The sequence below is a fragment of the Rhipicephalus sanguineus genome, chromosome 5, assembly GCF_013339695.2.
Source record: "Rhipicephalus sanguineus isolate Rsan-2018 chromosome 5, BIME_Rsan_1.4, whole genome shotgun sequence".
Lineage (NCBI taxonomy): Eukaryota > Metazoa > Arthropoda > Arachnida > Ixodida > Ixodidae > Rhipicephalus > Rhipicephalus sanguineus.
Genome location: NC_051180.1, coordinates 189,580,328 through 189,652,416, shown reverse-complemented (window position 1 = coordinate 189,652,416; position 72,089 = coordinate 189,580,328). Strand labels below are relative to the sequence as shown.

The window sequence follows — 72,089 nt, the reverse complement described above, 5'->3', positions numbered from 1 at the left end:
CTTAATATAGCGTTTAAAAAGCGGGACGATATTAGTTTTGCATTTTTTGGAAAAATGTCGTCAAATTGTATTTTAATATAGTTGTTGCTATTACTGATTAAAGGCATGTCCTTAATTTGAACGTTTAAAAAGTCAAGAAGGCTCTGTATAACCAGAATTTGAGGCGTATGAAATCTCGGCCAATATACTCCAAAAAACAATTCAGGACTGGCAATAAAAACTGTTGCTGCACGTCTTACGGGGGATTCATACAGCCTTAAAAATGACTGAGCTGCTAACAACTTAAAACGGGTAGCTAATGAGGGGAGCCTAGCTTCCAGATACAAGACCTTGATTGCTACAAATTTAGGAAGACCTAAACATAATCTCAAGGCTTGTCTTTCGAGGACTACAAGAGGATGAAGCTTATAAGCAGGAGCCCCAGCATATAATATGCACCCGAATTCAAGAACTGGGCGAACATACATGCAATATATTGATAAAAGCGTTTTTCTTCGCATACCTAACCGGCTGTTGCTGACCTTCCTTAACAATCCAACCGCCCGAACGCCCTTTGCTGCGATGTATTCAATGTGAGCCTTCCACGACATAGATCGGTCGTATATCACGCCCAGATATTTTACTTTCTCAACTTGTGGAATATTCTCGACATGATAAGATAGCGACATGTAAATAGGGTCTTTCAATGGAAATGTTATTACAGAGCAATTGCTGACATTTAAATGCAGATGTAGACCATCAAGCCAACGTTCTACGGATGATAAGTATGATTGCAATATTTGGAATAGCTTGTGAATATCATCTGCTGATGAAAAAAATGCAATGTCATCAGCATACACATATGTGTGCACGTCCTCTTGTCGTGGAATAGAACTCATGAGAATAATAAATAATACCGGGGAAAGGACTGCCCCTTGCGGTACACCTCTTGATTGCACGTACGTAGAAGACGATATGCCGCTTTGGAAGCAATAAAATGTTCTATTTCGTAAAAATTCCGCAATCCATGCCTGAATATATTTTGGAAAATTCTGGTTGTGAAGTTGATTCATTAAAACGATGTGCTCAACACTATCATATGCTTTTGCGATGTCCAGAGTGACTAACACCGCATATTTTCTTTCACGCCTAGCTAATTGGATACGGCTTTCGAGATCTATATGCGCCTGCCATATAGAGCATCCTGATCTAAAGCCAATTTGGGATGGATTTAAGATTTCTTTCTCATTAATGAAATTTATTATACCAATATTTAAAACTCTCTCGATTAATTTTACGAAATTAGAAGTTAGCGCAATGGGCCTAATGTTGTCCAATACCTACCCCTTATCCGGAACTTTAAGTAATGGTATTACCTTAGCTATTTTCCAATCTGATGGGAGCCATGCCATTTTTACTGAGTAATTGATTATGTCTAATAAATATTCTGGTGATTCCTTATTCATCATTTTCAGCATGGCCGATGTGACTCCGTCAGGGCCCGGAGACGCTGATGGAAGGCTAGCTAAAACCTGTGATAATTCAGCCGCCGAAATTTCTGTGAAGTCGTCATTACCTAATGTAAGCAAAGGACGTGGTGATAGTTGCGAAGAAAAGCGCTGCTCCAACCCCCTACCTATTGCTTCCAACGCATCTTTTATTTCTTCTGGAGTCAAAACGACAGATTCGGCATTCATGGATCGCGGAGTCAGTTTCTTTTTACGTAGAAATCTATATATTGCGCGTTTATTGTTTGATTTCGACAGAGAATCAAATGTCCGAATGTCGTAATCTTCTTTCGCCTTGGAAACTGTTCGTTTAAAAGCACCAGCGCAGAACTAGTAATCCTTCCAATTTTGAGGGCATTGATTGTACAACAGCTTTTTCCATGCTGCCTTTCTGCGCCTATAATCCCTCGAACAATCATCATTCCACCAAGGGGAATTAGAGTTCTGCTTAGCTGAGGAGACCACAAATTCAGATTTCTCGCGAGCACTCTTTAAAACAGAACATATGCTCAAAGCCTTCGACTTAATGTTTGTATCTGATAGCGAAGCCAATGAAGAACACAATGAATCTTTAAATTTAGTGTAATTTATATACGTACGTGCATTAAAAGCTGATGGGGCTACTGGACATACTATTTCGAAAGTAATCGGCAAGTGGTCGCTATTTGTAGCGCAATCTACCACTGACCAAGCCGAAATATTAAGGCTGGAACTTGCAAAAGTCAAATCCAACGATGAAGAAGTACGACCTCTCACATACGTCGGGCTTCCTGAATTTAAACATGTAAAATGATTATCTTGAGACCAATCCCACAAGCGGCTGCCGCACGCATCAGTTTTTACACCCCATGCAACATGATGGGCGTTGAAGTCCCCTGCTAATAAAATATTTCTTCCACAAGTCGCAATTATAGTATCCAATGACCGAGTGTCATGTACGCCTGAAGGAAAGTACGCATTTGCTATCGAAAAAGCCTGACCAGTCGGAAGAGTTATGTTTATAACTAATATTTCACATTCTGGGGAGATCAGATTTAACGTCAGTTTTGCTTTATGACAAATTCTGTTTGATAGCATTGTGATTACTCCACCACCTCTCGAGGGGCGGTCTAATCTAAACGAACGATAATTCCTAAAGTAAAAATTGCTATCTGGAGCAAGCCAAGATTCTTGTAATAAAATTAAATCAGGATTTAACTGTGAACAAAGACAATGTAAATCAGTAATAGCAGCAAATATAGAGCGGCAATTCCACTGTAAAACTCTCAGGGATGCTATTTTGGTGAGAGAATTGTTGCGGATACAACTTTCTCCAAAATGCTCTCCTTTAGAACTTTACTGGGTGGTGACTTCTTTGGTTTAGACTGAGGGGAAGTAGAAGCAGAACAGTTCAATGGGGACCGGCTGCGTTTCTGAGCCCGGGCATCAAACTCGACATCTGTGGACACATTTAGGTCTAGCACATGTTCTTGACCATCAGCCAACATATGCTCTGCGGAGTCACGGATGTTATCAGCACTGTTTACCTTATCAGTACATGCTGTATTCGCTTCACTGGCAGTTGGCAGTTTGTTGGACTCGGGAGTACCCGTCGAAGTTTGGATTACAAGCTTGGCAATTTGATTGCTGACAACTTGAGCAATGCATTCGGAAATGCTAACCACTAATTGGTTCATTACTCTAGTCATGGCCTTTCCTACTGCTACCTCAACTGCCTGCGCGATAGTCGTCTCCGAAAACGTTTGACGTGCTGTAACGCCAGCATAACCATGCGCTCTCTCCTTGACAATTGACATGGCTTCCCTCCTAGAGCATCTCCTTTTGTCAACAATCTCCAGTACCTGCATTTCTTGCTGTCGAATTGGGCACTCTGTATAGTCAGCAGCATGTTGTCCACCACAGAGGCAACACATGTCATCATGAGCCGTGCATTCTCGATCTGAGTGGCCTTCACCACATCTGCGACAGCGCACATCTGACTTACATCCACCAGCGCTATGCCCAAATCTCCAGCAGTTCCGGCATTGCAGTGGGCGCGACGCTAGCTGATCTACTCTAAATACTAAAGGCCATGCTTTAATTTCAGACGGACATGATGTGCCAGCAAATGTCGCAATCACTGACTCTGTGGGGACTCTCTTATTGTCTACAACTCGATTGCACCGGTAGACAGCCACCACACATGCGACAGAAAGCTTCTCTAGAGTCTCCGCAGGGCTGAGTTGCGCGTCTACGCCGCGTACGATGCCTTTAGTGCAAGCCAGATGTGGTGGAATATACGCACTCACCGGGATCGATGCAAAGGATGAACACTTTAGGAGATCCTTTACACATGCCTGGTCTGGCGATCTGCATACGATTCCACCGCGACCAAACTGCCTCACGTCGGTAATGCTCTGGTAGTTTGGGGTCACGGCATGAAGATGTTCTTGTATCGTCTTAGGGTTATTTAACTTAATGAAGTGCCCACCCAAGGGCACCAGAGCGACGGGAACGCTGCTCACACCACTGCGGAGAAACAGGTCAATCGGCAAATCATCACTGTGCAGAGAGGCCGTCCACACGGAACGATCCTGACCAGGAGAATTCCTAGACATCAGTGGGGACTCAAGTAGACAAAATAAACCGATGGTAAACAGGGCGCGTCTTTTTCTTCGAACGGTTATGGGCAGTTGAGAAGTGTTCTTCTGTCTCCGCGCCTCCTACATTCGAACCGAGCGCCGCTGCGCTTCGACCCTCGACTGCCGGGAGCTGTCTTCTTGGAAGCCGCACTTCTGGGGGTAAGACACAACTATCCCCCCCTTCTCGACACGCCAGACCTTGCAGTCGTGTTAACAGAAAGCTTCGCGGCTGCGTAGGTCACGGTATTTGATATGTATCTAGGTATGTAGACAATTAGTTGGTAATTTTTAACAATGATGACAGATACAGTAAGATGACCGAAAAGATCGTACAATCTTTTCACGAATGCGGCCATGGTCTACGGTTCACCACCGAATTAATGGAGTAGTAGTAGTAGTATCCTCTACTGCATGGCTCATACCCACTCTGGGGGATTGGCCAAGAGGTCATCTTATTAATAAAAAAAATTTTTTTTTTCAAACATTTATCCCAATAGCTCCTGCAGACACTGCAACGAATTCGCTAGCCTAGACCACATGCTCTGGCGTTCCCCCCGTTACGGGGAACGGACCAATTCAATGAAGATAAGTGGCTATCCGCTATCAAGAGCCCCGATGTCGGAGCTCATCTATGGGCTGTCCAGCTAAAGTGGTTGCTTTTCCCTCCAATAGGGCTGTCCAGAGGGCCCACGATGCGGCGGTTGGGCTTGGCTTGACTGTCCCAACGTGGGAGCGGCCCGCGGTGCGTTGAGTCGTGCACCTCAGGACTTACAATAAAGTTTCGCATCCATCCATCCATCCATCAAATATTTTGAGTATTGAATGCTGATGCCAATAGCAATAAATATACAAAAACAACGTACGCATCAATGAAATAGTGCAATAATTTCAAGTAGAAAACAGCGCTACGAGACGGGACAAAGAAAGGGCACAAACACGGCGCTGACTATCAACTAAATGTGCTTTTATTCCACCAGTCCGCATATTTATACTCCACCATGACTAATAGTTTGCAATAATAGTTTTTCAAACATTCAGATCAGACAATTTAATCGTTGTCCCGAATAGGAATTAGAATAAAAATAATAATAATAAGAAGCACAATAATAATAATAATAATATTAAAACTTTTGTTTTCTATTATAATGAGACTTATACAAGCGGGAATTTAAAGTCGTATTCGGTTTGTTTCGTGAAGGTATCTACACACGGCATCAAACGCATTCCTGTGGCTGAAGCCCAGAGCAGCAACAGCTTCAACATCTTGACATACGCCTCGTGTTCACTTCGCAGCATGTTTGTTGGAAATACCAACCAATATCTAAGAAACCACTACTGCATGACAATTCAGCCCACCCTAAAATTATCAAGAACGGCATGGTATTTTCTTCTTTATGTTATTGGCTTAAAATGTCATGCCACCATCTAGTTAAAGACAGTTTCAGCAGTCAGGTTGAAGAAGGCAGGTTACGACAATTCGGCGATATCCACTGCATGTAACAAACTCATCAAATTGGCGGCCAAAAATGACCGCGCGGGGGCATGTAATGAGCGTAGACATCGGGTCAGCAAATTCTCTGTTGTGCCATATTTGCATCGTTTCTCCCATGGACTAAAAAGGTGGATTTGGTCTTTTCAGCTCCTCAGAAATTTGGAAGGATTTGCTCCTTTATCTTACAAAAATCGGTTTAATCTGTAAAATCCGGATGCAAAACTAATCATCTCAATAAGTATGTACCTTGTAAGCTAGGCTGCGTTTATATGATCCTTTATCGTGTGGTAGGTATACATAGGACCACGGTGCAAGAAATATTTAGGTGAGCGAAAGACGCGAAGGGAGCGCTTGTTGGGGAGAGACGGTTAATGTTCTCGTTTTCCGCGTGCTGAGAGATGGCACGCCGGACTGAGGACCGTTAAAGTCCCTCTATCTTTCAAAAGTAACGAAAGGTCTTGATCTAGCCGCCGCGCCCTGCGATAGGCTGGTTGGCGACACGTGACCTTTTCGCCTTCGCGCCCCACCCAAAAGGTCCAGCGGCGGCAGCGCTGTGCCGGCGATAGGTACGCATCACTGTGTTTTCAAGCGTGGAGTTGGGCGATTTTAGCCAGTGAGAGTACTTCACGCGCCTCTGTCACACTGTTGGAAACTAGAAGCGTCTATGTACCTGAAGTTGAGTGGACGCAGGAATTCTGCGTTTGAATTTTATGTTTGGAGCGGGACGTGGTAGTATGCCGGGTCCCTGTGCCTTCGGTTGCCTCACCTCGCGGAGGACGGAAAAAAGCTTTTTTTTTTTTCGTTCCTCGCGGTGACAAAAAGATATGCTGAAGGAAGGTATGGCCCAACAAAATGAGTCGCAAGAAATTTGTGCCCACAGAAAACACGCGGCTATGCGAAGTGTTTTTGTAATGGTTATAACTTCAAGCAGCCTGTCGCCTCGTCGGCGTGCTTTTGTTTGTGCATATGCATGAACATTATCTCAGCAACGCTATTTTTGCTTCGCCATTCTTTATGCCCTAGATTTGTGCGTAGTAGTCAATGTAGAGTCACACCCCGTATCTCTAACATTAAATAGCTCGGAACCCAATACAGCTGCCTTTGTTTTTCTCACCGGGGTGGCTTCAACACTACAAGCTCACAGGGAAATGACCATTTGGGATTAGTTTTTTACCAAGCCTTGCCGTGTTTTGCCGCACTACTGTGTGCGAGATCGATGAAGGCTTCTCGTTGAAGCATTCCGCGTGACGTTTTCCCTAGATCTATAGGACCACAGTGCGTTTGACAACGTGGATTTTTGGGCTAGTTGGTTATATGCTTCAGAATGGGGCATATAACCTGTTGTCCTGTTGTCTCTTCCTCGTCCGTGTGTGTTAGCGCTATGCCCCATTCTGAAGCGTTTGACAAGTTCGAGTAAAAAATACTGCAAGACACCGGGAGGAAAAAACTGAAACCATAATGCCGCACTGAGCATCTTTGCTAATTTGCCAAGGCAGAAGGAACGGAAGCCACCCTGCAAGCGAATAAGGGGGGATCAGTGCTCACAACAAAACTTCCAAAGAAAAGCTTTGTTATGAATTCATGCAATAAAACCCAGTTTTTGAATTTAAAAAAGCTCTTTTATTATCTTGCATCTCTACAAAACGCCATCTAACTCAGCTTTTCTTCTTTGAGTCTGGTTTTAGGGCCTGTAGGTGTACACATACCCCAAATTTATTTGAAATTGCATTGGGCAACACTGCAACATACCTTTATATCTGCGGGACATGGAGGCGGCGGGGGTAGTAAAAGGGGGATAGCTTTTACCGTAGGAGAGGAGAAACATCTGGCGTCTTTCGTTAAGCAGCTGGCGTCTTTTCGTTTTGCTTTAGGAACATCTGGCGTCTTTTCGTTTTGCTTTTAGAAAACATCTGGCGTCTTTCGTTGGTTTATTTCATCAATCAACGGCGTTTTGAACAAAATTTTTATTGTTTAATCACGCACAGGAGAAATCTCACCAGGCACTACCTTGGAGGTAAACAATGGCTGCTAATGGGAATGAGAGACAGAAGAAGTCGGCTTTTAGCTAACACTTACACTTCTACTTCTACTAACGTTTCCTACTGGAACATGCCAATGGCTGCTAATGGGGAATGAGAGACAGAAGAATTCGGCTTTTAGTTAACGCGCACGCTGCGAATTTTTTATTGTTCAACAACGCACAGGAGAAATCTCCTACCGGCACCACCTTGGAGGTCAAGATCTGGTACTAGCGTTAAGACTGGTTACGCACTACGACGGGGACGAACGGGTGCCGCTTTAAGGAGCTTCGCCCCTAAAAAAAAATAGATGTCTTGCGTGACAGCTCCTGTGGGAACCCGCTCGGATCCTCTTAGGAAAAGCACGCGTTTTATTTCAACGTTTAACGTGCACCGTGCTCGTTAAAGTGATTGCACCTGTAGTTTGATAATTGATGAGCATCTTAGACTACAAATGTTAATAATTTAACGGTTCATGCGAGCCCCGAGTTCGGTTTCAGGCACCCGCAATATGCACGGGAGCGAGCGGCGCGTCGTCTGCTATCGCTGCTCCTTGGACCCCTCGAGAGGGCGCGCGTGTAGTTGTCGCTACCTTTAAAAATATAGGGACCTTAAAGGGGCCCTGCAACACCTTTCTTAGTTATATTGGAATATTCTCATTATTGACGTATGACTCTTCACGAGTCATATGCCGCAAAAAGTTTTCGAATCCGTCAAGTCTAAGTGGTGTTACCAAATTATAGAGATCACGTTCCGCAGCTTTCTCCCTCAACTCAACGCCGCGAGCGCGCGGAAAGCTAGGCCAGCTAGGCAGCGAGTCGACGGAGGGAGCGCAGAGGAGCGAGGCTCCGCCCAAGAGCGCCGGCGGAGTTTTTTTCTTCATTTTTTTCTCTCTGACGTCTGGGCGCAACCACGTGGTCTGTGCCGCCACTTCCGGTCGGCTTGCGTCGTTCTCGTCGAGCGGAGTCGATCGCACTGTGTATCGCGCGTGCTTGAAAACTGCGCGTCGGTTTGGTAATGTTGGGTGTGCACCTCGAACGCCGTAGTGTTTTCATCGCTCTGCCAACCATGGAAGCAAACCTGCGCGCTCGTTTGGAACGAATGACAGCTGAGATCGGTTTCGGCCCATACTCCGATACACCGCCTCGTAAGACGGCACTGGCAGACGACCCCGAAGCGCCACCATTACAGGACGCCAGCATTGTTATCGGAGACACGCTGCGCCCCTGCCTCGGTCGGTCGTGAGAACGTGCCGACGATGCAGTTCTCAGCTGCAGTTCTCGGGAGCCTCGACTACCGATCGGCAGCGCTTTTTGAGCATGCTCGAAAAGTGTTGCAGGGCCCCTTTAAGGACCGTCAAGGACCGTTAAAACCCCTTGATGTTGGAAAGTAGCGGCGCTGTTTTATCCACGCCGCCGCTCCGTCGCCGCGCCATCAGAGCGTGTCGTGTTCCGCAGGGTACATGCGGTTCATCAGTACAGGATGCGCAAGCGATACCGCCTGCGCTCGGCGCAGTATCGTCTGTTGTTGCCTTGTCAGTTCGGGGTGCGGTTCTAGCAGTCTGCACCTAAGCGATCCCGCCTGCGCTCAACGCAGTATCGTCTGTTGTTGCCTTGTCAGTTCGGGGTGCGGTTCTAGCAGTCTGCACCTTTCCTCTCGATACATCCGGGTAATGTCCCAAAAGCTGGTAACCGGGCGCGGTAGCTCTTCCGGCTCATGCTCGGCCCGGATTGACATTGCTCGGGCATGATAGTCGGCAATGGTGTTGCCTGCTATCTGCGAGTGAGCCGGGACCTACACGAGCTCCATGGCTCTTGTGTGAGTGTGTATCCCGTGTGCATGCGCGTGTGTACGTGCGTGCGTACGTGTCTGACAGCGGCATTGGCACGAAAAGGCTTCGGGCCCACTCATTTCGACCAATTCAATTTAAGTAAACCATCGCATTTCTTCTTGGGTACCTTCTTTGAGGTCATGAAGACAACAAGTAGGAACAAAATTCTCGACTATACTTTATGCTGCTTACATTAGATGCGTTTAATACACCTCCGCTTTACGGACAGCCGAAGCGGCGACGGAGAAGTAAACCGCTCTGCCGCCAGTTGGTATGCTCATTTTTTTTTTGAAGCGCATCCGCTCGTATTTATCGAAGCGTCTTAAAAAAATATATTTGTCATTATGATCTATCGGAAGCCCACTTTCGTCACGACAGTTTTTAAGGGATAGATTCTCATTTAATGCTTCAAGGGGTCGAATAAACAAGCGCGCTCAGTGATTCGAATGCGGCTGCGGCGAGCCAGTGGAGGGTTCAGCGTGCCGTGCGCACCGCGCTGGCCACGGAGGGGAGAAATCCGAGGAGAATTGAGGAGGAAAACGCGCACGCGGAGGAGAGTGTCGCTACTTTCAAAATCAAGGGGCTTTAAGGACCGTGGCGGGCTGCTGGCAAATTCCGCAAAGCACCTCCGGCACGTGGGCGACGGTTTGGAAATCTGAAAAACCGAGTTATCGCGCGATATCGACCACCCGACACTTCGCGTGAATGACCCGTTTCGTCGCTCGTCGCTGTGCAGTGCATTTTCGCGCACATGGGGTTTTGCCTTCTCTGTCCACGTGCTACGTTAGCCGCCCAGATGAAAACGGCACGCGAACTTCCAGCTGGAAAGAGACGTTCCAGCTGGATTTTGAGCCGGAATATCCCTTCCAGTTGGAAAATTTTCATTTCCAGCTGGAAATAACTGGAAATGGCAGTTTCCGGCCGGAAACAATCTCCACCTTAGGCGGTTTTCCAGCTAGAAACAACTGCAAATGGCTTTTCCAGCGGGAAACGAAACCCAGCTAAGGCAGTTTTCTAGCTGGAAGTAGTTGCTGCTGCTGGAAAGAACAGGAAATAGGTTTTTCGAGCTGGAAATAGAACCCAGCTAAATTTATAATTTCTGGGGTTTCACTTGCCAAAACCGACATGATTATGAAACACCATAGTGGATGGCTCCCAAAATTTCGAATACATGAGATTCCTTGACGCGCACTGACATCGCATAATACGCAGACCTCTAGAATTGCGCCTCCATCGAAATGTGAGCGTCGCGGCCAGGATCGAACCTACGTCCTTCGGGCCAGGAGCCGAACACTGTAACCACCGTACCACTGTGGCTGCCCCACCTCAATTCTTTTCACCTAAAGCTTTTGGGTAAACACCATGGAAACATATACAAAACGAGCATTTTTCATCTTAAAGTGGTTGGCTCCAGTGGGAGCGTTCACCTTGCACTTTGAAACCTTTGATGTTCTGCCGTTCTGCTGCAACATGTCATTTTTAACAGCCTTACTTTTGTGCAGCAGCACAGATATCTTGTCAACAAAACTGGCGAGGATTTCTTGCGCGGCAAAGGACAAAGAAACGTACGACGACATACAGCGCTATGTGTCATCGTACGTTTCTTTCTCATGTCCGTCCTTTGCCGCGCTACTAAGAAATGACCCACTGCCAACAAGTCCACGTAGCCACCCTTTATTGGCAGTATTGTTTACCTCTTTTGTGGGAGAGGCCAACAATCTAATACGTTTCCTATAATTTCGGCAAGAATACGTTTACCAGAACACTAGTCAGCAAAAAAAAAAAACAAAAAAAAAAAAACGACACTTCGATTGAGGCATTTAGTTTTGTGGCCCTCCGGCAGGTCAGTCATCGTGCAACGATATCACCTCTGCTTAAATGCATTTCCAAACCATCGATCGCCCTCTCCTGTAAGGAGTTAGCCTATCTACGTAAAGATAGTTGAATTTTCAAAGTGCATGTATGATGATGGTGATAAGCATGTTGCCTGTATATGTGGTTCCCTGGTTTCGAAATAAACATTGTTGCAAGTTAGCGCCTGTGTGTGTCACGTCTTCCTTTGTCCGTGTCTTTCGTGCGCTATAATCTTCAGTATGACATAACAACACGCCCACAACGCCACATCACCTCTGCGTTTTCTTACAGTGTACTAGAACACTGTAGTTTACGCTTACAGACTGCGTACGTGCCTGCTATACAAGGCGTCACCATATATAGCCACTTTATCAACGTGGTTACTTCACGCTTGCTCCACTCGATCATGATTAGTCGCGATAACATTTACGACACGACCAGTGCTTCCATCTTAGTAACCGCCATGTTTGTTGTTGTTGTTGTTCATTGCATTTTTCACTCAGCGTTAGTCACGCATATATCATGCGTGAGCTCGTGTGCACTGCGACCTACATAAACATAATTTAGTTAAACTAATAATGTCTTAGAGTAATGCTGCAATTATTTATTCGCACTTTCCAGATGAGCTAGCGCCACCGCGCGGATTTTTTCGGAAGGCAGGAGACGGTGGAGGGTTTCCCACTCGCCACGTTTGTGTGAGAAAAACGGGCTAAGACCGAAGGGCAATCGCATGTGCAGCGTGCCGCAATGCACAAATCGTGCAATATTCGGAAAAGTGAGCTAGCACCGCTTTCAAAAAGAGAAAAAATGACGGAAGTTGTGGACAATAAAGCTCCGCATTGGGAAAGAAGTTAGCAAAGAAATGGTCGTGTGTATTTCAACATGTTATTAGAAGTCACGGTTGGGAGTGCAACAACAAACACCAGATGCAATTTCATTTCCTTTTAATAGCAGTGATGCCTCTATGTTCGTTTTTACATTGAAGCTTTTAGTACGGCATATCGCACACATTTACTGTTAGTCCCTCGGTGCACATTACAGAAGACAACCAACAAAATATGATAAATTCATGTTCTTAAAAGGTTTCTAACCTGTTCAAATATATCAGTGTGGCAAACACATGTTTGCACTGTGCAGAGAGACCGGCCTTGCATGTGCATTCTCCCTGAAAATAAACAAATCAATTATAAGCATGCAAACGACATTAAAACTGTGGTAATTTTCGCGCGGTAAAATGCGACAGCTGCCACATGCATAATGAATCCGGGAAGCTTCAAGCAACTTATTCCTACTTTTATAACACTAGAATGAAGAAGTAACAGTTTCTTCCCACCACTCCACGGCACGCGAAAACGCCAATCGTGCGGAAAGCTGGCATACCTCATCATCGCGCTCATACCTGCTGAATCGCCACTACATAACTGTTTCCGTGTCACTCTTGAACAATCATTTCGCAGCTAAACCGGCGCAGGGAACCATGTGTCTCGTCGTGAACGCACACACTACATTTTAGGCAGCGCAAAAGCGGGGGGCGGCGCTTTGTTTACACACGAGAGCTACCGCTGGTTGGTGTCAATTCTCGTACATCATGTATAGATTACAAAACGTAAGGAGAAATTCTGACCTTTACGGCCCCGGCTGCGTTGCATACTTGAACATTTATTCTATGCGGCGGGCCTTTTATGGCACTTGTCTGCAGGCAGAGGGACTCCACCTGGACGGCTGCGCTTGTCGTCTCGCGTACTCCACAACATATTATATGGCCAGCGTTAAACGCCGCCTCTCCTTCGGCAACACATCTCTGTGTTTCCTTGGCAAGGTCAAGGATCGCGCTTAGAGATACCAGAGGCTCGTAAGCCGCCTGGTTCTCGAGACGTGCACGCTTCGTGTCGCTTCCATCACCTCTCGTCCCGCCATATTGAGAAGTTCTCCGTGCCACCTATAGGTGCTGGAAAGTGCGAATAGGCGAAAGAGCAAATTTAAAGCAGTGCTGCGATCTTGTACGCATTCCAAATAAACACGGAGGCGTGGCGTTACATCCAGCCGCACGCGAATGGCCCATGTGAACCACGACAGACGTCACGGCCCTGCATTGACCAATCGCTTGCGGTCACGTGCGGCTGGATGTAATGCCACGCCTCCGTGCTTATTTTGGAATGCATACAAAATCGCACACATAGTTCGAAAACCGACGACCGCAGTTTCGTACAGCAAACGTGATGCGTGTGTGATGGCTGACGTGTTGGCCTGAGATATAGTGACTAGAGGTGCGCGTTTTAAATGCGGAGCATTTCTTAGTCGCACCTGCGGCGTCGGCGGCGCTGTCCACACCCCCACTGTGCATGCTCAGCTCGTCTCGTGCCGGCAGCGAGCCTCTCCTCTCCCTCCCTCCCTCCTCTCCCTCGAACGCGGGCGCTGTGTATATAAGCGGCGGAGCGCGCGTTCGGAATTCAGTCAAGGGCGTCTTCAGTTGGCTTTCGCTTGACTTGACGCTGTGCTTGGCTCGAGTAGATGCGATGGAAGCAACAGTACCTTCAATCAGCGTCCCACCACTCGTTGAAGGCAACGTTACCGCACCCTCATCGTCGTCGGCGTCAACAATAGCAAGCAACGCAGAAGACAAGGCTGCGAAGAGACGAGCATACGACGCTGAACGCAAGCGTTTGAAGCGAGCTGCGGACCCGGAACTTCGTGCACGCTGGAGCCGTTCAAGTCGTACTTGGTGTGCGCATCGTGTAACAAATAAGCATTCCCAAACCATACCCAAAAACGCAACATTCACGCGATACCCCTACCACTCTGCGACGCATTTACTCGAGTTCCCCCCATGGGAAGATGCGGGCGATTTTCGTGTTTTTGTGTAGTGAATGAAGAATTGATTTTAGATACGATTTTGTGTAGAAATCGTGTTAATCCAGTTGTATTTCGGGACAGTTCTACGTGTGGAAGGTGTTACGACTTAAGACCGTCAAGCGCTCCCTGTTGGTTTTCTGTTCTACAGGTCGTGGTGATACTTCCGCTCTTCCCCGTCCACTTGTTGCACTTGAAGGTAACTATAAACTTTCTTCCCCTCATGTTTCAGTTGCAATCCTAAGCATGCGTGCACGCGTTCGTGCTGATACCGAAGGGCTTGCTTGTCAGCACGTGACAATGAATTGATTGTTGTGTGCAGTGTTTTTACACGTGAAGTACAGTACGTGTGTTCCGTAGTGCCGTAGTCCCGCTGGAAATGTTTGTGCCTTTGCTCATTGTTAGAGGAGTCGGTGACATGCTGCAAGCTAACGGCAGAAGTGGCGATGACAAAGGACCCGTACTTAACTAGTACCTTGCGTACACGTTTTTTTTATCTTTTCGTGCTGTTTATCTTGCAGCTTGTTGTAGAGTTGCACATCCAAATTTATGCTCGCTCTGTGTGTCCGCTTCGTATGTCCGTACCGATCGGCCACCTCGACCCATCTTTTTTGTGTATGTGTGCGCCCAGTTTTCAGTTTCGTGACTGAAATCTGTCTGACGTGATCGTGACATCAGCGCGTCCTTCTACTACAAATGTATGTTCGCAAATATGTCGTTGCCTCGACCCGCATGTTATTCAATGATCGGGAAACAGCCACCTCGTAGAGAGGCAGTCAGAGCGCGCTGAGATTTAATTAATTGAACCTACAACCTTCGGGTAACACGTCCGATGCTCTACCAATTGAGCTATAACGGCTCTCACTTTCCCATCCACTTTATTTAGTAGTTACGTTTGTGTAATCTTGGGAAGGCTGTAGGTTCGGTCCCTACCAGCGGCAAGTTGATTTTCCATCCACTTTAATTCCTTTCCATCTATGTCATAATTATACTATACTACAGTTAAAACATGCAAATAATGTCACTGGTATATTCCTTAGCTTCACTGTCCGTGGATTTCATTTAGGTTATGTGATATATCTTTGAATTGCTTGACAGGTATAGCGCATTCTCCTTAATGCTAACTGTGAAATCTGAAGGCCTTGCAACGAGCAGAAACGAAGTGCAACAATGAACGCTGCTTTTTGTTTCAAATGGCACTGTAAGCACAAACTTCCTAAAATGCTGCGGATTACTCTGACGTGATGCAAATTTTTCTTATGCTGGGCTTTAAAATACAAAGTAAATAAAGAATTCCCTATAATATACTTTTATTTATTTATGTACACAATTTTGTGGAAGGCAGTCACACTGAATATACAGACTCGCTTGCTCAACTATGATTGGTGTTATAAAAGGGCTTGTTGCTGAGCTAGTCAGTTCATTACTTGAGAAAACTTGGTATGGCGCAAAGAGGACAGAGATGAAGTGAAGACACAACTGCCAGACACGGGCACCAACTTCCCACTGTTTAACAGGAACCACGCCGATTTATATAGGCTGCTGAACAAGGTAATCTCATTACAGAAATAGGAACATGGACAAACTAACACTTCATCATGAGCCACACCGGCCCGTTTGGCCGATCTACAGCCTACCGCAGCTTATGGGAATATGATGTTTCAACGATCGTGCCAGGGAGCACCACTTGGCGGTCAGCAGCAAGATGGGCAGGCCCTTGGCAGACCACTGCAAGCACATGTGGTTGTGCGCCACACTTCAGCCAAACCACTTTTCTAAGAAGAGCAAGCAGCCGCACTGAAAGAGAGACAATCGAGGCATTCCTAATAAAAAGGGCAGGCAGTTAGTGCGCCATCAATAGATTTAAGTGAGAAAGAAGTGACGTGTTTGAAAGATAGCCTGCAGACGTGTCAAGTTAGGTTGTGCGCTGCCCCTTTTGCTTTTCACCCCGATTGATCCTGTGATGGACGTGTGTTTGTTCATGTTTGCTGGCATGATTTTACAGCTCAAGTCAATGCAGTTTCTGGCGCATGTCTCGACTCTTTCAGTGGCTCATGATGAGTTGTTAGTTTGTCCATGTTTCTATTTATATAATGAGATTACCTTGTTCGGCAGCCTATATAAATGTACATGGTTTCTGTTAATAAACAGTTGGAAGTCGCCGCCCGTGTCATTTTGTCCCCATCCTCTTTGCGGCATACCAATTTCTCTCAAGTGGTGGTATAAAATCGCCAGTGGACATAAAATTGCTTGACAAGAATCTTTGTAGGGGTAAATTTTGGGAGGCTGTTTCTGACTGGTATGCATGATGGTGAATAGAGCTGAAGTTAAAAGAAAAGCTATACCTTAACACATTATAACAAACAAGTGCCAGCTTTTTCATTTGATGGTTTAACCCGAATTACACATTATCTAGAATGATGCTAGAGGCTACTTTATTTTATTTATTTATTTATGTTATTTATTTTCAATACTGCCAGTCTCACTTAGAGACCAAGGCAGGTGGGCATACTGATAACAACGTGAGCATGAACATCATATACACATTGGAGAGTACAATTGCGTTTCATACATAGAAATGTTGTTATCTCTAATACAACATCAGTATTTACAACTCAACAGTGAAACTTAATACAATTATCTAATGCAACATAAAAAAGTCATGCAGGCAACAAAAGAACACATTGCATGAACATAAAACATTTTTTTTCATAGTTGGGGCTTATTTTCTATGGCATAACAAAATGTTGACAGTGATTCAATGCTTGCTATTGTTGGGTCAAGGCGGTTCCACTCTCTAACTGCCGTAGGAAAAAATGAGTATTTAAATGTGTTGGAGTTGCAAAAGTATTCGTCTAACGTTTTATCGTGTTTATTACGTGATATTCGGGACCTAGAGAAGTTGATGTAATTTGAAGAATTTATGTTGAAGCGGTTGTGCAGAAGGTTATGCATAAATTTTAAACAAGCTTGTTTTGCTCTAATTGTCAGTGTGTCTAGACCGGATGATGCCAGAAGTTCAGTGGGCGAGTCAGTACGTTTGTATTTGTTACGAATAAACCGTATCGCTTTTCTTTGAACTTTTTTTAGTTGATTTATGCTAGTAATATTGTGAGAGAGAGAGAGAGAGAGAAACTTTATTTGCGTATAACGCGGAGCAAAGCAAATGGTCGGGCCCCTATTCCAGGGCTCCGCTGGCCCTTGCCATCTTCTCTGCCCGTTGGATCAGACAAAGCTGATCATCAAAGGCCGAGCTGGACAGCAGTGCCTCCCATTTTTCCTCTGTGTTATTCATGTTGTGGTGTTCTTCGTTGTGAAGTGTACACTCCCATGTAATGTGAAACAGAGTTGGTGGGGCCCCGCACCACGGACATATATCTCTGTATGCTGTGGGGTAGAATACATGTAGCCTGTGTAAGTTCGTGTATGTGTTTGTCTGGAGTCTGCGTAACGCCGCAGATTCCATTGCTGTGAGGTTCTTATGCGGTGCTGGATAGAGTTTTCTATTCTCCCTGTAATACTGAAGAATTGTAGCAAAATTAGGGTCTAGGGGCGTTGGGTCCTCTATTGCAGTGTGCAAGGAAGCTCGGTGATTTGTGAAGCCTCGAGCCGCCTCATCCGCAAACTGGTTCCCGGTGACGCCCGCATGCCCTGGCGCCGGGAACCAAACAGTGTTAGCGTATTCGAGCACTGGCCGCACAAAGGTTGTATAGCTGAGGAGTTTGATATGGGTGGGAGCAGACTTCAGGGACCTTTTAAGAAAGAACAACTTACGGGTGGCTTTTGAGGAGATGTTGGCAATGTGAATGTTCCACCTGAGGTCGGATGTAAGAGTCAGCCCGAGGTATTTGTGTTGATGAACTTTAGCTAGATTAGTGTCACTATGTGAGTAAGTATATTCTGATGGGTTCTTCTTTCTTGTCACCGTCATTGCCACAGATTTGCTAGTGTTAATAGACATTTTCCATTGTTCACACCAGGTATTTATCACGTTAAGTTGTCTGTTTAGGGTGAGGTAATCTTCGTAACACATTATTTCTTTATAGATAATGCAGTCATCCGCAAAAAGTTTTATGTTGCATTCAGTGTTAGTGACGATGTCATTAATATAAATTAAAAACAGTAAGGGCCCTAAGACCGAGCCCTGTGGTACACCAGATGAGATGGGAACAATATCGCATGACGCGTCATCGAGATAAACAAATTGCGAACGCTGGGATAAAAAATCGCCCATCCAAGCTGACATGTTTCCAGCGCCAATTATTGCCTCTAGTTTTGCAATTAACTTGTTGTGACACACGCGATCAAACGCTTTGTTGAAGTCTAGGAATATAATATCTGTTTGGCCGCGATTGTCAATCGTCCGTGCGAGGTCGTGAACAACTTCCGTTAATTGCGTTACTGTTGACATCTCCCGTCTAAAACCGTGCTGGCTAGGTGATAGTATGCGATTTTCTTCCAGATATACTGTCAGGTGTTTTAAAATTATATGCTCTAGGATCTTGCATGATGTGCTGGTAAGAGAAATGGGTCGGTAGTTTGAAGGAGAGTTTGTGTCGCCTGGTTTATGAATTGGTATCACCTTTGCTTGCCTCCAGTCGTTTGGCACACGTGCAGTTGAAAGTGAAATGCGATAGATAATGCCAAGGTATCTGCTGCACCATTCTGCGTATCGCTTTAGGAATTCGTTTCGAATATTATCAGGGCCACTAGATTTTTTCGAGTCTAATCCAAGAAGAAGGCTAAAGATTCCCGAGTCAGATATTGCAAGTGGGTCAATGCTAGAACCTGTAGAAACAATTAAGGGAAGGAACCCATTATCTGTAGGGAATACAGATTGAAAATACTTGTTGAATGCATCAGCTTGGACAACATTTTCATCATGAGGCCGTTCTGGCGTCAAAGTATTACGTGCACGAAAGTGGTTCCAAAATCTCTGTGGATTATTTTTAGGAAATCCGGTAGGATATTATTGAAGTATTGTTTACGTGACTGGTTCAGCTTCAGTTTCAGCTCTTGATTGGCGCTGATCAGCTTAGAATTCTGGACTGATTGACTTTCTGTCTTCTTCAATGAGCGACGTAACGTTTTAACTTTTTTTTTGGCATGAATTACCTCGCGCGTTACACATGGACTGTATTTTCTTGGTTTCCTAGATTTTAGCGGTATAAATTTGGTAATACACTCATGTATTTTCCTCTTAAACTTTATCCAGAGGGCATTTACGTCTGCTGATGAACCAGAAGCAATATCTGAAAATGATGTGAATTCATGTGCCAGGTATATCGGCGTCGTTCGATTTCTCAAAGTCAATAATTTTGCTTCCAAAGGACTTTTTGGAATAGAAAATGACAAGGGTAGGTGGCATATCGGTATATTGTGGTCGGATATTCCTTCGACAATACTAGTTTGCATTGCGTTTATTGGGAAGTGATCACTGAGGAGTATTAGGTCAAGTATGTTATTTGCAGGGCCTTGCGAGCGCGTTGTTTGACTAACTACTTGTTCTAGATTAAAATTTAGCATCACATCAATCAGTGCTTCGGAAACATGTGATGTATCTTCCTTTGTGTTCCACTTAATGTGTGGCAAGTTAAAGTCTCCCATGATGGTAATTCTCAGGCTGGGGGCGTGGTTCTGCAAAAACTCCTGTATGTTCCTGATACAATCTTCGTTCGAGTCTGGACTTCGATAAACGCAGCCTGCAATTATGGCAGCGTTGTTGCCGATGATTCTGCAGAACACCGCCTCAGCGTCCCTCACATCTGGTAATGGTACGAATCGAAGGGATTTCTTTATCAACAGCGCCACACCACCACCACGTGACGGTCTGTCTTTTCGAATGATGCAATAATTTGGATGCACTACTTCGTGATCTGTGATAGCTGGGGAAAGCAACGTCTCAGTTATCGCTATTATGTCAGGATTATGTGCAAGAAGCAACTGGAACTGGAAAATTTTTCCACCTCGGCGTGCAGTGCACGCACTTTTTCTTGTTGCTGCCGTTGCTTTTTGAGCTCGTTTTTGAAAATGTTATACTAGTCAAGTGTTTTTGTGCTGCGGAAGAATGGGCAAGTGCTTTATGCCCTTTTGCAAAAGTGGCTACAAATCTTGCAAAGAGAAGTACGTGCTTTTCACTTTGAATTGTGATCACAGCTGCGCAAAGTAAGACACGAGACAGAGAGCAACGAAGACTATTAGGAAAATTTTGCAGCGCAAAATAACACAAGGACGAGAAGGGAGGACACAACACGTGCGTGTCCTCCCTTCTCGTCCTTGTGTTATTTTGCGCTGCAAATTTTTCCTAATGTCTTACCAACAAGGCCGAATTTCTCCCCTTGTGAACGAAGACGAGCGCTGACTTCCAACTAAAATTTTATTGTGAAGAACAAGCAATTTATGAGAAACGACATGCGATAAAAACCGCATATGACAAATGACACCCCCTCCGAAACACGAAGCATTTCACAATTTTTGTATCGCACAACCGAGAGTCGACGTTTCTGTTGAGATGCGCCAAAAACAAATCACTCAACACGGGAGCGATACAAGACCCGATACTTATACCACTTTTCTGAAGGAAGAACATGTCATTCCACTCGGCAAAGGTTGAGGTGAGGTAAAACTGAAGCACTTTTGTAAAGTCCGAAGTAGAAACACCGCACTCGTTTTGAAACGCTACAGCATCAAACCTTAAAATCGCCTCTTCAACAACTTCCAACAGTTCCTGATGTGGTATAGAATAATATAGATCATTTATATCTATGGACATAGCGTGAAATGTGACATCAGAATTTTGAGACAGGTATTCAATGACATCGGAAGAACCTTTGACTAGAAATGGGTCATCGACCTCAAGCTTTTTAAGATGGCTCTGAAGCCAGCAGGAAAGGGCATTCTGCCACGTGCCTTTTTCTGAAACAATGACGCGAAAAGGCGTATCGGGTTTATGAGTTTTCGCTGAGAAAAACATCATTAAGGCTAACCCTTCCCTTTTGTCTACAGACTGTGCAAGACCGTCCAGATTAAGTTGCGTTAATATGCGTTTTGCCTTAGTTTTCACTTTCTTGAGATCAACGTCTGTTCGCCTAACAAACACGGAATCTAAAGAAGCTTGCGCTTTTTCCAGGAAATTGCTTCGAGGTGTGACGAAAAACCTACCTTCTTTGTCAGCAGCTGTCAGACACAGCGTCTTCTCGGTGAGGTAAGATAGCACCCTCTTAATGGGAACGGGGTCTGGACGAGGAGAGTATAACCGGAGCACATCGACACCCTCAGACACGCAACGATCACTCTCACATTCCGGAGCACTTCTAGACACATCACGCACCAGTGTCAACAGTTCCGCTGGAGAGTTCTTTCCCACAGTGGCGAACTTGGGCCCAAGATCGAGAGTGTGAGTGACGAAGTCCGGAAGGGTCACTCCTGCGTCGGTGTGCACCTGTTGTGGTGCCTTGGGAGTAGGGGACTCACGACGAAGGCGGAACAAATCCTGCTGCCACTTGTGCTCGACGTGTCGATGGTGCTATCTATAAGCGCAGACAACTCTCGACGTCTACGTGTCTTCAGTGACGACTTCCGGGACCTTGATCCACTTGAACACTGAGGGTTTGCCGATAAATTCTTGCCTGCCTCAACCATTAGGATCGCAGGATCTTAGACACCCTCTAGTCTGTAGACAAAAAGGAAGGGTTAGCCTAATGATGTTTTTCTCAGCAAAAACTCATAAACGTGATACGCCTTTTCGCGTCATTGTTTCAGAAAAAGGCACGTGGCAGAATACCCTTTCCTGCTGGCTTCAGAGCCATCTTCAAAAGCTTGAGGCCGATGACCCATTTCTAGTCAAAGGTTCTTCCGATGTCATTGAATACCTGTCTCAAAATTCTGATGTCACATTTCACGCTATGTCCATAGATATAAAAGATCTATATTTTTTATACCACATCAGGAACTGTTGGAAGTTGTTGAAGAAGCGATTTTAAGGTTTGATGCTGTAGCGTTTCAAAACGAGTGCGGTGTTTCTACTTCGGACTTTATAAAAGTGCTTCAGTTTTACCTCACCTCAACCTTTGCCGAGTGGAATGACATGTTCTTCCTTCAGAAAAGTGGTACAAGTATCGGGTCTTGTATCGCTCCCGTGTTGAGTGATTTGTTTTTGGCGCATCTCAACAGAAACGTCGACTCTCGGTTGTGCGATACAAAAATTGTGAAATGCTTTCGTTTCGTAGACGGCTACTTAATTCTGTTTGAATGTGATGACCATTCTTTTGAAACCTCCGTTCATCAGACGTTGGCCCTATTTCAGGAATGCCTCAACCCTCTTTTAATTACACATGAACTACCGATGAATGGTGTGCTTAGGTTCTTAGATTTGCAGCATCATGCATGCTGGATGTATGAGCCACGTGCACACAAGCCTCTGTTATCATATGCGTCGGCCCATTCGAGACTAATCAAAAGAAAAATTGCCTATGGCGGCTTGCATAATGTTTTGGTAAAATCCTGTCATCATTCAATTGATTTAAGTTTCCGTTCGCAAATCGCTCGGTTGAAGGCGGCCGGGTATCCTGACAAGCTTCTGGTTTCAGTGGCAGAAAAGCTGCGCAGTAGGTCAGGTGATGGACCTCAGAGCGTCGAGCCTGCAGCACATGACCGCGGAAAAATAACCGTTCCTCCGTATATTCATGGCGTATCCCACAAACTGAAGAAAATAGGAAGAAAATTGGGTGTCGACGTGGTCTTTTCGGCTGCTAAGAAATTTTCAGGGCTTTGTGTTAGGACTAATCCTGTTGCCAAGGCGCGTAGTCCATGTTGTATTAACCATAACAAGAAGTACGTTCCTTTCACCTATGTGAAAAGCTCTCCTCTGTGACAGGTGTCCTATCACGATGTCGTAGTTTGCTGCCTACAAAGGCCAAAGTACAGATTTACAATGCTTTATTTCATGCCCACTTAAATTATTGCGCCTTAGTGTGGAGTACAACCACTATAACTAACATATAGTTCTGATGCTACAGAAGAAGATTATTCGCTATATTGGCAACATAGACTATTATTCTAGCACCAGAGAAGCGTTTCCTAAGTACAATGTTATTAGAATTGACAACCTTTATACTTTTCGTTTATTACATACTGCGCGATATGCTTCTGAATCCCTCAAGAATTACATAAAACAGTTGGCATCTTTAGAACGTCGTAGAATTAATGCGAACACAAGGAACCCTGAGACATGGTCAGTTCCATATTTCAGGACGCACTACAAACATCAATCATTGACATATAACCTACCATCCACTTTAAATAAATATGAAGATATTCAGATTTCCAGTAAAAAAGACTTGCGTTTATATTTCGCACACTTGTAATGTCACATACTGTGACATTCTGTGTAATTGCATTGTGTGTAACTTATGTCGTTTCTTCTAGCATAGTCATTCTGCTTCCATGAATTTCTTGCTGTGTTATATGGCCAGTGTTTTTGTTTTATTTTGTTCCAAATAGCTAGTATTGCTACAGTAGTTCGGTGTTACTATTCTGTGTTATTCTTATTTCTGTTCATTACTCATGCTATAGCAGTATTTTATTGTATGTAGCATTTTTTTTTCTTTTCCCCAGTATTTTCTTTTATGCACATGTATTTATTTTCCCTTTTTTTTCTTCCTGCAGTTCTCGTGCTGGAAATACATGTAAACCGCTGTATATGTATTCATTTTGTACGATATGGTATTCTGTTTTGCTTGTTGATTTGCTCGCCATTGCACCGGACTGCTTGTTGTTACTGCCCTGTATAGTCTGGTCGTTGGGTCCCGTCAAGCTACTTATGCAGCTTTTAACCCAACGCAACCATCCAGGATGTATATACTGGAAAATAAAATTGAATTGAATTGTTCAAAAGGGGTAGTGTACAAGATACCCCTGTCTTGTGGTCTGTCCTACATAGGGCAAACAGGTAGATGCCTGAATATCCGACTGCAGGAACACAACAACAAAGTGAGGAGAGGGAGAGAGGGCTTTCTTGGTGTGCAATGCGCACAATGCGGCTGTATTCCGTTCTTTGAAAAGACGGCTGTACTAGCAAGGCATCCCAACGAGAATACAAGACTCATCATAGAGGCCGCAGCAATCGCTGAAGGTGGCTCTGTTAGTACGGTCCCTAGAATATACTGGCTAGTCTGCCGTCTCCGCTCTCCGCCGCGTCCTCTCGGAGATGCCTGCGGCGGTGGCGCTGCGCGCAATCGGAGTTCCTTGAGCAGACGCCCCGCCCGCGACTCTCGCTTACGGGTGGGCTGGCGGAGCCGTTTACAATCGCGCTCTCGCGTTTGCTTACCTTTTCACGTCGAAGGCCTGTGGCGTTTGCTTTTATTACAGAACGTGACATTGAGTACAAATAAGTAAGGAATACCTTAGCGCTAGTTAAAGTTGCAGAAGAGCACGAAGTCTGGCGTCACACAAGTTTCCCAGTGATGACCACCATCCCTCAGTGCATCCGTCCTGCTTATCACTTCACGAGACAGAATTGAGAGCATCAAAATTTTTAATCTTTATTGGTTCCTTGACATGGGTTTCGTCAGCGTCATTTAATTGCATCTTCTCGTCTTTAGCAGCTTAATTCTTTGCCGCTTTACTTCTCTTTCGCTGTTCAGTGATTTCGTGAAGAAGCGGAATCAAAGTAAAATGCAGAACTTCATGGAGGCTTTTTGTGATGAAATTTGAATGTTCTTCACATCCCAGATGAGGCAAATCTGTTTTTTTTTTCAAGAAAGCGCTTAAATCCACAATGCTCTTTTCGTGCAGCTTACTCATGCTGAAATAAGTGGTAAAGCTATTTTCAAGTTTTGCAATAGCTGCTTTGAGAGGTCCGGAGGGGTATATCAGGCCTCCGTTCTCAAAGTGCGCTGTGAATAGGGAGGCCTGATCACTCCCCGTAGCTGTGTTTCTGTCTGATGTGAGACATGTTGCACAAGTCTCGCACTGTGTCTTCTTTAGTGTCTTACGCGCCACCTAACCAGCAATGTAGTAAGTCAGCATATCGTGGCTTTTTTTTTTTTCCACGTATGCACTGTGGTCTGTGCCCGACGCTAGTGCAGTCTCCGCGCCTGAAGTCTCCACCATCAATGAGGCTGTCAACGACGTCAATTGTGGCAGGCGTGTGTGATTTTATGTCATTCCCAGATAAAAGATAGCTCCTATCCCTATACCTATATCCCTATACCTCAAAAAAAAAAAAAGCAAACGAAAGTAATAAGCAGCGCGAAACATGTGCGGTGGGCGAACAGTCGACAAACTGACATTGAACGACACATCTGGTTGAGTATTTCTTGTGCCGTGAATGAGTATTTCTTGTGCTGCGCTTCGAGCCTATTTCCCGCTCATTTCGGCATGCAACAGTTTCATTAAAGAACGAACCTATATATTTTCAGTGGAGGAGCCAAAAACCAAATACAACGCACATTATGAAAGCCAACACCCCTTTCATTTTATAATTTCGAACCTTGTGGCAAGGTACTCGTGGAAAAGGTACCATATGTCTGTTCTTCGTCTGATACACATGGTTCTGATGTGCCAAACTTCTGCTGTAAATGTCCCAGCCTGTAGGAGGCGCAACTTATTTGTGGCGTCATTGTAGAGCTATATTATAGTGCCTAGAATATACAGTATATTCTAGGCACTATAGCTATACAGTCTCCCGGCTACCGCGCCTCCCTGGACCGCAGCAAGCTTGGACAAAAATAAAGTTCTGTCTATATATATATATATATATATATATATATATATATATATATATATATATATATATATATATATCAAATTAGATCTATTACTGTTATTAGATCTATTTACTGTCCCACAATATATATATATATATATATATATATATATATATATATATATATGTATGTATGTATTGTGGGACAGTAAATAGATCTAATAACACTTTGAGCGATGAACTTAGCTTATCGTTAAAAAAATCTTCTCCAACATTACAATATCTGTAATTAATATACTCACCCATTCTCAGAACTGCATTGCGTTTATTGTCTCCGTAACACATCGAGAACCAACCTTTATAATTACGAGACTTAGCACACTAAATATATCTGAAGTAACGTTCTTACTCTCAGAACTGTTAAAGCTTATTAAAAACTGATCTTAGAAATGTTTGGTACCTTCGTAAGGACAATTTAACAGCATATATATAATGATGACAGTCTTGTGATAACAGTAACTCCTTAAGAAAAAAAAATAAAAGCCAATTTTTGGCCCTTTGGTTTTGCTTCGAGTAACTGCGCGCTCTTAAATGAGCGTCTGGATCCGCCACTGATCTTAGTGTGATCACGGCAGTGTCCAGACAAGAGACGACGTTGAACGCAATGTTTGGTCGGTTCAAGATGTTCCAGTCTCTGCCCACACGAACAGAACGAAAACGTGGAGTTCATGCGCGAGCGCAAAATAAAAGGCAAGGCGCGATACTCCACCGATTCCTCCTGCGCGACATGCACCGTGCAGGCGCTCCGATGGACCGCAGCGCCCCCTGCGCAAGCATCCGTGGCGCGGACGCGGCCTTGCAAGGGGACGGCGCGGAGACGGCAGACTAGCCAGTATATTCTAGGGACCGTACTGTTAGTAAGCCTTCGATAGCTTTGACTGATAAGGAACTTGCCTTCTTGCACCCACACACGCGCTAGGTTTCTTTTTGACAGGCTGTTCCCGCTTAGTTGTTTTAGAGTGCTTGATCATGTTGGCTTCGTGTTTCGGAGGGGGTGTCATTTATCATATGCGGTTTTTATCGCATGCCGTTTTTCATAAATTGCTTGTTCTTCACAATAAAATTTTAGTTGGAAGTCAGCGCTCGTCTTCGTTGCTCTCTGTCTCGTGTCTTACTTTGCGCAGCTGTGATCACAATTTAATATGGAATACCAACTAGCCCGTACCCAGACCTTGCTTCAGTGCTTTTCACGCTGCCAGCTAACAACGTGATAAGATAACGTGATAAGAGGGTGCTATTTCTCCTATTAAATACTTCAGGCACCGTTGCATTGGTCATGTTCGCTATACGCACACTGGTTAACTGGAAGAGCTTCAACAGTAGGCGCAGGCTCCGGCCACTGTGCACACGGTGACGTTCGTTCGCTTGCACGGGTCGTAGAGTGCCTCGTTGCGCGTGGTTATCAAGGCAGCCTACCGTGTCGTAAGGTTCGCGAAGCGGTAACTCCAGGAGGGTGATCCTCGCTCTCATTGGCTAGTTCGATGCAGACGTCAACGCTCCGTATAACATCGCTTTCTGGGGAATCCTAGGGACGGTGCAGCGTCAACCACGAGAGAAATCAAGAGCTCGATTATTCCCTATGAGGCGATGCCAAGTTTTCCCAGTTTACCTACAGTTCCTGCCGATCCCGCAACAAATGAGCCTCGCGTTCCCGTCTCCCGAGTTAGCGGAGAGCGATCCTTTTCTCCTGTCGGACGCTCTCGATGGACGGCAGCGAAAGCGCTGGGGCGCGCGCTAGCACCTCCACGAGACTTGACAAGATCTGCACTTTCTGCGACAAGGCTTTTTCAAATGCGAGCAATTTAAAAAGGCACATAAAAAATGTCCATGGAGAAGAGGCCTTGGCAACAGCAAAAACAAAGGAGTAAACAACCGGAGTAAACAACCGGTTAAACTGTGTCGGGAGCAAGGTGTAACGTATGAAGTCCTTCAAAGTAAACTGGTCATGAAGCACTTGTTATGTCTGTGCATCATCAGATGCAGTACCTTAGACATTTTCTATTGCACTGCGCTACTAGTACTCACGTCTGCAAAATACATATATCGCACATGTCCGCGTCTGCCAATAACTTAGACCTAGCACGAGCAAGCGGAATAGCACATACTGAGACAGCGACGGAGCAAGCAAGACAACACATGCTCTCGTGTCGACTAGCTTACACCGGCCCTGCCTCGGTGTGAGCAATTCCGCTTGCGTTACGTATGTACACGAACAAGCCCAAGCTGCTCTTCTTGCGTACAAGCATTTATACGGGACACTTAAAATGTGTGCAGCTTCATGCAATACAAGAAGGGGAAAAAAAACGCAACACACTTCTCAAACCATTCACGGAAACTACGTAGAGTCAGCACACATGACACCAATGAAAATGCCTCAACGTAGCTGTTGCCAGTACATTTGGTTCATAGGCGCTTTCTCAACAATTAGCACTTCACATTGCGTTTTCACACCTCACTTGCCTGTATTTCTTTTCCCAAGAGTCGGTTTCAGTGCTAATGAAGACGTGCTTGAAACGGCCTGCCACGTTTTAAGTGGTAAAGAATTAACGCAACTTTACTAGCTCGGAAGCTGTGGACACACGCCCACCCCGTTCATATGCCTCTCACACACACCACACGATTGTACTACGTGTTCCGCGTGTTCGGTGGTTGTACCTAAACCGTCCCTAGACACACTCTCTGCTCCTAGGTGAAGATGTACCTAGATGAGCTATCGCTTTGATCACGTGACTTTATGCCCACGTGACCTGAGGATCGTTCTCCGGCCTCGCGGACTTTACCGGGTCGAAGTTGGTAGCGCCATCTCTCAGGCTTCTTGCGAAGCAGAACACTGTCGCGCAACGGGTAGTCTTGGCGTTCGCTGACCTAAAGTATTTCTTGCACCGTGCATAGGACAAAGCGGGAGGTGCCTCAACACAAGGTTGCAAAAACACCGACGCTCGCTCTCCTCATCTAATCCCACCTCCTACCATCTGGCTAATCATTGTCTTTCGTGTGGATGTAATCCCCATTTTAGTGACACCGCCATCCTGTCACGACATCATAATAAAACAAGAACAACAATTGAAGCTTTTCACTTCACCAGAATTAAAGACAAATGCGTCAGCCAGCCCTCTGTCACCCTCTCATCTAAAGAGTTTGGCTACCTCATCCACACGTGCATAGTACAGTGACATATCACATGTATATTGTCGCGGTTCAACGTAAGCAAACCACCGAGACGTTGAGTCCGAGAACCGACGGCGTGTTTTTATGCAGCAGCCAAGAGCAAAGACATAAACAAAAGCACGTCGTCTTCTTTGGTCAGTGTCCCTTTTCACGAGACTTTTGGCGCGCACATCGTGTTCGTTCTCTGTCTATTTCGAGCGCGGCATTTGCCTCCCCTTAAAAGAGCATCGCCCCGATGCTATAGCTGAGCCAGTCATTCGCGCATAAAGTCACTTTGTACAAGCGACGGTGCTTCGTAGAGTCACTCGCTGACGTATGGTTTAATGCGCACTACGTGCACAAGTTCAGGTCAGTGCTGGCGACGCCTTGTACAGTTTGGGCTATCCGGGACGACCTCGTAGGTAACGTCACTTAGTCGTCGCAGCACTCGATAAGGTCCGAAGTATCTTTTGAGCAACTTTTCGGATAGTCCCCGTCTTCGTACAGGCGTCCACACCCATACCCTGTCCCCGGTTTCGTACGTTACAGGTGTATGACGTAGGCTATAGCGTCCAGCGTCGTACTCTTGCTGTTGGTATATTCGCAGACGTGCGAGCTGCCTGGCTTCCTCTGCGCGTTGAGTGAACGCGTCGGCACTCGTTTCGTTGTTATCGCATTCGTGTGGCAGCATCGCGTCCAACATGGTCCTTACTTCTCGTCCGTGAACAAGGCTGAATGGGGTCATCCGTGTGGTTCCTTGTTTAGCAGTATTGTATGCAAACGTTATGTAAGGGAGAATCTCGTCCCAATTTTTGTGCTCGATGTCCACATACATTGAAAGCATGTCTTCCAGAGTTTTGTTGAGCCGCTCGGTCAACCCGTTGGTTTGTGGATGGTAGGCTGTCGACTTACGATGAATAGTACCGCTGAACACCAACACATGATCTAAAAGCGCGGCCGTGAATGCGGTTCCGCGATCTGTTATAACGATCGACGGCGCACCGTGTCTCAGCACAATGTTCTCTATGAAGAATCGGGCCACCTCCTCTGCTGTGCCTCTCTGGATGGCTTTTGTCTCGGCGTAGCGAGTAAGGTAGTCAGTCGGTCGCCACTATAACCCAGCGGTTACCAGCACTACAGGTGGGAAGTGGGCCCAAAAGGTCCATTCCGATCTGGTCAAATGGCGTTGGCGGGATCTGGACAGGGTGTAACAAACCGGCTGGTTTAGTCGGAGGCGACTTGCGCCGCTGGCAATCGAGGCAGGTCCGAACGTGATGCTTCACGGCAGCGGTGAGTCTAGGCCAGTAGTACCTCTCCCGAACTCTGCCCAGTGTGCGCGTGTAGCCTAAATGTCCAGATGTGACCTCGTTGTGGCACGCTTGCAATACCTCAGAACGGAGAGCGGTAGGGACGACATGCAGGTAGGTGGACCAGTCTGACGAGAAGTTCATTTTGTAAAGGACATTGTTTCGCAGACAGAACGACGATAGTCCTCTTGCAAAGGCTTTGGGCGCGTTCTGGCTTCGTCCTTCTAAATAATTAATCAAGCCAAGTGTTGTGTTATCGTGTTTGTGCATCGTGGTGCTGACGCAGACGCGCTTCGCTATCAGCGGTGACCCGGACTCGGACTGTTGGGCTTCGTGACGTCAATGCTCGGTGTGATAGTGGCTCGAGCATGTATATAAGCAACCGCCCCTTTTCCTTCCGTTTTGTTAGACAGTGGGTTGTGTGACCGAATAAACATGTGTTGCACTTAGCCACCGTGTGCTGCCTGCCGGTCTCGCCCCTGTTTAGACGAAGATATAATAGTGGCGACGAGGATGGGATCCGTGTGAATCCGCACTGCCGACAGACGCCAGGCACTTTTGGGAGCGGAAGACTTCAACATGGCAGCGGCTGGCAAGTTCGAACCCTTCCTCGAGGACGGAGACGAGGATTTCGAATCGTACATCGAGCGGTTCGAGCACTTCCTTCGGGCGACCCAGGTGAGCGACGACCTCAAAGTTTCGGTGTTGGTTACCGCTATTGGGAAGAAAACCTATCGCAAGCTTAAAAATCTACTAGCTCCCGCGAAGCCCGAGGAGAAAGAATATGCGCAACTAATTCAAGCCCTCAAGAAGCATTATGCTCCGGAACCCATGGTCATAGCGGAACGTTTGTGATTCAACCGCCGGATTCAGCAGGACACAGAACCGGTGGCGGGCTTTGCGTTGGAATTGAAGAGCCTGGCTGCCTCCTGCAATTTCGGGGCATTTTTGGATGAAGCGTTGCGGGACCGTTTCGTTGCCGGGCTGAAAGACGAGACAACGCAAGCAGAGCTTCTGAAGAAGGCCACACTGACGTTTGCAGAGGCGTGCGAACTAGCCCGAAGTATTGAACTAGCCCGTTCCGAGACGAAGAAATTCCAGCCGGAGGGGCAAGAACTGGGTGTCCACGCCGTACAACGACAAGCTCTGAGTTCAAGAGCGGGACAGCCGCGTGGAGACTACGTGGAAACCAGAGCAGCGAAAGAAACAACCGGTTGGACTTGCTACCGCTGCGGAGCAGTGTTGTACACGTTCCTCTAAAACAGGAACGACAGCTCGTTCCTCGTTCCTTCTTAATTTTGAAACTAGTTCCCGTTACAAGTTCCCTTAACGCTAAAGGAACGCGTTCCAGTTACAATTCGAAAATTGGAACGTCTCGTTACATTAGCGTTACATTTGACTTTTTAATCAAAATATAGTGTAGGATAATCCTGAGGTGAAATAAAGTGAGCAATATAAAACTCACATCTAGCTACATATATAATACGAATTTGACATCGCCGGAAGCAGGTGTACATAAAACGAATCTAAAGAAACGCGCCTAAACGAATTTGTTTAGAGACCACCGGCAATACTACACACGTCTAACTGCAACTTTCGTGCTCATCTATACAAATGCAACACATGTGGCACTTTCCACGTAGGTCTTCAAGTGCACAGTCAGGATACTGCACTTCAGATAGTGAACCAGAAATTTCCACACATACACCAACATAATTAAATTTCTTGCGCGAAAAACCTCATCAATAGGAACAATGCATAGGCGTTTGATGAGTGGTGATTCAATATTATTGTGTCAGTAGAAAATAATGTCCACGATACATATTCGCAACTTAGTAAGGTCCCTTGTTCGCACTCATCAACAGTTGCACCTCGGTGTTGGTATCCGACAGACAAACATGAATTCTCGTCAGCACTTCGTTGGCAATGTTCAAAACACGTTCCATGGAAGTGCTAGAGGGTACTGCCGTGTTGTACACAAATCAGAACAACGTCAACCGAGGTCGTAGGGTCCAGGGCAGGCTCAGCGGGCGCAACAAGAATATAGCGCTGGATGTACGCCTATTGTTTATTGCATGACAGAGACGTTACCAATGCGATGGCTGTCGAACTGAACTCTAATATTGTAGACCGATAGCCGTGGATATAACTCGCATGTTGAAGGAACACCTTCAACAAGGTTTTAAACTGCGCGAAAAAGACCGGACGATAACAGGAACATGCATACGCACACACAAGCGCAGACCTTCCAACTGGCTTTATTTACGGAAAGCAGGTAATTTATGAGTTCTTCAAAATAACAAAACATAAAAGCAAGAAACAATCGTGCAATTGCAATGCTAAAAACAATAACAAGAACGCGTGCGCATCACGTACGCGGGAGTGACCTGATGTGTCCATCTAAGAATTCCATCTCTTGATAGTGATATGGAAGGAGAGCTGACGCAGCTATCTCCTTTTTTTGCGATGTAAAACGCCTCGACGACTTCCCTTTCAGCTCTAGATTTGGCTTCGATAGCAATTTTGTATTTTTCGGATCAGGCAAACAGTTTCTGCTATCGCATTTCTTGCAAAGCACCTAAGGCCAGATTGCTGCCCGTGCCAGTGCGCAAGGATCGGTTGTGCTCCTGTGCACGCTCATTGAAACATCGGATGGTTTGGCCTATATGTAAGACCGACCGCACGAATAGGGCATCTCGTATGTAACGTTAGAAACGCAACTGGTATACTTCATGTGATGGTTCCTCTTGCATGACATCTCTTGTTTTGTTCTTGTCAGAAGTCGGCACACTTCTTTAAGCTTGCAAGGTGCCAAGAAGACGACGCGAAACCCATACCGTTGCGTGGCCGTCTCAACGCTGTGCGACGCTGTTGCTCAGTGCACCTTCCTTTACTTTATCGTCTAAAGAAACAGTGCCTGAAAATGTTCACCTGATCACGGCATTACATGGTCGGTCTCGGCGTCGCGCGCTTCCCTGCACCTCGGCGAGTGCCTTGAAGTGCAAACAAAGAACACTTATACGTGCAAACCAGGACGCTTCATAGTCACGTGACAGGTGAACGGTAGATTTTTGCGCTTCATGCGGTCACCCATCCGCCCTGCTCTGCATGATGCGCTGTATGCGTGCGCCTGTCCAATGAGGTGGAACGTTTATAGAAGGAACACCGTTCCCTCGTAAACGTAACGAGTTACCGTTACAGTTCCACCGGTCCTCAACGTAACGGCGGCGTTCCTCTGTTCCTCCCAAAAGGAACTAGTTATTGGAACGTCGTTCCTTGGAACGCCGTTCCGTACAACACTGCTGCGGAGCCACCTCCCACACCGACGAAAAGTGCCCGTTCAGGAAATACCGCTGCCGCGCCTGCAAACGAGTGGGCCACTTGGCAAGAGCGTGCCGATCGTCCGCCAGCACAGCGCACTATGCGGAGGACAGTAGTGGTGAGGACAATATTTTGCTACAGAATGTATTTTCGTGTAACGAGAGGGTCCGAAACTATACTGTAAGCGTACGGGTCGGGGGTCGTAATGTGCCGGTGCAGATAGATACGGGCGCGTCTGTTTCTATCGTCCCCGAGACTCTCTATCAGCGACACTGGGCCGGGCGACCGTTGTTGCCGTGTAGCATAAAGCTAAAAGCCTATGGGGGAACGCCGTTAACGGTTCTGGGCAAGCTGATGATGCCGGTAGAGCACAACAACCAGACAGCGACGCTGCCTCTGATCGTTGTCCGTACGTTGCAAAAGAGTGAGACTGCGTTGCTAGGGCGAGATTGGTTGGAATCTCTTAAATTGGATTGGTTGAGTGTGGATGGGGTGGGGATCAATCGAGTAGCTAGCTTGCTTGAAAGGTTCTCGAAAGTGTTTGAACCAGAGCTCGGACAGATAACGGATTGTCAAGTAGGCTTGTTGCTGAAGGATGGCACAACACCGGTCTTTTGTAAACCTCGACCGGTGCCCTTCAAACTCCGAGATCCCGTTTCCCGACAATTGAGGGCCTGGCAGAACGCAGGAGTGATTGTTCCCGTCCTAAAAAGCGACTGGGCCACGCCGCTGGTGGTGGTTCCAAAAGGAGACAACACGGTCAGGATTTGCGGAGACTACAGAATGACGGTGAATCCCTGCTTGCGCACCGATCATTATCCGCTGCCAGTCATGGAAGATTTGTTTGTAGCCTTGCATGGGTGCAAATATTTCACTGTGCTTGACCTTTCAACCGCGTATCAGCAGCTGCAGTTGCACCCTGACTCGCAGTCTTTGCTCACGATAAATACGCACATGGGGCTGTTTAAGTTTACGCGCCTACCGTATGGGATAACCAGTGCACCCTCGATATTCCAGGCAGTCATGGACGATGTTCTAGGAGGCCTAGATAAAGTCGCCTGCTACCTGGATGATGTGTTGATTGCCGGGGAAAGTTTTGAGGAGTGTTGGGAAAAGATGGAAAGCGAGCTGACAAGGTTCAAGAAACGAGGCATTAAATTGCGCAAAAGAAAGTGCAAGTTTTTCGAAACATCGGTGGCGTATCTGGGTCACGTGCTGGACGCAAATGGCATTCGGCCATCTGATGATAAGGTGCGCGCTATCAAAGACGCGCCGACACCTAAGAACAAACAGGAGCTTCGAGCATATTTGGGCGTGCTCAGTTTTTATGGCAAATTCGTTCCAAACATGTCAGCAGAGCTGAAACCATTGTACGAGTTGTTGGGCGAAAATGTTAAGTGACAATGGACGGACAGGGTGGCGAATACTTTTAAGAGATCTAAGGATTGGCTTATGCATCCCAGAGTACTGACATACTACAATCCGGATCAGGAACTGGGTATGGTATGCGACGCCTCGGCATATGGGCTAGGGGCGATCTTATTCCATAAAATCGCGGGGGTCGAAAGACCGATAGCGTTCGCATCGAGGACACTAAGTCAGGCAGAGCAGGGCTACGCCCACCTGGAGAAAGAGGCTCTTGCAGTTATTTTCGGTCTAAAGAAGTTTCACAAATTTTTGTTTGGTCGAAAATTTTCCGTTTATTCAGATCACCAACCCCTGGTTGGAATTTTCGGGCATGGCAAGCCAATCCCTACAATGGCAGCAGCACGGATACAGCGGTGGACCTTAATTCTTGCAGCGTATGACTACCGATGGGTCTACCGAAAGGCAAGCGAAATCCAAAATGCCGATGCCCTTTCACGGCTACCGCTCCGAGACAAAGCAGAGGAGCCGGAGGGCGTTTATTTCTTTTCGGTGCTAGACGAGGCTCCATTGTCGGCAAGGAAAATCAGATCGGAAACGCGTAAAGATCGACTGTTGTCCAAAGTGCTGTTTTTTACGCAGAACGGGTGGCCTGCGCATGTGTCGGACGACGATCTTTCACCATGCTTCGTTCGCCGTAACGAACTGTCGGTAGACCAAGAGTGCGTAACATGGGGCAATCGCGTGGTTATACCAGCTTCGTTGCGACAGAAGGTTCTAGAAATGCTGCACGAAGGTAACCCTGGGATGACTCGAGTGAAAATGCTAGCAAGGAGTCATGTCTGGTGGCCTTGCTTAACGCTAGACATAGAGCAAGCGGTGAAAGAGTGCATCACTTGTCAGTTGTCAAAGAATGCGGCAGCTAGAGTGCCACTAATGTCATGGGGCTGGCCAACGCGTACATGGCAGCGAGTTCATCTAGATTTTGCGCAAAGGGACCAGCATTTCTTTTTGGTCCTAATGGACGCCCATTCGAAGTGGGTTGAGGTGTTTGTCATGAGAACAACAACAAGTGAAAAGACGGTAAAGAAATTGCGAGGTGTTTTTGCGGCCTACGGACTACCAGAGGAGATCGTGACCGACAACGGGCCCCAATTCACATCGCAGCACTTCGGAACATTCCTGAGCAGGAATGGAATTCATCATTCCAAATCTCCTCCCTATCACCCAGTTTCGAATGGTAGCGCCGAACGGTGCGTTCAGACCGTCAAGAAGGACTTGTTTAAACAGATACTATACGAAGAAAGAAAAGGAGACAAGAAGTCCATACAACATCGCATAGACCAATTTCTCTTCAGTTATCGCAACACCCCGTCCAGCACCACTGGTGAGACCCCGGCCCAGATCTTCTTGTCGTGGCAGCCAAGAACCAGGCTGAGTCTGCTGCACCCGGAAATGGAACAGCGCATGTGCGAAAAGGGGGAGCAGGCGAAGCTCCACGCAGACCAGAAACGAGGGCCATGGAGAGACTTTTGGGAAGGCGACCAGGTTTTGGTAAAAGGACTCCGCCCGGACGACGACAAATGGCTGTTGGGTACAATTGCTCAGCGGTGCAGCGCATGCACGTACATTGTCCGCGTCGGAGACGAGGACCGATACGTTCACGCTGATAACCTGCGACTGCGTACATTTCAGGAGAACCGGAGGTGGCTTAAGGCGGCGGGAACAGTACTGGACGGGCCGAGAGTGGAAAACAAGGGTCCCCTCTTCAGGGACACTAGAGAGCACACCTCGGCCAGCACGCCTACTCGGCTCAACGATCAGGACCAACCAGCATCGAACTTGACGTCACCAGCAGATGAATCGGCAGGGCCTTCTACCGAGCCGTCTCCGGGCTTTCTACACGACAGCGGCCCGACGCTCGACAGTGGTCCCCATAACGGCGACCCCTCGGGACAATCAACACCGCATCTTCGACGTTTTACCCGGTTGAGGCGACCGCCAGACCGTTACGTGCCGTGAGACGAAACCTCGTGAGGGGAGAGGAGTGTTGTGTTATCGTGTTTGTGCATCGTGGTGCTGACGCAGACGCGCTTCGCTATAAGCGGTGACCCGGACTCGGACTGTTGGGTTTCGTGACGTCAATGCTCGGTGTGATAGTGGCTCGAGCATGTATATAAGCAACCGCCCCTTTTCCTTCCGTTTTGTTAGACAGTGGGTTGTGTGACCGAATAAACATGTGTTGCACTTAGCCACCGTGTGCTGCCTGCCGGTCTTGCCCCTGTTTAGACGAATATATAATAAAGCCAAGTAGCTCAGGATCGTCATGCTGGTGATCTGCAATGGTTGACGTGTCGAGGATTCTGAGGAATGCCGTCTCTTCTTCAAGGGAAGCAGCCGACTCTATCGGTGATCGGGACAGGCAGTCGGCGTCCGTGTGTCGTTTTCCCGACTTGTACACCATCGTTATATCAAATTCCTGTAGTCTAAGGCTCCAGCGTGCCAATCGCCCGGAAGGATCTTTCAGACTTGTTAACCAACACAACGAATGGTGGTCACTGATAACCTTGAATGGGCGGCCGTACAAGTATGGGCGAAATTTCATAACTGCCCACACCACGGCGAGGCATTCTTTTTCAGTTGTCGAGTAATTTGCTTCTGTGCGTGACAGAGTTCTGCTTGCGTAAGCGATCACTCTTTCCTCGTCGTCCTGGCGCTGCACAAGCACAGCTCCGAGGCCAACATTGCTGGCGTCAGTATGGAGCACTGTAGGGGCTGTCTCATCAAAATGGGCAAGCACGGGGGTCGTGTGTAGACGTTGCCGCAAGTCATTGAAAGCAGCTTCCTGGTCGTCGCCCCAAACAAGTGCAACGTCATCCCTCGTGAGACGAGTTAAAGGCGACGCAATGCGCGCAAAATCTGGAATAAACCGCCGATAATATGCGCAGAGACCCAGAAAACGCCTGACTGCCTTTTTATCTGATGGTGTTGGAAACTGTGCGACGGCGGCAACTTTCTCGGGATCTGGACGAACTCCTGCGTAACTGACGACATGGCCAAGAAACTGCAGTTCCTCAACGCAGAAGTGACTTCTCCGGCTTGAGCGTCAGGCCTGCGGCCCGTATGGCCTGCAAGACCACCTGCATTCGTTCAAGGTGTTCGTCAAACGTTGCAGAAAACACAATGACGTCGTCAAGGTATACTAGGCAGGTTCTCCATTTAAGCCCAGAGAGCACGGTATCCATAAGACGCTGGAAAGTAGCAGGCGCGGAGCACAAGCCAAATGGTAAGACCTTAAATTCGTACAGTCCGTCCGGCGTCACGAAAGCGGTTTTTTCACGATCCCTGGGGTCGACTTCAATTTGCCAATATCCACTCTTTAAGTCCATAGAAGAGAAGTAACGTGCGTTTCGAAGCCTGTCGAGCGAATCATCTATGCGGGGAAGCGGGTACACGTCTTTTACAGCGAAAGCTGTTATGAGATCATTTCACCGGCCGTTTTTGGCGCCGTAGTTGTCCGCCGCCGCCGCCGCCGCCGGTGTCCGTAACCAGTATCGCTCGAAATAAGAAAAAAAAAACGAAATAAGAAAAAAGTTCCAGGATGGAACGAGGTTCGAACCTGGGCCCTCTGCGTGGGAGCCCAGTATTCAACCTCTGAGCAATGCCGGTGCTTAAAACTGCTTTGCAAAAAGGTCCTTACAAGCTTCATGTCGGGAAAGAACGACATTAGCATATGCAATGTAGCGTGGTAGAAGATTAAAATAAGCACCAAGCGTCGCACAACGCGAATTCTGTAACCAGGCGTCACACAATGCGAATTGCGCAACGAGTAGGTTGTTGAATGCTTCCAACCCATTACAGAGGGCTCTGCCATAATTCTTTATCGTCATCAGGCGCATGATCAACAAAGTGCGCATAATGCCTTACATGCGTTTAGCAGGTACCAACGCTCTCCGTAGAATGACGAAAAATGGCGCAGTGCCTGCTGCCCTACTTCACAAAAATTACATTGATTTATAGCGTAGTGGGTTCCTCGCAAGTGCACTTGTATTGGTTGCCAAGGAAGCCCATAAGCGCATGATCCACTTCCTCGGGGTCTCAGTAAAATTACAATGATTTATAGCCTAGTGGGTTCCTCGCAAGTGCGCTTGTATTGGTTGCCAAAGAAGCCCATAAGCGCATGATCCATTTCCTCGGGGTGTCGGTAAAGTTCTTCCCCCCCCCCCCCCCCCCACCGTCTCTCTCCCACGTCAACGTATGTTATACAGCATGACGGGAGAGGGAAATAGTGACCGGGCGTCACCCAATGCAAATTACATAACTGGTGGGCCATTTAAAGATTCCAACCCATTACAAAGGGCTGAGCCATAATTCTTCATCGTCATCAGTCGTCGCGTCAACAAAGTGCGCATAATGCCTTACAGACATGTAGCTGGTGCCTCGCTTCTCCGCAGAATGACGAATAATGGCTTAGTAGGTGCTTCCCAACTTCACAAAAATTGTGATTTATGGCGTAGTGGGTGCCTTTCTAGTGTACTTGTATTGTAGCCCAAGCTACAATACAAGTTTCTAGAGGCGTTCCGGCGTTTCTAGAGCCCTTAACGGGCTCTAGAAACGCCGCTCTTCCAGTTTTCGCTGTGACTGTGCTGCGGTTTCAGCGCAGGCCTGGCGTTTTTTTGTCACCTGATTTAGCTTTCGATAGTCCACACAGAAACGCAGGCTGCCGTCCTTCTTGACTAGAACAACAGGTGACGCCCAAGGGCTTTTAGACGGTTGAATCACGTCGTCTTCAAGCATTTTTGTTACCTGCTGTTCTATCGCTTCTCGTTCTTTTGAAGCCACATGGTACAGATTTTGATGGATTGGTCTAGCCGTGTCCTCTGTGATGATTCGGTGCTTGGTCAAGGACGTCCGGCCAACTTTCGTGGTCGACGCAAAACAGTCGTGGAACTCGGCTAGCAGCGCAAGGAGGCGTTCCCGCTGTTGCTGAGTTAAAGTAGGGTTGACGTCAAGGTTAGGTGCTAGGTCATGTGGGTCTTGTGTAGGCGTTGCTTCGAGTGCTGAAAAGCAGTCACAAACATCTGCTATCTCGTCAAAATATGCCAAAGTTGTGCCTTTTGGAAGGTGCCGTCGCTCGGAGGTGAAATTGGTCAACAGCAAGTTCGTTCGGCCGTCGGTGACATTGACTATTCCTCGTGCTACTGAAATCCCGCTAGTGAAAAGCAGCGAGGTTAGTTGGTCGGCGATTCCTTCACCGTCGAACGGTACGTCACATGCTACTGAAACGAGGGTACATGATCGAGGTGGCACAACTATGTCGTGATCTTTGAGACGAAAGGATTTGTGTTATGGTGATGAAGAATCAGGCAGACGAGCACTCTCGTAAAACGAAACCACGCGGTCCGGGATGTTGATTACTGCGCCGTGCTCCCTGAGAAATCCATTCCTATAATTAAATCTTTGCAGCACTCTGGGAGAACGATGAAAGTCGCGACGAAAGAGGAATCTCCTATGCTGATTCTTGCTGTGCATCTTTCAGTAGGGAGCAGCAAATGACCACCCGCTGTTCTTATATGTGGTCCTGTCGACGGCGTTTTTACTTTTCTAAGACGATCGGCCAGCTTGTGACTTATTATGGAAAAATCAGCACCCGTATCGACTAAAGCCGTCACTTGCTCTCCATCAATAAGTACATTGAGGTCGGCGCTCACCGTTTCGTCGCTGTTAATATTCGTCGACGTCGCGTCGTTTTGTAGCAGCAGTACTGGGGACTTTTTATCGTCTTGTGGTCGGGCTGCGACCTTACCCCGAGAGGTCGCCGCCTTTAGTTTCCCCGGTAAAGGCTGGGCGACCTTGTTCCCCGAAGGTCAGCAAAAGTACGTCGATTCGGTGACGATGTCTGTGCAGGGGATGGAGAGCGTGACCGGTGGGCGGAGTTGGGCTGGCGATTGGGAAACGACTCGTGATATGGAGAACACGTCGTTGGAGGTCCTCGAAAACCAGGGTCGTCATGGCGAACAGTATAGTCGGCGTTGGCGCGGCGACCGTCGTACCCTGGCCGAGACGGGCGAAGCGATGTGTCGCGGTACCAACAATAGCGAGCTATATGGCCGGCACCACCACAGTTGAAGCAGAGGGGGCGCCGATCGACAGTGCGCCAAGCGTCCGTTCTGCGAAATTGTGGGCGTCCCATGTCCTCTTGTGGTGGTGAGTAAGGCGCGGCAAGTGATGGCTGGTGGCATGAAGACATCGGAGACATGGGCCGACGTCTGAAAGCCTCCTGCAAAGGTTGCGACGAAGGTGCGGCTGTACGTGGTAGAGCACTGCACGGGCTCGGGCCTACCCGAAAACCCGAGCCCGGCCCGGCCCGCGGGCCGGGCCGGGCCGGGTAAAGTAGCTTTCACGGCGGGCCCGGGCCGGGCTCGGGCCTGAAGCTCCGGGCTTAGGGCCGGGCCCGGGTTTGAGGTGGCGGGCTCGTGTCGGGCCGGGCTTGGACTTTGCTCCGTTCTTAAAGGGTCACTAAAGTGAAACACTGAATTGGTTTAGACCGGTAAAGTGTACTCTGAGAACCCGAACGTCATTCATTTCACCATCAATGAGTTTATTAATAAAGGAGAAAATCAAGGTCAAAGTTCCATTTTGAAATTTCGCGCTGAAATCTCCGCAGGTGACGTCACGGATTTCAAACTGTATTCGTCGTATTTTGGGGACACTGGCTCAACGAAATTTTCAGAAACTTGGTATGTTAAGTCTGTGACCCCTCCAGAGGTCAATGTACTTCATTTTTACCCACTGTAAACTACGTAGGGCCCAGTAAATGCCGTCAGAATCTATGACGTCACGGAGTTTGCTGCGTGAATTTTAAGTTGGCGTCGTTACCTGCATTTTCATGCGAGTTTTCTCTCTTACCAAGAGTCTTGTCGCGGCGAGCGTGGTGCTTTTGGAATGGTAAAAGAGTAATTTACTGATAATAGAAAAATCGTTTTTCTCTTTAATGTGCATTGTTCCGCATACGCTGTGCATGCATATATGTCCCACATTTTATCTCGAAAAAAACGCTTCTTTTATGTGGGGTAAGCTATTTGGAGAAGTTTTATGAGGGATAAGTACTGAACTCATTTGCTTCTTGCATATGAGCTACTAGATTTACCTGAAACGGGCGAGCTAAAAGTAAATAGACCAAGCACTTATATGTAACATCTCGCTATTCCGTGCTTTATTTCTTTTCGTTATTATTTTGTATCCCAAATGTTACTCTGTAATCGCAGTAATAAATGTAATGTGTAATGCACTGTGATCGCTGTTGCGATCACAGTGATAACCCAAAGCGGGCAAACGTTGTTGAAATTTAGAGCCCCCCCTCTAAAACGAAAGGACTGCACGGAGTCTTGATACATAGAATCCCTATATAGGCACATTCTTTTTCTGTGACTCTGTGACGGCTTCCAGTGGTCATGTGGCGCGAGATGGACATGCACAGCCTGCTTTGTATGCCCGCATTGTTAACGTCTGAGCTTTCGTCTTGCTCCGCTATATCAGGGGTCTCAAACTCACCTCAGCTAACGGGCCGTATTCACAAAAATTTACTCCCGCAAGGGCTAGGGCAATGACGAAGGTAGGAGCGTGGGACGGGGAACAGGTTTTAAAACTACCGTTATTTCACAGCAGACCTTCCCCATATCTCATATACGGGATCATTTCTGAAGGGGATTTGGCGGCAGGATTCCAACAACATATCGTTGCAAAATAGTGCGAAACGGAGCAACTTGGAGCGCGCCAGACTCTATCGAAGAACAGGAAACCGATGGTCATCGAGGGCACGTGCACATGCACATGGCCGGCGCAGCAGTTCGCCTTTAGTATTGACATCAACGGACGTCTCTCTTTCACGTCTGGGTAACCAGTCATTTCGTATCACCCATAGTGACTGAAATCTGGACGCCGATTCTGAAATATAGCTTTTGTTTCACGGTTATGTATCAACACACGGTGACCGCAGGGGGTGCCTCAAGAAAAATATGCTTTCGATCTGTCATGCCTGTGTATCTCAAGAACATACCTTTAAAAAAATGGGATGAAGACAGTCATGTGCGGGCGGGGAGCCGCTAGCGAGAGGTCCGCGAGCCGCGTGTTTGAGGCCCTATATATAGTGCGCTATATAGTGCGAGAGCTACATGATACTGCCACAGCAGCGTTGGAATGTGCAGAAATAGAACAGGTCCAATAAACAAGGCGTGGGGTGAAGTATATTCGCTTGACGAAATATCTGGCTTGAAAAAGGATAATGACAGATTCCGTGCCGGGTGATATCCCCTTACCTCGAACCGTATGCATCCAATGAGTAAGCTTCGAGAAGCTTAGTCGCGCATTTACTACCAAACTCGAACGAACCCCGAAAATATATCGAAGTTGCTTCGTCCTACTCCTGCCAGTCCTAACCGCGTAGTCCAATGGCCACCTTCTACCGATACTACATCGCTGGGAAGGCATAAACCATTATAATATGGATAAAACGAGCACGGTGGAAACCGTGCATAACATACACTGCTGAGAACTACAAGGAGAAGCCCTCAAAGAGGAGTTTTATAGACGACATTGAAGAGTGGCACGACGTTCGTGAACGAGAGAAGTGAAGGGATGAGCTGGACAGCTATGGTCATTCTGCAGAGGCCCACAAAGACATCCTAGATTTGCTCCAGTGGTGGAAGCTAAGAACAACGACTGCCGACGCCTTCGCAATTGGCAAGGCAGATGTGGTGCGCCCGTCCGGCCAGCGCGAGCAGTGCAAGAAGCTTTAGCGCGGCAGGATATGTGATGCAACAGCGCATGGCGTGCTTAAATCGGGGATCTCTTGATACTTTGATATTTCGCTCAATAACATGTGAATAAGTAAACTTACAGTCTGTGAAGACAGACTGCAACATGTGAAGATGAAACTTAGTCTGTATATACAAGCAGTGGTATGGTGTATGAAAATAGTGCTATGACAAATAGTTTTTTTCTTTCTTTCGGCTGATTATACGCATACACGTGGTGCACGCGGTTCCATACCTTTATCTAGATTAGTGTGTTTACAACAAAGGTCACAAATTTGTTTTTTTTTCTGTTTCTCTTGCTCTGGAGTACCCGCCTGTAGCCTTCTCCAAGTCACTGCTTAATGAGGAAGTCACCCACCTCTGGGCGAAGAGCACGCGCGCCTGGTCCTTCAATAAAGTTTAATTCTCTCTCTCTCTCTTGCTCTGGCAAGGTGCTACAATGGTGAAGACGGGTACTACATATCGAGAAGGGTGCATGGTTGGCTTTGTGATTAGAGCATGCTATAAATTTCAATAGGTTATAAAGTGCAATAAAAACAAAGTGAAGTGAGCGTTTTGTTCTCTGCCAAGCCAATCTAGAACACATGCTCTGGCGGTGCTCCGTGTTACGCGGCGGCGAAGCGATCACGCTGTCCAAATGGGAGGCTGCTATTATATACCAGCTCCGCGCTAGGAGAACAGCTATATGGACAGGCCAACGGGCCCGCGACGCAGCAGAGAGACTTGGTCTTTCTGTTCCGTTGTCGGAGCGGCCCGCAACGTGCTAGAGCGCGTTCCGATGGACCATAATAAAGTTTATCTATCCATCAATCCATCCTTTGTTGTTATTGCGCTCCCTATCGAAACTGAACTCGTGCTGCAAATCACTTTTCTTGCTACAATGTCTGCTACAAATTACCCTTCATGATCCCCAGTGTATATGCAGAAAAAAATAGGTACAGTATACCACTGCCGAACAAACATTCATTGTATTCAGTATGTCCGCTCAACTGTTTGCACCGTGAGCCCCTTTTTACAAGAAATTACCGTAACTATGTTAAAGTATAATTTTTAGCAAAACATGCGCCCACAAAGCGTAGATATTTGCCACTTAAAACACCCTGCTGTCGATTCCATGTTCGGGCATCACCACCTAAATTACTGGGTCGGGCCTCAGTCGGGCCTGATCTGTGGTCGGGCCGGGCCGGGCCGGGTAGGCGAAATTTTTTCTCGGGTTCGGGCCGGGCCCGGGTCTCATTTTGAGTCACCGGGCCGGGTTCGGGCGGGTAAATTTAAACGAGGTCCGGGCCCGGGCCGGGCCCGGGCCGAAAATTACGGCCCGTGCAGTGCTCTAGTACGTGGCTGGTAGTATGACGTGATAGGCGGGACGGGTGGTGGACGGCGGACAGCGTCGGCGTAACTCATTTGACGCTGCTCGCGACCGAGATCAGCTGCTGAGAAAGCGTGCCTAAGTTCGTCACGAACGACTGCGGCAACGGCGGTCACTGGTGTATCCACTGGCGGAGTCCAAAGCTTCTGAAGTTCTTCGCGAACAACATCTCTGATCAAGTCACGTACGGAGCCCTGATTGTCTAGAGTCACTGAAGCGGCGTTGATTGGGGTGGTAGTGAACGAGCGATCATACTGCCTCGATCTTTGGTGCAGAGCACGCTCAATGGCAGTGGCTTCTCTTATAAAATCGGCCACGGTAGTTGGGGCATTGCGCACAAGGCCGGCGAACAGTTGTTCCTTCACGCCGCGCATAAGGTAGCGCAACTTCTTTTCCTCGGACATACTGGGATCAGCGCGACGACACAGGCGCGTCACGTCTTCAGCAAACATTGCCACAGTTTCGTTAGGATTTCTGAAGTCTTAACTCGAGCAACTGCTGAGCCCGCTCTCGACGGTCGACGCTAGCAACGGTGTCAATCAGCTGCTGACGAAACTCATCCCATGTCGATATACGGCCTTCTCGATTCTCAAGCCACGTGTGAGCGCTGTCATCGAGGGTGAAGTACGTGCGGTCGAGCTTCTGTTGATCATTCCACTGGTTGATGTCGGCAACGCGTTCGTAATGTTCAAGCCAATCTTCAACATCTTCATGCTGGGGCACCACTGAAGCGATTAGGTACAAGTGGCTGAAGAAGCGTTACCTGGGCTGGATTGGAAACGGGGCTGCCTTGTATCCCTTGGACTCCCTGTGACTGGCTGGCGGAGGCCATTGGCAGAGGTAAGAAATGCCTGGTAGAATGTTCGTGCAAGGAGGTCAGCTCAGGAGAGAGGCCTAGCAACCGCCAACTGAAGCGGTGCACTGGTGTCGTAACAGGTGACTGCGTGTCGGGACTTGATGAACGGCTCCCAGATGGGGTGTAGAGCATCGGCAGGCTTGCAGTCCAGCATCTCCACCAGTGTTGCGGTTCAACGTAAGCAGACCACCGAGACGTTGAGTCCGAGAACCGACGGCGTGTTTTTATGCAGCAGCCAAGAGCAAAGACATAAACAAAAGCACATGCATAACGTTAAGCGCAATACTCAAACCATCATTTCACTCATCACCCTTGCTAACAAAAGCACGTCTTCTTTGGTCAGTGTCCCTTTTCACGAGACTGTTGGCGCGCACATCGTCTTCGTTCTCTATTTCGAGCGCGGCAATATTGTAGTTTTATCTGCCTTTTATCACATTTTTATGCTATAATTTTTTGGTTTATATGATTTTTTCAAAAAAAACCCCAGGCCTGCGCTGAAACCGCAGCACAGTTACAGCGAAAGCTGGAAGAGCGGCGTTTCTAAAGCACCGTTGTAAGCTCTCTTGGGGCTACTAATACAAGTACACTAGCAACGTACCCACTACGCCATAAATCACAATTTTAGATGTGAAGCATCTTATAGCGAAGTTCAATCCGGTGGTGGTGGTGGTGGTGGTGTGCGGCGTGACCACCCTTACTGCGCATGCGCAAACCATTCTCCTCTTCCCCTCTCCACTCCTCCTCCCCCCTCCCATATCTCCTCCTCTCCCTCTCCATATCACCCCTACCCTTTCCCTTCCCCTCCCCTCTCCATCCCCCTCTCCACTTCCCCTCTCCCCATTCCCCCTCAACACTCCATCTCTGAAACGTGGGCTCTACATGCCGAAACACTGCTTCGCATCGCCACATGGTCCACTTTAGCGGGAGATGGTGTGATTTTTTGTGAAGTTCGGAAGCACCTACTAAGCCATTATCCGTCATTCTGCGGAGAAGCGAGGCACCAGCTACACGTTTGTAAGCATTATGTGCACTTTGTTGACGCGACGACTGATGACGATGAAGAATTATGGCTCAACCCTTTGTAATGGGTTGGAAGGTTTAAACGGCCCACCAGTTATGTAATTTGCGTTAGGTGACGCCCGGTCGCTATGTCCCTCTCCCGCCATACTGTATAACATACGTTGACGTGGGAGAGAGAGGGGGGCCAAGAACTTTACTGAGGCCCCGAGGAAATGGATCATGCGCTTATGGGCTTCCTTGGCAACTAATACAAGTGCACTTGCGAGGAACCCACTATGCTATAAATCAGTGCAATTTTCGAGAAGTAGGAAAACAGGCATTATGCCATTTTTCGTCATTCTACGGAGAGCCGTGGTACCTGCTAAACGCATGTAAGGCATTATGCGCACTTTGTTGATGCTGTGCCTGATGGCGATGAAGAATTATGGCGGAGCCCTTTGTAATGGGTTGAAAGCATTCAACAACCTTCTCGTTGCGCAATTCGCATTGTGTGACGCCTGATTACACAATTCGCGTTGTGCGACGCTCGGTGTTTATTTTACTCTTCCTACCACGCCATATTGTGTATGCTAATGTGGTTCCTTCCCGACATGAAGCCTGTATAGGACCTTTTTGCAAAGCAGTTTCAGGCACCGGCATGGCTCAGAGGTTGAATACTGGGCTCCCACGCAGAGGTCCCAGGTTCGAACCTCCTTCCATCCTGGAATTTTTTTCTTATTTCGTTCTTTTCTTATTTCGAGCGATAGTGGTTACGGACACCGGCGGCGGCGGACAACTACGGCGCAAAAACGGCCGGTGAAATGATCTCCTAACAGCTTTCGCTGTAAAAGGCTGTGTCCCTGCTGGTATGATGTTGATCACTTTGCACCTTTTTTTGAAAATCTGTGCGACGATGCCGGTTGTATATAGGGACGTTTTCAATAAAAAACTTCAGTTGTGAGCACAGAGCGTGTCCTGTCTTCATCTCGTCCTTTGTATTCGTCCTAGCGCTGCGCCCTTGTCACTTCATTAGGAACCCAAACCAACTCGCCCACATATCTGTGATTCTGCAATGCGATTTCCTCGACCACACGTTCGACCACAGCTGCAAGGTCTGCGACCGCTTGTGGTTCGACAGCAACCTGACCACCTTCTCTACTATAACAACGTAGTCACGTCTTTATATGACAGTAGAGGAATTGTACGGAGCATTCACGGTTTACCCGATTATCTCCGAGCCAGCTCCTGAATCATCATTCACTTCGTGGATATGGCGTGATTTTTTGCTCTGAGCTTCCCTCGCCTCAAAACCTGCTCATCCCACATCGCCCTTTACAGCCTCGTTTGTCGTCTTCCCGTGAGCACCCAACGCGAGGCGTCCCACAGTCCTTTAACTTACACCCATTCCCTATTGCCCATCTGCCCTCATGCACACCACTGAATTCCCAAAAGGAAAGCCCCGAAATCATTACACCTTTCCCCAGACCTCGAAGCACCTAGCCCAAGGAACCCTGGCCGACTGCCGACGATTGGCTGATCACTGGGAAATAGCCGGCAGCCGACATTCACTGGCCGCCAGGCATCCGAAAGAGCCGGCCGGAGGTGCGCTGCCAGCTACGTCGGCACTATACTCGGGGACAACTTTCTGCTGGCAATGCAGGAAAAGCTACAGAGCCACAATGCACGTATCCTACCGCTAATATAATGTAGTCCCACAATTGCGTCCGTATTTTCTGCGTGAGATATGTAAAATACTCCTTCATTTTCTACATGTAGCTTTTTGAGACGGAAGCGCAGCGCACACAAGCGAGATATCTGTATTTATTTTACTTTATACGTTGTCACTTTGCGTTTTTGCGTGCGTGAAAAAGTCGCGCCTTTTACCCGTACCTTGATGGATGCAACGCTAGGCATCACTTTCCACGGCGTTACGAGACGCGCGCCAAACCGGACTACTTCGCGTAGCAGTACATGTGCAGACGCTCCGCCCCCGTAGCTTTCCCTTCATTGCCACAGAAAAAAGGGCCGGCCGGAGGTGCTCTGCCAGCTACGTCGGCACTAGGTTGGACTGCACGATTCGCGCCACCGTAGGTGGCCGAGTAAACGCCGAGCGCACCAAACGCTTGTCCGGGCGACAAGTCGGCAACACGTCGTGCCGGCCTTGGTTGCCGACAGAGGATTCGAACAGCGTGTATTTATTTTAGGGCAGCATAAAATACACTGTAGGAAGTATAAACAACTCCTACAGTGCGATTTTTTAAACATTACAAAAATCACCTGTGACGCACAACATACTTGTGGTCCTTGAGCTGATTACGCCAAGTGGTAGAGATTATTTGTGCGAATAATCCAAACAAATTATTGACTAAATAACAAAAATAATAGCGAGCCATTACATTCGTGCATGGTTTCGCCAGGCGTGCGTATCTACTTTAAGAGATTTTTTCGAGACCATCATTCGCCATGTGTGCGACAGTTTTTATATACATGGGCGTTTAACTATGCTTTTGTCATTGTTCGATGCTTAAAACGGATTTTTATAAAAATAAAGGTGACTGAAGCAACAGTGAATATCTCCCTCAAATTTGATGGCATAACTATTAAATCTTAAGATTTTGATTCCAATTATTGCAAACTCAGTGGTCATAAATGAACTTTATTTAGATAGGCGATTGTTTATTTTGATTTTTCGTGGAAGTAATATATCGCCCGCTTGCAGTAAACCGAGCTCACATAATACATTTATGTCATTTCTGAGCTAAAACGGCCATAAAAACCATTCTGTGTAACTTAAAAGACGCATCATCCGTATACAGACAACATGAAGCATGAAAACTTTTGTGTGCTGCCCGAGCAGCGCTGCACCCAAACCCTAGTCTGTGGATAGAGAGATGCAATGTTTTGTTCTAACAGCTGGTCCTTTATTTTGTAATTTGCGCAATAGAATGAGTGAAAGTTCTTATCTTTCGCTGACGGATAAACCAGGCAAACGGAAATACCATATATGCTATGTGAATAAAACTCAACAAAAGGCGCGGCCGCAATGTAAGATTTTAGGACCAATACACGAACAATATAAACAAGAAATATTCTTTCAAGATTGTTAGAACGAACACAGAGCAATGGCAATCTGAACTGATCACGACTCGTGCTGTGCAAAATAAAACGCAGAGGGTGGAAAAGTGCGGGAAAGAAGAGCCTAAGGTCAACTAAAAGGAATCGCGCGCTGCTCTACAGTATGGCTAGGGAGCGTGGAAAGAAAAGCACATTTAAAAAAAGAAGCAAGAAAGAAATGGGCTACTGCGGCCCCGGAAGCTCCCGGTGGTGAGATGGAAATTTCTTTTTATATTTTTTTCCACTGTTCTCCGGTTTTCTTTCTCAGCGTTTTCTAGCGCCGCAAAGGCAAAATGATGGAGCCTCCTCCTCTTTCGAAGAAACCGCATCAGCAGAAGCCGCACATGTGCAGGCACGCCGCCAGTGCCCAGCAGTGCTTTTGCCGTCAATATAAGAAAATGGGACACATGTCCAAAACAGCACCACTAAATTACTTGCGTTTGTCAAAATTTACGCGTGTACATCTAGGTAGCAACAAATTTTCAAGTTAACGTGGATACATCTTTTTTTTTTAATGTGCAATGTAGTTACACCTTTACCTCTCATAGATAATAGGGAACTATACAGTTACAACGGGTATATTCCTCGATATGCCTATATGAAAAGTTTCCGTTATCCCATCGCTTTGTCAGAGGTCGCCTTGTATATGTTTGTGACATTCATCATTTTAGCACAGCATTTCAAATAAAAATGAACCCTCGTTTTTAATAAAAAACAAAGCAGATACACCGTAACCTACATTATAAAGAAGTTAAAATACTGCACAATTAGGATATCCTAACGATGCACTGCCTCAAGATACGAAATAATGCCAGTCAGATGTATTGTGATCATTTTATGCGTCTTGAAAATACTAAACAAAAAGATAAGCAAGCGAATAGGACGCATGGAAATGCATGAGAAACATTCGGCGGATTTGTCCAATCTTCTGACTCATACATATAAAAGAATCGCATAATGGGGCATTTGCGGCGGATAATTCGCAACGCGCACTGCTGTTCTGTTGGATCAATGTTAATAAAATGTTTACTAGTTCCGTTATTTCACAGAATGATAAATATCATTTGGAGCAACTTACACATGCTTAAAACTGGACCCTGTAGCTTTATATTTCTATTATTGAAATCAAGACGCGTTAGACAAATGCGTAGCTAGTGCCTCGCGATAATCTGCCCTCGTCGGTGCCTCTCGCATGGAAAACGAAAAAAAGTAATAAAATTACATTGCTAATTTATAGACGCTTCACGTGCCCTTGACGGTATGTGGCTGACTGTAGTTATAGAGGCTGCGCAACGTGAGCGCACCGTAGGTTTCTACACATATGAGAGCTTAATTATCAAGTCCCTTGCTGACGCACCACATGGGACCATGTGCACTGCTCGGCACCGTTAGGTTGATTTATATATTTGTCCAGCGTTACATCGGCTGCATAGAGTGATGAGGATTTGTCAGCAGAGCCCATCAATTTAACGCCGTTGTTATCGAAAACAGAGCAAAATAACGCGACGTGGTGAAAAGTATTTGTCTCTGGTTGAGTAACAAGTTGAACACTGGACAATTTTACTTTGAAATTCTACATTTAGATTTCGAGCTAACAAGCGCGAGCGCATTCGGGCAGTATGTGGAGGAATAAGTCATGTAGTGTATCTACAAAAGCGATGACGGCCTTTGGTCAAACAAGGAAAACAGCAATGACCGTCAACCACAGACGCAAGGGAAATTTCCTCGGATGATTGTCAACTTCCGGCTAAGGAATAACATCTAGTGTTGCTGAACTGACTGAAGCTAAGCCATTAATTGAGCAGGAGAAGAAAAACGGAAGGACAGGGAGGTTAGCCAGTTCTCAGACCGGCTGGCTACCCTGTGCTGGGGAAAGGGGAAGGGGGAGTGAAAGATGATAGGATGCTGGCTACACATGCAATGGTCGTAATGATGAGTATATTGTCAATATGGAAGTTTGAGTTCTTCGGCGTTGTGAAGTTATTCGATCGGAGGCATATCGTTAAAATATTTTTAACATTGAGAAATTGCAAGATTTGAACACTCTGGAGATCAATGTATTTGCCACCAGGACAACGGATAAGAAAGTGCAATCACGCGAATTTATCTTTAATGTGGCTTTACAATGGTCCATTGTGTTGCGGTAAGGATTGACTGAAATAGTTCGCAAATGGCACGTTGATTGTAACCGACCATGTACATTACACCATCGATTAGTAATAAACTTTATTGAAAATGAATAAATTCAATCTTTCTCCCATAGGAAAGGTTTTGGCTGCCTTATAGCGAGCCCAAAAATTATTAATTTCGTCACACGAAACGTGCGAAATAGAGTTCTCGCGGACTGTACAACTTTGGTGGAAAATTTCAACTGCGTGTTTCAGGGGTGCGAAAGCTCTAACTGATCATATGAAAAGCTGGATTGCGAAGTGATCTTAAAATCTGGCGTTCTTGTAGCTTATTACACGTCCATTTGTCTAAGAATGATGCCCCATTTGCAGCTCTGCTCTATAATCAATAACCCCACCACTGAAGTTATCTTTGCTGTGCCTCAGTTTTCCCGAATCCAGCCGAATATTTCTGATGTGGACGTTAAGTATTTGACTAGGAAAAGGTACAATTACGGAGTTGCTTATGATGCAGAATTTAAATGTCGAAGTTTTTCACCTGTTTCGCAAGAAATTTCACACCCTTTAGCGATCGGGCCGCCGAGAATCCTCCGCCGCATTGTATGAGCACCTTTCAAGCTCTACTTCTTATGATGAAGCACTTATATGCGCAATGTACAGTGGTACGACATGACTGTTTTTCAAGTGTACTGAGCGTTTACGGTTTGTGCTCGAAGCTCAAGAAAACGTCCGCCTTTGCATGCATTAGACGCAAAGCATTTGGGTAGAACAACATAAATGAATGAGTAATGCGAGTGCCGAGCAGAAATTTAATTGTGATCGTGATAGTATAGCGCGCTGTGGCTCCATTAAAATATCTACGATTTTGAACTGTCCACCGAAAATTGTGATCTCCGCCTTTTCTATGAGCTTAAGTGGAACAGCTCGGCACTTCTGGAACGCTAGCACGGTGCTCACGCTTTAGCACGGTCGTGAATATAAATATATGATTCATATGATCGAGCCGCATGACAAAGGGAGGACATCAGATATAATGGTTACATATAGAAGTGTGCGAATATTAAACATTTAGAATAGCGAATCGAATATCGTCATACGTACTTGATTCGGTCTTCGGATGGAATAGCCCATATGCGTTAATTCGAATATTTCAAAATATCATCTATGTGAAAATAAACACAAAATTAGCGTAAAATACGATAATTTCTACGGTAACAAGCTGTACGTCACTTGTAGAGCCAGAATTCGATAGTCCGCACATTCTGAAGAGTTTTAAAATTTGTACTTGATGCTCAGTTTAAGGTTTTCATGTTAATTTTTTTTTTTAATGTTAGGGTGCCAACAATATTTTGCGTAAACAACGAAAATGGTTCAATTCAAATTCGATTCGCTTCTTGGACGCACTATAGCGCCGCCCTAAAACGTTTATGCATGTGCTTCAGTGGAAATTTTGCGCGCCTTTTTTTTTTGCTCACCAGACAGAGCTGATATAACCAGCACGTGCGTTCCTCAGAAAAAAAAAAAAAAAGTGGTGAGATGAAGCCTTGTGGTTTCGGCTTTGGAGAGAAAGCACACACCAAAGCTTACGCTACATGCATCACATCCCTCTCCCAGAAAGAATGACAAGACCTGAAAGGAGGAAAAGAATGTGCGTCGTGTTACGAGGGAAGGGGGGTGTGTAGCGGACCCCGGACCTCTCGCTCTTTCTTTTTTCTTTGTCACAGCGCTGGGTAAGGAAGCAAGCTCCGTGGCGTGCGTGAGTTCCCGCCAAATTGTAGCTCTTTCGAGCGAGGACGTGCTGAAACACTACACAGAGACGGGCAAGCACTCAGAAGCATTTCGTTTGCCTTGATCCTGGAGGCGTGCGGCCGTCTCCCGCTGCCGAGAATATGAAGCGAACTCGTGAGTCGCATTCTATTTCCTGACGGTGTATCGCATGGTGAGTTTTGCCTAGCGACAAAATCAAATTTTATTTGCACAATTGAAGCGTCAATCTGGTCGTTTCTTCCAGCTGACAGATCAGAAATGTTCAAGCGAACGGCGGTTATATTTGTCCGTGGACCCAAGACTTCGCTGACAGGCAAATATGTAAGATTTTCTTGTTTTTTATTCAATTGTGGCATCTTATTGTAAGACCGTGACATTTTTTGCCGTTTTCTCTAGGGAACGCTGCAACAAGGTCTGTAGTGTGGATAGCGTGCTGTGCTGGTCTGGCCAACTGAAAAGAACTATGGTAACATGCATGCTTGGTTACAAAAGTCTCACGCACTCGCTTTTCACATTGAATTTGGTCGCAGATGCGATATAAATTCCGACTGCACAATATGTGACTGTCCCGCGGCCGCTTTGAAGGTAAGATTGTGTTCTCATTAATGTATTTATTGTATAATTTGTTTTCCAGTGATATTACGAGCAAACAACGAAAACCTCGATCCATCCCGTCTCCTCATATTACCTAGTTCAATTTGTGCGCTGTAGAGCTTGAAGCGCATCTCAGAATTTCAGCACACTCACATTTATTGTAAGTGCAGTGTTTTTCTCACTTGTGCAGCTCCAAAATTATCTTGTTTAGTTGTGTGTATAGAGTTTCTAGACGCGACATGACCGTGCAACTAGTAAAGTAAATAGTCCACCTTTCTCACAGTATTATTCATTGTTGTTTCTTTCAGTTTTTCCCGACAGAAGAACAATGCAAGTCTGACATCTCGATGGTAGAACGTCGCATCTGCGTAAGTGTTCAGTGCCAAGAGCACGAGAACTGGCTGAAAGAAGGAAGCCGATCCAAGAGGAATGCCGTCCGTCTTGTATATATGTCAGCGCTATTACGCAGCGATCACATGGACTGTACGGTTGCGTTGCACAAGGGCTGATGCAAACGCTCCGTGCGAACAATGTTGCATGGAAAATTAGTGCATCTATACAATTGCAAAATAAAGATCGACAGAGAGAAAACTTATATTCACGTCTTTCTTTTATTGCGTGTAACGTATTAACACGTTAACAAGTGCAGACCGTTAGAGGCGTTTAATGCCGTCTAACATGTGCACTGTGCCCGTAATTCAGAGTTAAACGCCTCTATAAACTGCCCGTTGACATTAAATACGACACGCACCAACACATCAGAAAAACAATTGATGCATTTTGTTAGAATACGCACAAAAAAAAAATCGCCCGTATCTTCCCACGGGGGGGGGGGGGGGGGAACTCGAGTAAATGCGTCGCAGAGTGGTGGGGGTATCGCGTGAATGTTGCGTAATTGGGTATGGTTTGGGAATGCTTAATTGTTACACGATGCGCATACCAAGTACGACTTGAACGGCTCCAGCGTGCACGAAGTTCCGGGTCCGCATCTCGCTTCAAACGCTTGCGTTCAGCGTCGCGTGCTCGTCTCTTCGCAGCCTTGTCTTCTGTGTTGCTTGCTGTTGTTGACGCCGACGACGGGGAGCGTGGGGTAACGTTGCCTTCAACGAGTGGTGGGACGCTGATTGAAGGTACTGTTGCTTCCATCGCATCTACTCGAGTCAATCAAAGCGTCAATTCAAGCGAAAGCCAAGTAAGCCCTTGACTGAATTCCGAACGCGCGCTCCGCCGCTTATGTTCACACCTCCCGGGTTCGAGGGAGAGGAGGGAGGGAGGGAGGGAGAGGAGAGGCTTGCTGCCGGCACGAGACGAGCCGAGCATGCGCAGTGGGGTTGTGGACAGCGCCGCTGACGCCGCAGGTGCGACTAAGAAATGCTCCGCATTTAAAAGCCAGGGGCGTAGCCAAGGGGGGGGGGGTTGGGGGGGTTCAAACCCCCCCCGAAAATTTTCAGTTTTGCTTGCTTATATATACACGCACACATACAAAGGCACGCACGAACATACATAAAGTATGGTTGAACCCCCCCCCCCCCCCGAAAAAAATTTCTGGCTACGCCCCTGTTAAAAGCAGAGCAATACTTGCGAGAAACGTCCGCAACCGACCTACGGCCGTCGGTAAATCAACGCTTATGTAAGGTGTATGTATTTAACGACTCTGTCGGGCCTCAGCGATGTCGAAAAATAATTGCTGCGTTGTCGACTGCTCAAACACACAGAAAAACACGGTTGATCCCTCCGTCATAGAAATCAGAATAACACGAAAGTAAAGCGTGCCTTTAGAGAAGTAACTGAATGCTTAGTGTAGATTGATATAAGAGAGTTTGCACAATGTATATTGATGTCTGGCAGATATATAATGACACCGTTTAACGTGTATGCATCCAGTTTGATGATTGGTGGTACATCTCCACCCCGACGACTAACGTCCATGTTAAATGATTAAACAAACCCTTGTGGTAGCTGTAGCTAGCAGTTAACGGTGAAAGCGTAATCAGAGAACGAGGTGTGATAGCCAGAAGAGCGTCGCATATTGGACGCAGAACTTGGTCGCCATCCCGCGGCATGTTAAAATGTGATTGAACACCACGGCCGTACTAGGGGGAAACGCAAAGCGCGTCGTGCCGCCCCAGTAGCCCGGCCGCGATTTTTCTCGGGGCGAGCGCGTGAGCATGGAACGTGGTGTTATAGAAGGATCCGTTGATGGGCGAGTTGGTACATGTCTTGAAATATACTGAGTATGTGCAGCGCAATGGTACGAAGACAAGAGAAGACACACAAACGACATAGACTGGCGCTGACTTCCAACTGTTGGCGCGCGTCGCAGAGCTATTTTTGGTTTGTATTAGCGTGATTATAGTGTACTAGAATTATTCTAGTACACTATAAGCGTGATGCTGAGCGAGGCCGACGCTTTTGCGACGCTTGGGCAAAGGTAGCCACCTCGCGGTGTGTTAAGGCATTCACAAAATTCAACTTCTATTGAAAACGCGCCGAATGGGACGGACGCGTAACGTGTTGCAGGTGCTAGTCGCGGAGGCCGCAGCAAAGACGAATTACTTTACCTTACCACTCCCAGAGGTCGACACCACCCAGCCAACCGGGAGAGTGGTAGATATAAAAGGCGCCTTCGTAAAGCCTCCAGAGTCTGTGACCGTGGCGCAGTGGATAGCGTGCCCGGCATCTGTTGTTGCGGACCGAGCGGTCGTGGGTTGGATGCCTGTTGACGGTACCTTTTTTTCTTTGCCATCTGATCGTGCATATTTTTTCGACGTCATTTCCGTGACGGAAATACGTCACTGAAGCCTTGGTGGACCACGGCATAAAACACTTTCGTGTTAAAAATCGCCAGGAACGCACTTCTACAGGTTTCCGGTGCTATTTCATGAGCGAGAGTGACGGCGGCGGTGGATTGTGGCTTTACGACGTAGAAAGTAAGTAATCGCGCTTTTTTTACGGCAGTGTTAGAACGATTACTGTGTTTTTATTTCTCCATTTATGTCGCAACCTCTTCAGCGAACGCTACTACGTTTACACTTTGTCGCCTCTCCTGCATTGTAGACGCTACAATGCACATGAGGTTGTTATTACTGATAGACGCGATGCCTAGGCTCTCTTGAAAAACGAATGGTGCGAAGCGCAATGCCAGAGAATGTGGGGCAGGTGACGGCTCCTTTAAAAAAGGCGCCGTGGAATCACGTGTGCTGCACGAAATCGGCTGCATTCTACCCAGGGGCGTAGCCAGAAATTTTTTCCGGGGGGGGCGGGGGTTCAGCCATACTTTATGTATGTTAGTGCGTGCGTTTGTATGTGTGCGTGTATATAGGCAAGCAAAACTGAAAAATTTCGGGGGGGGGAGGTTTGAACCCCCCCCTGGCTACGCCCCTGATTCTACCTAATGATGGCACTGGAATGCGATCACCGGTGCCTGCGTACGGCTCACAACGGAGGTGGCTGGAGAGGATCCACTGAGAGGATCCCATGGCACGTCGGTAACGTGATAACGCAGACGCTGCGTGGCGGCACAAGCGGCGCTTCTGCAGCCCGACCGCGCTCGCCCGCTCCCTAAAAAAAAAAAAAGAAAGAACATAAACAAGAAACAGCTCAATTCGTTTGAGAAAGGTCGAAATAATAAGAGAACGCCTGCTTTCACTTATAGACAGCAAAATATATTTTTCTGCAGCGAAATTACAGGGGGTCGACGAACATGTACCGACGTTCTTCTCTGAACACACGCAGCAAATACATAGCCAAGCTGCTATGACAAGCTAGGTGACCACCAGCACCGCAGTGACTCAGTCCCGCGCCACTAGCGCAAGCTGCCGAGATATTTTTTCACAAGTTTATCGTGCTGGTTTCAAAGTTTTACCAACGCTGACCCTTCGCGTGGCCGCACCCGTGAAATCCATGCGCCGGTGCGACAGCGCTCCCTCAATATCTACTATATAAACACATGGCACTTAAACGAAGCTACTGTGTCAAAAAAAAAAAAAAAAAAAAAAAAAAACGTTGGTTCATGCATCAACGCATGCAGGCATTAGTGATCGGGACGTTATAAAGAAAGCGGTGTACTTACGATGAGCTCCACTTCGTAGGGAAGCTTGATGACGCTTGTCTGTGGCAAACACTTGGCGCGTATGATGACATTGTCGTCCAACACAGCTGTGACATCGGTCACATGTCCACTATTATAAAATGCGGCTCCTTTGCGCACACTATCGCCGCAAAAGTATTTGGGACGCGCACAAGGGGCAAATTGCACGTGCGCACTTCCGTCATGCTTGCAGTGAAAGGAGGCGTCTGCTACGCAACCCGCCAGCGGTTCCAACGGCCGCCGCTACGCGGCTTTCAGTGGCGCCCCTATAGGCGCTGCGCTTCGCGTATAGTACCTATGTAATGGTTAGTGATCTATACGAGCGAACCTTATCCTTTTCTCCCTTGCCTTTATAGATTAAGTTCATTCTACGTTTTCGCCAACTGTCCGGTATTTTAGAAGAACTTGTTTTTGGGCGAGTTGGTGCCTTAGTTTGCTGAACATATCGTAAGTGGCGCGAAGCTAGGAACATGAAAAAGGGCCGGAGGAAAGAGACAGAAGAGCGCCAAACTACCAACTGTTTATTGCCAGCGCAGGCTGAAAAACAGGTAAACTTCCACACATGCGCCGTGGAGTGGAAGAGTTACCCCAAACATGACATCACGTGAGCAGTTCATTAAAGAAGGACAACTCAGACTGAAAGAGAACAATGGATGTGTCACTGACACAAGAGGACCCTTTACTTCTAATATGATACGCCTCTAGTAATTCCCTTGCTGTTTGATCTCTGCTTTTGCCGATAATCCTTGCTTGCGCAAAACGTGGCACACACGAGCATGACCTGACATGCGCGGAAAGCTGCGCACCATCACTCTTACCTATGCTGTTTGCATGCTCCCTGAGGCGGTCGTTGATACACCGACCCGTTTGACCGATGTAGGTCTTGCCACAGCTCAGGGGAATTTCATATACAACCCCTTCGGCACAACGCCTGAAAGGTTTTACGTGCCTCTTTTGGCACCCTTGCTCCTTAGCACGAGAGATTCGTCGGCACAAGTGCGCCAGTTTATTCGGAGCGGAAAACACAACAGGGATTGCGAACCTGGCGGCCACCTTCTTGAGGTTGTGGCTCAACTTGTGCAAGTACGGCACCACCTGTGGTTTGACGCGCTCCTGTTCTCTCGAGTGCTCTTCCTGAGTGCTGGAGTTCAGCTTCCGTAGCAGAGATTCGGCAACGGCATACAAGACCGCCCGAGGAAAGCCAGCCTTTTCCAGTCTGCCAATCTGATTACACAGGCTGGTCTGCATCATGTGCGGACACGATCTGCGCAGCGCGGATTGAAGGCAATGCTGAGCAATACTACGTTTTACAGTCTTAGAATGCGCGGAATCAAATGGCAAAAGCTCTTTTTTACTGCGAGGCATGTAAGCACAGCAAACATGATCGCTTTTCACGGCCAGGTTAATGTCTAAAAACTGCAAAGCATTGTCGGTAGGAAGCTCATGAGTGAAGGTTAATCCTTTGGAATTTGTGTTAAAGGCATTTAAAATGAAGTCCACCATTTCATGGTAGGGCACTGGGCACGTCTTGTCTAAAACAATTAAAAAATCGTCAACATATCTAAAAACATAAAAAGGATGTGATGAATTAGAAACACATTGTAGTGCCTGGTCAATAAGGGATAAAAAGATGCCACATAAAATAGGTGCTACACTTGACCCGATGCAAATGCCTTTCTTTTGCAAATAAATGTTTGCTTCAAAAGTAACGAAAGTACTCTTGAGGTACGCTTCCAGTACAGACATGAAATTAGTTACCGACGTTTCAGCACAAGCAACAAAATTAGCCTCACCGCTTTTCTCAATACATAGCTTAACAGCAACAAAGAGCTCAGGGTGTGGAACTGAATAAAATAGATCAGTCACATCGACAGAAAAAAAGATACCCTGTGTCCACTTTGCAGCGAAAGAACTCTACAACTTCATCAGAATTTCTTATTAGAAAAGGGTCATTGATGGAAAGGCACTTGAGCGACTTTTGCAGAAACCTACTGACATGCTGTTGCCACGCACCCCGCTCACTAATTATCGTTCGGAAAGGAATGTCCACGGGCACGTGGGACAACCTTCAGGAGGGGCTAGGCAGTGATCACTGCATACTTGAAATTCTGTTGCGTGTCAAACCCAGACCACCCGTGAGATATGAGTTTGTGGATTGGGACCTTTTTCGAAAAATCAGAGATGAAGCCGCACCGCCCAACGAGACGTACGCAGATCTCCTAAAGAATCTGCACGAGGCCGTTAAAGGAGCCACCAAAGAAATCACCACGGACCTGGAGGTTCCCAAAATGGACTCGAGACTCGCTAACCTCCTGGAGGCAAAACATGCCCTCTCGACCAAGTGGAAGACCCAGAAACATAACCGCAGACTCAGAGCGAAAATCGCGCTTCTTAACAAGGAGATTGAGTCCTACTCGGCCCAACTTGCCCGGCAGCAATGGGATGAGACGTGTACCGAAACGGACGGGCGTATGCGCAGGGGTAGCAAATGGAGCTTATTGAAAAGCCTTCTCGATGATAAACAGTCTAAGAGCGCCCTTAACCTCGCAACAGATAGGCTCATAAAGAAGGAAATCGCAGCCGAAAGGGATTTAGCTAACAACTTAGCAAATACCTATCTCCCCCTCGTCAAAGATGGGGAACGATTGGTAGAGCGTGTAACCTACATGGGAGACCCCGCACCTGATTTAGACGAACCATTCACCGTGTCAGAGATCAGACATGTTCTTTTTCATCTAAATGGCAGGTCAGCTCCGGGACCCGATGGAGTCACAAACTTCTCAGGAATCTAGATGATAGGGCAATTGAGATAGTCACGGCCAAAATCAATGAGGTATGGACAACTGGGCAGGTCCCGATAGAATGGCGTACTGCAAAAGTCGTACTCATACCTAAACCAGGCAAGCCCCCGCATATCGCCAACCTGCGGCCTATTTCCCTTACTTCATGCATCGGAAAGGCTGCGGAGCATGCGATACATAACAGGTTAACTGAACATATAGAAAATAAGGAGCTATTTAGACACAACCTCATTGGCTTTCGACGGGCGTTGTCCACACAGGACGCTATGCTTCTGCTTAAGCGGTCAATTTTCGATAACACGACTCGGGACGTGAGGGGAATCCTCGCACTGGACCTATCCAAGGCCTTCGACAGGGTATCGCATAGACACATCCTGACTGAGATTTCCTCTCTTAACCTGGGCCAGCGTTTTCATGACTACACCCAATCTTTTCTCGCGGATCGCAAGGCACACCTCCGAATAGGCACGGTCTCAGAAGGGCCTTACGAACTAGGCAACTGCGGCACCCCACAGGGTTCCGTGCTCTCCCCACTCTTATTCAACATCGCCATGCACAAGCTCTCCACTCGCCTCGCTGCAATCCCGAACGTGGGACACGCCATTTATGCGGACGATATCACGATCTGGGCACCGGGCGGATCGCTAGCCATGCTCGAACATTCGTTGCAAAGCGCACTGGAGGCTACGGAGGACTTTCTTTCAAACACGGGCCTTGAACTCTCCCCCGATAAATCAGAGCTACTGTTATACCGACCGTCTAGACAGGGGGTTCGAAACCTTGCGCCTCTGGAAACATTGCCGATAGAAATCCGAGCTAAGAATGGACAGCCCATACCGAGGAGGGACTCGGTAAAGATCCTAGGTCTCCTCATTGATGCCAGGGGCTGTAACTCGCAGGCCGTCAACAGGCTCACTGGACAGGCCAGTAATATACTAAGACTTGTATCCCGCGTTTCAAATCGAAGAGGTGGTCTCAAAGAGGACAATCTGCTCAGAGCTTACCAGGCATTCTTTCTCAGTAATGTCCTTTACATTGCGCCTTACCTTAATTGGGCTAAGGCGGAGAAGGCAAAACTTGACTCCCTCATCAGAACTGGTCTCAAGCACGTGCTCAGCCTTCCGCATTTCACGAGCACCGAGAAGCTTCTGGAGCTAGGCCTCCACAATACCGCTGACGAGCTAATAGAAGCTCACACAGCGGCTCAGATAACGCGACTTTCATCCACTAAGCCAGGGATTAAGCTTTTAGCAGAAGCAGGTATTCAGCCTAGACATGAACAGGCGACGAAAGTTAGCTTGTCCCGGGAGAACAGAAATCGCATCATGGTTGACCCCGTCCCGCGAAACATCCACCCAGTGCACCATAAGGGTCGAAGATTCGCGAGAGCCAAGGCCATCCTTCAAAAGATCAATCAACAGAAACTAGAGGCCCTCTTTGTCGATGCTGCCAGATATGACGGTGGAGATAAGTTTGCTATTTCGGTCGTTGACGCGGGAGGCAATATGCTTAATGCAGCCTCTGTTTATACTAAGACTGCCCACGTGGCGGAGGAAGCGGCAATCGCTCTGGTTCCTGCTGCGCAAAGGTTCCTGCTGTTGTATTCTCGGACTCGCGCACGGCAGTTAGATCCTTCTCGAGCGCCCTCGTATCTGAACAGGCGAACAATATTGTGAACAAAGCACTGCAACGAACGCGGGAGAACAGCGAAGGGGGGGTACCACATCACGTGGTTCCCAGCTCATCTCGATGGCTTAGTTAACCCGCTCGGATGTAATCCTAACGAGCAGGCTCATCGGTTAGCGCGCGATTTCACGTACCGCGCTGCCACGGATAGCCAGGCTCGTAACGAGGTCGACATCCATAAAGATTCACTATGTACTTTTCACGAAATTATTTCCCACTACCGCCTGGCCAGGAAAAAATTTCCACTACCCCACCCAAAACTGAACAAGCCTCAGGCTACCACATTCAGACTTCTGCAAACCCGTACGTATCCCACTCCTCGGTCCCTTAATAGGATAGACCCCGACCACTTACAGTCGTGCACCAAATGCGGCCATAACTCATGCTCTTTCGACCACATGCTCTGGCTGTGCCCAACCCTTACTGCCTCTCCACCCTTCTCGAAGGATCAATGGGAGGAATCCCTGAAGAGTAGTGATCTCCACACCCAACTCCAGGCCGTCCAGAGGGCCCACGACATCGCGACGGAACTTGGACTTCCAGTCCCAACGTGGGCGGAGCCACCAACTTGATCTGGGGGCCTCCGGCTCCCCAGATTCGAGTTCCTCAGGTCTCCAATAAAGTTCTTGTCGTGTCATGTCATGTCAGGAATGTCCACCTTATGCGTCTTCGCGCTGAAAAAAGCTATCAAGCTATCCGCTTTTGACTTGGAAATCTGCTTAGCCAAACGTTCAGCGCCGACTTCCTCACAGAGTTTGCTAACATTCTTCTTCACTTTTGCCAAGCTCACTTTAACGCTCTTGAAATTCTTATTAACAGCCTGCAAGGCTTTTTCATTAAAGACAGATGTAGGTAAAATCACAAAACCACCCTCTTTGTCCGACTGCATTAACCGTAAATCATTGTCTCTGAAAAACGACACAACACGATTAAAAGCGCGCACATGGTGTCCAGTTGCTGGTCTTGGAGCACATCTAAATAGCTCTAACCGAAGAGTTGCAGGCAAAGCTTCGTTGGAGCAACGTGAGCGATGTTTACTGGACGGTGTCGACTGTCTTCAGAGATGTGCTCCTGGACAACTGGACACCATGTGCGCGCTTTTAATCGTGTTGTGTCGTTTTTCATAGACAATGATTTACGGTTAATGCAGTCGGACAAAGAGGGTGATTTTGTGATTTTACCTACATCTGTCTTTAATGAAAAAGCCTTGCAGGTTGTTAATAAGAATTTCAAGAGCGTTAAAGTGAGCTTGGCAAAAGTGAAGAAGAATGTAAGCAAACTCTGTGAGGAAGTCGGCGCTGAACGTTTGGCTAAGCAAATTTCCAAGTCAAAAGCTTGATAGCTTTTTTCAGCGCGAAGACGCATAAGGTGGACATTCCTTTCCGAACGATAATTAGTGAGCGGGGTGCGTGGCAACAGCATGTCAGTAGGTTTCTGCAAAAGTCGCTCAAGTGCCTTTCCATCAATGACCCTTTTCTAATAAGAAATTCTGATGAAGTTGTAGAGTTCTTTCACTGCAAAGTGGACACAGGGTATCTTTTTTCTGTCGATGTGACTGATCTATTCCACACCCTGAGCTCTTTGCTGCTGTTAAGCTATGTATTGAGAAAAGCGGTGAGGCTAATTTTGTTGCTTGTGCTGAAACGTCGGTAACTAATTTCATGTCTGTACTGGAAGCGTACCTCAAGAGTACTTTCGTTACTTTTGAAGCAAACATTTATTTGCAAAAGAAAGGCATTTGCATCGGGTCAAGTGTAGCACCTATTTTATGTGACATCTTTTTATCCCTTATTGACCAGGCACTACAATGTGTTTCTAATTCATCACATCCTTTTTATGTTTTTAGATATGTTGCCGATTTTTTAATTGTTTTAGACAAGACGTGCCCAGTGCCCTACCATGAAATGGTGGACTTCATTTTAAATGCCTTTAACACAAATTCCAAAGGATTAACCTTCACTCATGAGCTTCCTACCGACAATGCTTTGCAGTTTTTAGACATTAACCTGGCCGTGAAAAGCGATCATGTTTGCTGTGCTTACATGCCTCGCAGTAAAAAAGAGCTTTTGCCATTTGATTCCGCGCATTTTAAGACTGTAAAACGTAGTATTGCTCAGCATTGCCTTCAATCCGCGCTGCGCAGATCGTGTCCGCACATGATGCAGACCAGCCTGTGTAATCAGATTGGCAGACTGGAAAAGGCTGGCTTTCCTCGGGCGGTCTTGTATGCCGTTGCCGAATCTCTGCTACGGAAGCTGAACTCCAGCACTCAGGAAGAGCACTCGAGAGAACAGGAGCGCGTCAAACCACAGGTGGTGCCGTACTTGCACAAGTTGAGCCACAACCTCAAGAAGGTGGCCGCCAGGTTCGCAATCCCTGTTGTGTTTTCCGCTCCGAATAAACTGGCGCACTTGTGCCGACGAATCTCTCGTGCTAAGGAGCAAGGGTGCCAAAAGAGGCACGTAAAACCTTTCAGGCGTTGTGCCGAAGGGGTTGTATATGAAATTGCCCTGAGCTGTGGCAAGACCTACATCGGTCAAACGGGTCGGTGTATCAACGACCGCCTCAGGGAGCATGGAAACAGCATAGGTAAGAGTGATGGTGCGCACCTTCCCGCGCATGTCAGGTCATGCTCGTGTGTGCCACGTTTTGCGCAAGCTAGGATTATCGGCAAAAGCAGAGATCAAACAGCAAGGGAATTACTAGAGGCGTATCATATTAGAAGTAAAGGGTCCTCTTGTGTCAGTGACACATCCATTGTTCTCTTTCAGTCTGAGTTGTCCTTCTTTAATGAACTGCTCACGTGATGTCATGTTTGGGGTAACTCTTCCACTCCACTGCGCATGTGTGGAAGTTTACCTGTTTTTCAGCCTGCGCTGGCAATAAACAGTTGGTAGTTTGGCGCTCTTCTGTCTCTTTCCTCCGGCCCTTTTTCATGTTCCTAGCTTCGCGCCACTTACGATATGTTCAGCAAACTAATGTCCGGTATTTGTCTGTCCTTTAAGCATTTTTCTACGGCTTTCAACAATACTTCTTTGGTGTTATGTCCTAGTTCGTTAATGATGCTAACAGAACCCCTTCTAAACCCGCGGCAGTGCGCTTTGGAATTTTAGGGGCGAAGCTCCTTATGCCACGGGTCTGTCCATCCTCTGTTTGTTTGTTTGTAGGTTTCTAGTCGCCACCTCTAGTTCGTGAGAAGTGCACGTTCTGGTATGCAGTAGAAGAAGAAGACGACGTTGACGAGTGAGACTCTCGTGCGTGTTCGCCTGTGTGGCGTTCTTTCTTCTTTACTGCGCGCGTTATGGTATGCAGTAGAAGAAGTAAGTAGTTATGCAAGGAAGAATGAAAAGAAAAGCAGATCTTACCAATGCTAAAGGCGACCACAGGTTCTACCATAAAGACAAGAACGAGGATAGGGCAATGCTTAACGAATTTCAACGTGTAGACCAACATCGACTACCCACGTTGACGCAGCGGTACCTCCGAGCCCTGCAAGAAGACGTTGACTCTACCAACGAGTCTACCATTGCCCTCCTCAACGTTCGATCTTTGCATGCCCACGTAGACGATGTGGAACGGGACCCCATACTCACTGCGGTGGACGTTCTCTGTCTTACCGAGACGTGGAACGCCAAAAGACTGTATATCAAAGGATACGTTCCAGTCGTGTACATCGATGATGCAGAGCGTCCCTTAGGTGGTGTGGCCATATACGTCAAACAAACAGAAAAGGCACAAGATCTGAAACTACTACCAACGACACAGAGCCACAACGGTGAATATGCTGCCATCGATTTTGATGGATGCATCATCATGACCATGTACCTCGCACCCAATTTGTCGAGTGGGAATATCAAGACATTCATTGACACGGCATTGTGTAATTATCACAAGTACAAGAATAGATCATTTGTGTTAGTTGGTGACCTGAATGTCGATATTACCGAAAAGAACACTGAGTGGTTAATACAACACATGGCAGCCAAAAAGCTCTCACGTGCACGTCCTTTGATCATATGAAACCAACGACCATCCGAGGGACGTGTATAGACCTGGTATTTTCAAATTTCCAGTTGCAACCCGTACAGGAACCGCTATCCCTTCGTTTCACGGACCATAAAGCCGTGATAATGAAGGGACAACGCAAGCCAAGCATCATCTAATTAAGAAAAATAAAAGTTTGATGTTTGTAATGTACACACAGTGTTTCTCACTCTTTATATGATGATTGATGGCGCGTTACACAGAAGATTCAAGGTTTACTTATGATAATCTCCGGAGCTTCGTCCCAATCATCATCATTCACCACGTGGATATGCTGTGAATTTTTCCGTCGGCCTTTTTCCAGTTGAAATTCTCAAGTACTAGCTCTTTCTCTGTTGCTCTCTCCGCCACACTTTTACTCACCGGGGCCACGCTTTTACTCACTCCTCTACGCTCTTTTTAAACGAATCGGCTGTTACCTTTTGAATGTAACCTAGCGCTTCAGCCCTTCCAATTGATTTCCTCGTTCATCTACAACATGTTGTTGCATTGTGACAGATACCTGGCGCCTTTATGTGGCTCCAAAATATCCTAGGCGCGGCCTCCTTTCTGGTGAATCTTTTTGTCACCCAGCGTTCACGTTCACCTTTAATTTTTGCCTCGACCAATTTCTGTACAACGGATTTTTTCTCCAAGTAGATTTCCCTTATTTTCTTGACTTCGCCCTGTGGCCGCTTCTCCTTTTTTGCCTTTCCATGCTCCTGTGATGGTTCGCTTCGCTTCTCGATCGCTTCCCGGATTTCCTTGTTCCACCAACTTTTTGGCTTCCTCTTTCCTTTCCAGCAAATAGTTTCCTTCTCTTTCCCTATCTCTTTCGTCATCAGATGTAACAGATCACTATACTCCCAGTCCTTGCCTGGTATTTCGCCTACTTCTTCCTCGACTCTTGCGGCTATATTAATTATTTGTTTGTCATTTAAATACGAGCTGCCAGACTTTGAATCTTATTTCCAGTTTCATATCCCATTTTGTAATGTTATTCGTTTATGATCACTACACAAGCTTTTAATCCCTTTCTCGTCTATTCTCATTTCTCCTAGTTCGTGATGAATTCCTTCAGTTATGAGAAAATAATCAATACTTGATTGCTTGTTTCCGACTTCCCACGTGATCTGGCCTTCACATTTAGGCCCCGTGTTAACTATCTCCAGACTATGTCGCTCGCTGAGATCTAGTAATAACTTCCCATTAGTGTCTATAAATATCCGGTAAGGTCATGTGTGTGGGCATTCATGTCCCCTGAAGGATGATTTCGGCCCCATTACCAAATTCCTTAATATCTGCACTCGTGCAATCCACTAACTCCCGATTCTTTTCTCTGCAGTTATTCTCCGTCCACAGATAGGCTACCCCTAACCACGTTTCCCTTCTACCTACTGTGCCCAAAACCCAGAGGTGCTCTGAACACGTGTTTCACTCTAACCCGTTTGGCGCCGCGGTGAATTAGCATTCCTACACCACCACCTTTCCTTTTTGAAATGATCCTGTTGCACCCTTCCCAAACATAATTTTCAATATGTGGTGACTCCGAAGGGCCCGTGTGCCCCCCAAAAAAGCTACTGCGCGTCCTGCCAGTCGCCAGCCCACCTCATGACCAAGCCTCTTATCGAAGGGAAATCTGTCTCTTTGGAAACCACCCCACCTGTGCACAACCCTGTTTACATCCACTACCTCGAAACCCTGCTCTCGACTAATTCGCCATATCGCTTTGTTTGCGTCGACAACAGCTCTTTGCAAGTCGCCGTTGCGCACTGGTACTTCCGGTACTGTGCATAATACAATTTGCACCTGGGGGGACACGGCGCGCATGTCCTCGACCCCTTTTACCAAGGTCGTCGCTAGTACTGACGATTCTTTGTTGAAAACGTCATTTAGCCCTCCCGCAATTACCACGAGGTTACGTCTGTGAGCTTTAGCTGCGAGTTTTTCACTCGCTTGCCTCATGACTGACCCCAGCGTATGTCCTGGGAACGTCCCTATCGAACCTGTCTTATCGCTTTTCACCCTCTCCTTGATTGACTCTGCGCATCGGACTAAACTTGAGTCACCGGCTATAATGACCTGTTCAGACATTCCTTCTGAAACCGGCACCTGGCTGCTGACTAGGTGACTAGCGTGAGTCACGGCTGCTGTTTTGTCCCCTCCCTCCCTCAAAACTGCTTCCCGGTAGCTGGGCCCTGTGACCACTGTATCTGCCTTTGTCATGCCTCAAGTTCCCTTCGCCTCTCCGCCATAATGCTTCCGCCGTCACCGGCGTCTCCTTTGACGACCTTCGATAGGCCCTCCTCGGCTGACCTCAGCTTTTCTCCCATGGCCGTCGTTTTCTCTCGCTCTGTCGCCAATGCATTCTCCAGCTCGGAGATTCTCGTCATGAGCCCACTCTGGACCGCCATCATGTTTTCCATTTCCTCATCGAACTCACATTGTCGACACTTGGCGTCAGCTCCTTCTGTTTTCTCATCCACACAAACTTCCATCTTCAAACCTACCCCACACCCTGAACAATTTACGTTGTTTTTTACCATGGCTAGATCAGTTCACCGATGCCCACGTGTTAGAAAACTGCCACAAGAAATAATCACGGCGTACTAAAATACACTGGCCTAAGCCAAAAAGAACCACAATAATAAATAGATACGCTACACTAACAGACTGTCCTTATTTTTACAGCGAAAGCTGTTATGAGATCATTTCAGCGGCCGTTTTTGGCGCCGTAGTTGTCCACCGCCGCCGCCGCCGTTGTCCTTAACCACTATCGCTCGAAATAAAAAAAAAACGAAATAAGAAAAAATTCCAGGATGGAACGAGGCTCGAACCTGGGCCCTCTGCGTGGGAGCCCAGTATTCAACCTCTGAGCCACGCCGGTGCTTGAAACTGCGTTGCAAAAAGACCCTATACAGGCTTCATGTCGGGAAGGAACCGCATTAACATATGCAATAAAGCGTGGTAGAAGAGTAAAATAGCACCAAGCGTCGCACAACGCGAATTCTGTAACCAGGCGTCACACAATGCGAATTGCGCAACGAGTAGGTTGTTGAATGCTTGCAACCCATTACAAAGGGCTCCGCCATAATTCTTCATCGTCATCCGGCACAGCATCAACAAAGTGCGCATAATGCCTTAGATGCGTTTAGCAGGTACCACGGCTCTCCGTAGGATGACAAAAAAATGACATAGTATCTGCTTCCCTACTTCTAAAAAATTACAATGATTTATAGCGTAGTGAGTTACTCGCAAGTGCACTTGTATTGGTTGCCAAGGAAGCCTATAAGCGCATGATCCATTTCCTCGGGGTCTCAATAAAGTTCTTCGCCCCCCCCCCTCTCTCTCGCACGTCAACGTATGTTATGCAGCATGGCGGGAGAGGGAAACAGCGACCGGGCGTCACCCAATGCAAATTACGTAACTGGTGGGCCGTTTAAAGCTTCCAACCCATTACAAAGGGCTGAGCCATAATTCTTCATCGTCATCAGTCTTCGCTTGAACAAAGTGCACATAATGCCTTACAGACGTGTAGCTGGTGCCTCGCTTCTCCGCAGAATGAAGAATATTGGCTTAGTATAGTGCTTCCCAACTTCACAAAAATTGTGATTTATGGCGTAGTGGGTACCTTGCTAGTGTACTTGTATTAGTAGCCCCGAGAGAGCATACAACGGGCTCTAGAAACGCCGCTCTTCCAGCTTTCGCTGTGACTGTGCTGCGGTTTCAGCTCAAGCCTGGCGTTTTTTTTTCCAATATTTATTTTTGTCCTTTCTCTCTAATTTTCTGCCACCAATACTCTAACCGTTTCTTACTTATTTCAATCGCGGGTGTGTTTAGCTTTCTATTGTTGTCTCTAAAACCCAAGGCTTCCTGTAGACTCGTGCCCACACGTATACCTGGGTGAATATCGCCACATTCATTCAGTACATGTTCCATCGTTTCCTTAGTTCCCCCGCAGCATGTACATTGTTCTTCTTCGTTACTGAATCTCGCTTTATAACTACGCGTTCTAAGGCAGCCCGACCTTGCTTCAAACAGTAAAGCGCTTCCCCTTGAATTATCAAAAAACCTTTCCCTTCTTATTTCGTTTTTTCCCTTTCGGTAGTTACTCAGAGCCGGCTTCTTTTCCATCGCTGTCATCCAATAAGTCCTCTCCGCCTCTCTGACGTTCCGCTTAATGCTCCTTGATGCCATATCGCCCGCACTGCTAGCCGTATATTTACTGGTGAGCCTCTAGTTCTTTTTCTCCACTGCGTGCCAACGCTTTTTCTATACAAATACCTGAAAACCTTCTCTGCCCCTCTATTCTTCTTCATTTTCCTCAGCCTCTCTTCGAATCTCATTTTGCTCTGAGCTTCCCTCACTTCAAAGCCTGTCCATCCCATATCACCCTTTACAGCCTCATTTGTCGTCTTCCCGTGAGCGCCCAACGCGAGGCGCCCACCGTCCTTTGATTTACATCCATTCCTGATTGTACCTCTGACTTCATGCACACCACTGAGTTCCCAAATGTAAGCCCCGGGACCATCACACCCTTCCACAGCCCTCGAATTACCTCGTACCTATTGTATCCCCATAAAGCTCTGTGCTTCATAATTGCAGCATTCCTCTTTCCCTTTGCTACCGATGCTTTCTCTTGTACCTAAATATATATCTATCCCCCTCATTAACTCATACTCCGAGGTACTTGTACTCGCTTACCCTCGGTATTTTTTTGGCCCTGTATTAAGACCGCATGGTCTTCGTGATCATTGAATACCATCAATCCACATTTTGTTGGAC

General features: G+C 47.0%; 1 protein-coding gene across 1 annotated transcript; it reads left to right on the top strand.

Annotated features, from left to right (window-relative positions):
* The first annotated feature begins 36,080 nt into the window (after positions 1-36,080).
* On the top strand, positions 36,081-37,082 carry LOC119395148 (uncharacterized protein K02A2.6-like). Its single transcript, XM_037662436.1, has one exon. It carries the CDS (start codon positions 36,081-36,083, stop codon positions 37,080-37,082), a length of 1,002 nt encoding a protein of 333 aa, XP_037518364.1.
* The last annotated feature ends 35,007 nt before the right edge of the window (positions 37,083-72,089 follow it).

Coding starts and splice junctions, on each gene's coding strand:
- LOC119395148 (XM_037662436.1), top strand. CDS start 36,081: ATGGACGCCCATTCGAAGTGGGTTGAGGTGTTTGTCATGAGAACAACA.